Source organism: Eschrichtius robustus, chromosome 16, assembly GCF_028021215.1.
Source record: "Eschrichtius robustus isolate mEscRob2 chromosome 16, mEscRob2.pri, whole genome shotgun sequence".
NCBI lineage: Eukaryota > Metazoa > Chordata > Mammalia > Artiodactyla > Eschrichtiidae > Eschrichtius > Eschrichtius robustus.
The window spans coordinates 83,404,251-83,473,782 of record NC_090839.1 but is presented as its reverse complement, the minus strand read 5'-3'; the positions used below and the strand labels follow the sequence as shown (position 1 = coordinate 83,473,782).

Sequence of the window (69,532 nt, the reverse complement as noted above, 5' to 3'; positions counted from 1 at the left end):
GCCTCTCACCCCGAGTTGCTGACCCTTCAATTCATTTGATAGTCCTTGCTTTACCGTGCATTGCATTTTTATATATAATTGGTTCTTATATATAATTGCTGCTTTGTATTCTATTCCAATGTTGCATGTTTCTGATCTTACGCCAGTACCACACTGTTAAATTATTGTTCTTATAGGACATGTTTTATTGAAGGCTTTATAGCATAGTAATTAAGATTATGGCCTTTGAAGTCAAACTGACTGGGATTTATATAGGAACTTTGCCACTTAATAGATGTGTGACCTTGGACAGTTACCTCACAGTTCCTCCTCAGTAAAATGGAGTATTAGGAGGCCTATAAATAACATCTCCTTCACAAGTTCTGAAAAAACTGAGAGCTACAGGAATCAGTCAGAGAGACAGCATTAGCCTTATCACTGTGGATTGCTGTCCATTGTCACCACTTGCATTCAATATTATACAGGAGGGCCTAGCCACTGCAATAAGGCAAGAAAAAGAAATAAAAGGTATGATGATTAGAAAAATAAGCCCCAAACAAAGGCTCAGTGGGCATCCTAACCCTTCATCCCTGACTTGGATAGACTTGAACCCCAGTCACAGGTAGTGCCAGACACCCTAGATCTTTCTTCCACCCCTGCCAGGCAGAGCCTTCCCTCATAAAGTTACTACGGAGCTCAGCAGAAAATACAAGTGTCCTGGTGGAGGAAAAATAAGAATGGAGAGAGGACTGGAATGTCCTCTAGATGAACTCCCTTCACGTAGCAATGTGAGGTGGGGTGGCAGTGGAGACTCCCCCAGTGACAACCTCACATGGGCCCTAGTGATTATGCAGTAAGATAATGCCCATGAGGCACTTAGCACAGTGCCTGACACACAGTAAATGCTGCTTGTATTATGAATATGCATGGGGTCTTGTTCCGTTTCATTTCTCCTCTTGTCTTTTTTTTTTTTTTTTGGCCATACCGCACAGCACGTGGAACTTCCCTGACCAGGGATTGAATCCGTGCCCCGCCGCAGTGGAAGTTCGGAGTCTTAACCACTGGACCATCGGGGAAGTCCCTTTCCTCTTGTCTTGAATTTCTAAAAAAATTGTCACCCATGTATTTTTCCAGATGAAACATAGGATGCCTTGATGGTATTTTAAGGAAAAAAAAACAAAAAACACCTCTCTCCAACCCTTGCCCCACCCCCACCATTTCAATAGTTGCTATATCAACATATAAATAACCCTCGGGTAGGGAGACTTAATCTAGGGGTGGGCAGGGGTGGGCAGCAGGGATGGGAAGCATGGCATTCAGGTACAGCTGGAGGGAGACAAGGCACAGAGGGCTCCAGGGAGAGGGTCGCCAAGTTCTGGCTGAGAGGGGAGCATGGTACACTCGGGTGCATCCACGATGGCTGGGGTAGAGCTGGAACAAGAGAGTCCAGGGCAAGATTGGTGCAGTAGGCTTGAGCCAGATAACACAGGGCCTTGTGGGCATGGAAAGAATTTCTTAGGTTATCCTACTGGTGGTGGGAAGTTATTGGTGGGTTTAAGGCAGGTGGCGTGATAAGATTGGCATTTTTTAAAGAGCAAGCTGGATTAGAAGGGGGCAGGAGTGGATGACATTAGGGGAATTGGAAAGCTATCCCAGTAAGGTGGGTGAAAGTGATGGCAGCTGGGTCTGGGAGAGGGAAGGGATGATGATAGAGGAGGGTGGTGGTGATGGGGAGGTGAGGGAAGGAAGGTGTGGGGGGCGATGGGAGTAGCAGTGAAGGAGCAGTGGTGATGGGAAGATGGTAGGGGTGGGGTGATGGGGATGGTTTGGGGGAAGGTGATGAGATGTGGTGAGGATGCCGAGGGGGTGTAGATGGGGGTGGGAGTGGTGGCAGTGGTGGGGTGGGGGTGAGCAGGGGTAACAAGACAGTGCTGTGGTGGTGATGGAGTGAGCATAGGGTAGAAACAGACGAGTAGACACATACCAGAGGTACTCACGAGGTCAGGTTTCCAGGGCACCGTCCTGGTTTGGACCTGGGGCGGGGAGGAAGCGGCAAGTGTGGGAAATGACTCGGGTTTGAGCGGCTGGGACGTGAGCACTGCAGGGGGAGCAGTTTGGGGAAAGACGAGCAGTCTAGGTTTGGACGACTGAGATTGAGGGGCCCAGGGACAGCCGGCAGAGGTGACACTGCCTGTCTCGACCAAGGAGGACAGAGGAGGGTCCTAGGAGCCGGGAAAGAGAGGGTCTTGGGGAGCGGGTAGTCCTCAGTGTTGAATGCTGCCGAGATGGCAAGTTAAAAAGCCGCGCTGATGCACGTGGGGCTGGGCTCATGGGGTCACCGCTGACCTCGGTGAGGGCCGGTGAGGGCCGTCTGGGCGGCGCGGTGCGGGCAGGAGCCAGACAGGAGTGGGCTGAGGAGTGGAAACAACTGTGCAGACAGCTTTTTGGAGAGCTTGGCTGTGACAGGGAGGCGAGAGATAGGGGGCAGCCAGAGGTGGATGTGGGGTTCAAGGAAGGTTTTCTTTTTATTTTGCTAATGGAATCTCTACATGCCATTGAGAAGGTACTGATAAAAAGGGAAGTGCTGGAAACCTAAGGGTGGTGGATGGGCTGAGATGCTGAGCGGGGGGGGGAGGGGAGCCAGGCACAGGTGGGGGCACGCTGGTAGAAATGGCGTCTCTTCTGCTTGGACTGGCAGGAGGAGGGCGGACAGACAGCCAGAAGCTTGGAGACGGCAGGTTGCGGACGGTCCCACAGAACTAGCCTCAGGCTGTGGATAAAGTCTCGGAGTTGGGGGACCGTGAAGGGGACATGGAGGATTTCTGTGTAAGAGCTCAGTGACAGAGGAAAGCCCAGAATCAGCCTGGGGCTGAGGTCAGAAGTCACGGTGGAGCTTGAGCCAGGTCTGAGTCTGGAGTTAGAGTCAAGATTCAATCCAGGGGCAGAGAGGGCTCTATCCAGAGTGGGAGGCAGATGGTTAAAACACAGTCAGAGCCCTGCACCCCTGGGGTTCATCCCAAGCTCAGGGTGCAGCCCAGGAGCCACTGAGGTCAAAGGTGACCTCTCCCAGACGCTCAATCTCCAGGTGTCTGTCTGATCTGGCCTGGCCCCTATCCAAGAACCCTCCACCCCGAGGGGCGATGCCAGCCCAGACCCCACTCCAGCTCACCCTCCAGGGTCCCCCAACTCAGCTCACCCTTCCCACAGCTGGGCATGAACCGAGTCCCACCCTGCCCAGGCCAGAGTGAGAATTCCGGCCACACGTCTCTGTGATGTGGTCACGTTGGAAAAATGTTAATCAAATATTCTCCTCCGTGTTTCCTTTCTTTCCCAGGCTGGATTCCTAGAAGACAGGAATTTATGGTGTGAGAGCTCCAGCCCCCACAAACCCACAGCCAAGGTCAACAGCACGAGGCGGGCAGCACTGCCAAGCAAGGAGGGGAGCCCAGAAAATCAAAGTACATGCATTTAAAAAATTCCCTTCTCTCCCTCACATTCCCAAAGGGAGGGCTCAAACAAGGTCTCCCAGACTGGCCCAGATGAGCCCCACTCAGAGACAGGGCCTGCAAAGCTGCGGGGCAGGGGGTCTCTTGGGCCCACGGAGGGTGTGGAAGTAGCCCTATCGCTGAGCCCCAAGCACGGCAGCCCCCATCTGGTCCTAGGGGGTGGAAGACTGGCTGCCCATGGTGCCCCCTCCTTCTGGCCAACCAAGAGATGGACAGAGGTGCCCTGGGCCCTGTCACAAAGCCCCCTGAGGCGGGAGCCTGATTTGCCCAATCTCCCCTCTGCCTTCTGGGGTCTGGGGTCTTGACTGCCTACCCACAGTGACCCTCCCCCTTCCCCGGGGCCAGGGCTCCCTGTCACAGGCCCTGACCCCGGAGCCTCTGGCAGACAACAGGCTCATGCCAGCCTCCCGGGGTAGCCGAGGGGAGGTGAGGAGAGGCCTGGAGACCACCTTGATGCAAACTTGATGACTCGGTGCTGCCCTCACCCCGGCCGTGAGCCCCTGAAAGTATAACTAAACATCCACGAGTCACCCATGCACTTGGCACTCACTGAGCCACGTGGAGGGGGGCGGCCAGGACCTGGGAAAGAACAGGGCAGCCTCCTGCCCCAGAGAAATGCCTCCAAGTGAGGGTGGAGGGAAGGCTGACGGGGAAATAGAGGGTGACCGGCACGTGAGGGGCTGTGGGCCTCCCAGGAGAGAGTGACCGCACGGGGTTGGGGGGGGCCGGAGGGGGGCGGGGGGAAGGACATCGGTCAGGGAAAGCTTTCTGAAGGAGGTGGCTGGAGTTCGCCAGGCAGACACGGAGCAGGAGGGGGGCTTGGGGGGAACATTCCAGCTAAGTCTGCAGCATGTGCAAAGGCCCAGAATGTTTATACCTTGGTAAGACTTTTCATATAAATACCTTCTTAAATCCAAAACAAATAAGCAAACAAACCCAGACCTCTGGCAAACCACATGTCTGGGTTTCTTGCTCGGAGAAGGAGGCCTTGCGCTGCCCTGGAACCCCGGGGACCAGCAGAGCGTGTGGCCCGACACAACCCTCAGGGTCCCGCTCTCCCTACCGGCCACCACCTCAACAGCACCAGCCCTGCACCCCCAAGGGGTCCGTCCATGCCCTCAGCTCCCGCCTCACATGGCCTGCTTCCTCCCCACCATCTCCTTCCCAAGCCCAGGTACCACCTTCAGCCTGTTCTCCACGTGTGCCAGGAGTGAGGAAGGGATGGTGGACGCTCACCTGGGACCGCAGAGTCTCTCTCTCTCTTCTGGGGTCTCTGCTCCCCGGGTCCCTAGAGTAGAGGGAATCTGAACCTCCAGCTTATATTTTATTTTTTAAATCTCTTTTTGGCCTTCAGGCATAGAAGTTTCATTTACATTGTCCCTTTCAGCCCCATGGCCCTACCCCTACAGTCATCTTTATAACGAATGTCCTTTTATTCATGTGTGTTCTTGTAAAACGTGGACTACTAGTGACTGCTTGATGGGTCGGGGGCTTCCTTTCGGGGGGATGACGTGTCTCGGAACTAGATAGAGGGGATGGTTCATTGCACAACATCGGGGATGGACAAAATGCCACTGGATTGCCCACTTTAAAATGGTAAATGGTTAATGTTACGTGAATTTCAGCTCGATCTTTTTAAAATGTGTGTCACTATTTGAAGGGATCTTTATTTACGTGAGTGGAATTGGGCTACGGGCTACATTTCTTTCCTACTTTTTCTACTCAGGGCTCTGTTTTTAAGATCTAATAGCATAGTCTTGTCGCCATTGGGCTGGTCGCTTTGCAGGGTTACCTGGTGCCCCCCAGGGGGTGGGCGGTGACCACATTATATACCCACACCCCAGTGATGGGCACCGAGGGGGCCCCTCTCCCTGCCACCATGAGCAATACTGCCATGGATGTCCCTTTGTGGGCCTGGGTGGCAGTGTCTTGATGATACAGCTGGGAGGATTGTGAGGTCTGAAGGTACATGTGCACTTAATTTTTTTTTTTTAATAAATTTATTTATTTTATTTTTGGCTGCGTTGGGTCTTCGTTGCTGCGTGCGGGCTTTCTCTAGTTGTGGCGAGCAGGGACTACTCTTCGTTGTGGTGCACGGGTTTATTGTGGTGGCTTCTCTTGTTGCAGAGCACGGGCTCTAGGCAGGCAGGCTTCATTAGTTGTGGCACGTGGGCTCAGTAGTTGTGGCGCACGGGCTTAGTTGCTCCGTGGCATGTGGGATCTTCCTGGACCAGGGCTCGAACCCGTGTCCCCTGCATTGGCAGGCTATTCTTAACCACTGCGCCACCAGGGAAACCCACATGTGCACTTAATTTAATGAAGCCCTGCTAGATGGCCCTCCAGCAGGGCGTCCGCTCCTGCCCACATCCCTGCCCTCTGCCAATATTTGGCATTATCTGGCTCTCTAACACCCGGCAGTCTGACGGGTGTTGAGAAATATCTCATGATTGTTTTAATTAGCATTTCTCTGACTATAAGTGAGTTTGAGTCTCTTTTCCTATGTTCTCTAGTTGTTTATGTCTCCTCTGCAAATTGCAGTTCATACCCTGAGCCCATTTTTCTACTGGGGCTGCAGTCTTCTTCTCCTTGCTCTGTAGGCGTTCCTTGTATGTTCCAGGTCACAGTTCCTTGTGGCTTAAAAACCACAATATGTCATCATCCTCCTGTCTGTCACTTTGTCCATGGGATCCTTCATTGAACCAAAATCCCTAATTCCAGCTGGATATTTTTGAGGAACTCGATAAACTTACTCTAAAATTTATATAGAAAACAGATTCATGAATGGCTAGGTGACTTTGAAAAAGAGAACAAAAGGGGGCACTTGCTTGCCCTATATTAGCACATACAACAAAGCCATTGGGAGAAAAACAATATGGTGTGGGTGCAAGGACAAACACATGGGGGACGGAACAGATCAGCAAACTCAAGCACAGAGGTTAACCCACCACAAGTCCACCGGGAAAGGATGGAGCGCTTAATAGGGTTGAGGAAATGGGCTCACTTTACAGAGAAAAATTACAACCGGATCCCTGCTTAATATCTCGTAAAAAGGTGACTCCAGATGGATTAAAGACCTCAACGTAAAAAGCAAGGCTGAATTTGCTAGAATGAACTGTTGGAGAATAGCTTTGTAAAAGAGGAGTGGGGAAGGACTTAAAACAAAACCCCCAAAGCACAAACCAGAAGGCAAAAACGGCGGGCCTGCCGCCTTATCCAGAGGAAGTGGCATTTCCTCCCGGATGCCAGCCTCGGCCCTGCCCACCTAGTGAGTCATGGGCTCTCTCGAGGCTGGCAGCCTGGCCCGCCCTTCCCGTCGGTCCCCAGGAGGGAGCAGTGTGCAATGCCTGTCTTATCTCGCCCTCGCCCAGGCCCTGCAGACATGAGGTCAGGGCCGGGGATGTGATGGGGGGGTGGGGGGGTGGGCAGGAGACAGCGGGGGGACAGGGAGAGGTCAGGGGTCGCTGGCAAAGCTGCCACTGCCCTTTTAAGGTGTGAGTGGAAAACAAAGCAGGCCTGAGGGACCCCAACTGCCTCTGGGGCTAGGGACAGTGCAAGGCTCATGTCATCAGGGGGTGGCAGGGGTGAGGGGAACAGGGACACATGTGGCAGCCTAGTGGAGCAGAGGGCCCTAGATTCGGATCCCCAGTCTGGGAATCTCTCTGCACCACCACCCTCCCCTCCTAGCATCTTCTCCGGTTTCTCCAGTGGCTCTCTGGGACCAGCTCTTCCAGCCAAGACTCAGCCAGACTGAGAACAAGCAAGGGTGTGTCTCCCTCCTTCCATGTGTGTCTGTGCTCCAACTGGGCATCTTCCTGGGGCACTTTGTGTATCTGTGTCTCACCCTCTGGTCTTCCAGCACCAGCACCAGCCCTGTCCCTCTCAGCAGCAGGATAAACATACATCTGGGTGCCCGTGTCCAAGCCTGTGTGTGCGGGTCCACGTGTGTCTGTGACCATGTGTGTGCAAATGTCCAGCCGTCTTTCCCCCTTCCTTTGTCCGTGAGTCTATGCCGGCTGTGTCGACCACTCTTTTTCCCAGAAGGTCCCTGATAAGTGAGACAAGATGGTGTGTCGTCCACCTGCCTCTGGGCATCCTGACCTTTACTGCGCAGCAGTCTGCAAGCTGGGCGGTCAGTGGATCAACAAATATTTATTCAGGGGTGTATAGGTCAGACATGAGGGGCTTACAGCTTGGTCTGCCTCCGCCTGCCAGCTTGCAGGGACTGGAAGGGGCATGTAGTCGTCTCTTCTGGCCAGCACTGCTGTTTGTCTCTACAGCTCGAGGGCCCCCCGGGACCCCTTCCCCTTCTGGCGGAGGGATGCCAGATCTGGGGGTCTCTGTCCAGGGTGAGCAGGGGAGGGAGGACCTGGTCCACAGTCCTTACCTCCCTCCACCCACCCCCCTGCAGGGAACCCAATGTGCATAGAGAAAAAGTATTATCCAAGTTTTCCCAAATACACATAGCTAAACAATGATAGATAGATAAATAGATAGATGATAAATAGTAGATAGATAAACAGACATTAGATTTGTATGTACACACACATATATACATACATGTATATTAAAATACTGTGACTAATCTTTGAACTCTTTAATCACAGTATTATATTATTTATATAGAAAAGCACAAAAATCATATGTGAACTCTCATCAAATCAAATGTGAATTTTCACAAACTGAACACCTTTGTGTTGACAGCAGATTGACCAGATCAATATATAGACCTTTTCTGCGTCTCCCAAAAGCTGCCTTACACCCCCTTCCAGTCACGACTCACTGTTGGGGCCCCTCCTGGACCCCACACTGCTTTCCTTGGTACCAATGTGTGGTGTTCTGCACATAGGATGCGATGCCCTGAGGGTCATTCTAGGATGCAAATCTGGTCATGTGGCCCTTCTGCTTTGAGCATCCTATGGCTCCCACTTACCTCTATAAAAGCGTTCAAACTCCTCCATCAGGCATTTCATGCCTGGAGAGATCCAGCCCCACTGGACTCCCCACCTTTTTCTTTCCACTGTCCACTCCCAAGCACCCTACTCAAAACCCAGCCTTGGATTTCTGGCTTGTGTGCTTTCTGAATTGTGGTTACCCTAATTGCAATGCCCCTGTCTCCCTTTAAACTAGCAAACTTCTCCTTGTCCTGGAAGACTTGGCTGAAATATCCCCTCCTCCAGGAAGCCCTCTCTGACTGCTGAGGCAGGGTCAGTGCCTCCTCCGGGCTCCCACAGCCTCACGCTCCCCTCAGAGTGTCCCATTCCTCCGATGCAATATTATCAGTCCACATGACTTGGTGCATCTGGCCGTGGGAAGATGTCAGGGGGTCCTGGCCAGGTAGCCCAAGTGAGAAACATCTCCCCAGGGATGAGCTGGCCTCTCCTCCAAGCTGGCTCGGCAGCAGAGAAGGCGGTGTGACCCTTTGGTCACAGAAGCCAGTCTTGGACAGCACCTCTGATTTAGGCCTCTTGTGACTCCCCCAATGGCCCCCCAGGATCCCACAGTCCCCTCACAGGACTCTCCACCTGCCCCAGCTAGTTCTCCACATGGCAGCCAAAGGGCACCTGCCCACATCCAGATCTGACCATGAGGCTCCATGTCTCAAACCCTCCATGGCTCCCCAGCGCCTTAGTGGAAAGTCTTGGCCTGATTCCCATGGTCTGTCACCCACACCTCATCCCCAGCACTTCACCCCATCAGCTAGACCACGGGCAGGTCCCCAAACTCTTCCCCCAAGCCTTTGCCCACCACACTGCCTCTGCCCGGAGCACTCTTTCCACACCCCATCCTGGCCCCAGGTATTCTATAAATGGATCCTGTTCTTTCCAGAGAGGACTGACCGCTCTGCCTTTTTCTCCCTGCGCCCCACATACCATCTGTTCTAGACCTTGAGGCACTTTGGGGAACTCCTCTGCATTTGTCTATCGTCCCCTCTAGACTGTAGCCTTGGGGCCAAGGCGCTGCTTGGTGCATCTCCATGCCTGGGGCCTGGCATACAGTAAATGTTTGTCGAATGAAGGAGTGAATGCACCCATTTTATAGACAAGGGGCTTGAAGCCCGGTAGAGCAGTGACAGGGGCTCTGATGCATTGTAGCATGCAGACACAGGCCTCTGAGTTTCTTTTTTTTTTTTTAATTTATTTAATTTATTATTTATTTAGGCTGCGCTGGGTCTTAGTTGCGGCACACAGGATCTTCGTTGAGGCATGTGGGATATTTTAGTTGTGACATGTGGGAGCTAGTTCCCCGACCAGGGATTAAACCCAGGCCCCCTGCATTGGGAGCACAGAGTCTTACCCACTGGACCACCAGGGAAGTCCCGGCCTCTGAGTTTCTAAGAGGGCGTGGGCCGGTTTCCAGCCTCTAGGATCTGCCTGCTCCCCATCCCACCCTAGATCAGTCCCCTGCAGGGAGCAGCCGGCTTGACCAGCCCTCCAGGAGCCAGGAAAACGGGGGTCCCCTGGAGCAGTCTTTGGAGACCTTTGGGGATGCTTACTGAGAACCAGGTCAGCAGGACATCTTTTCCGCAGAGCTGGGAGCTCTGGGCAGGTCCTAGGCTCACCTCTGGGCCCTTCTCTGCCTCCCCTGCTGGGTGGGACTCAGGGTAGGGCAGGCAGCAGGGGAGGGTGTGGCAGGAGCAGGGAGAAGCAGGACTGATTTATGAGGCAAGCAGCGATGGGACCACTTGGCGAGGTGGGCATGCACGACAGACCCTTGGAGATAAGAGCCCAGAAGTATGTCAGCAAGGTAGACAGTGGGGTGAGGTCACCCCAGCTCCCCTGTACCAGCCGGAGACACGGAGACTGGGGCAGGTCAAGGTCACCTTGGATGGAAGGAGGCATCAGGACCTTCCAGGGCTGGGCCCACCTTTCCCCACAAACCCGCCTGGACCTCTCATTCTTCGTGGCTCCACACCTCACTTTATTCTCTCTCAAAGCAAACCTGCTCCAGAATTTTCCCTGACTTCTCCAGGCTTTCTTTCATCACTGTCCCCTGGTCGGGTCAGTCTCTCCTCCTTCATGGCTCATCATGGCCCTTTTCAAACTCAGCCTTCCTGACTTCCTGCACTTCCTGAGTGCGCCTCACACTTCTTGCCACCTCGGCACCTTTGCACACATGATGCCTTGACTATAAAGTCCTCCATGCTGATCTGCTGGCAAACTCCTACTCAACCTTCAAAACCAGTCCCATAGTTCCCCTTCTTCAGAGTCATTCTTGCCTCCCTAAGGTAGGATAGGGGCTGCCCTCAGCTTCCACAACCCCCAGTCCCATCCCAGTCCTCTTGGTCACAGTACTCAGTACTCTTGCCAACCTGATCTTCCTTTGATGGGGCTCTCTAAGGCAGAGGCCTCATGCATGCCCTCTCTGGGTCCCCGACCTCCATCTTGGGCTGCTGAGGACTCAGAATCTCCAAGTTCTAGGCTAGAGGCTCCCTCCCTTTGTAAAGAGGCCAAAAGGATGAGGTCCCCAGCATAATCCCCCCTCATACACACCCACACTCTCTCTGTTGTTCCCCCCAACCCAGTCCTGGGCCAGAGACCAAGAGTGTTCTGGCCATTGCCCCTTAACCTGATCACAGCGGTCATGTGAAGGGAATGATGAGATCCCCTTAAAGAGGGGGAAACTGAGGCTAGGGGCTGGGGGCACATCCTTATCCAAGCCGCACTTGAACCAGCCCAAGCAGGTTGACTGAAATGGCCGTGTGTCCAGAGCAGGTTGAAGACACACCCACTCCAGGTACAGGGCAGGGGACACACAGCTGGTACTCGGGCAGGACCACACAGATGGGGAAAGGCCAGTGGGTGCAAGGGCAGAGGCTGCCCCGGCTGCCGGCTCGGGGCTGAGGACTCACGTGGGCAGGGTCATATCGGTTACCCACGTGGGGAGATGTACCCGCTGAGTGCCGGGGGCAGGACACAGAGCAGGGCGTGAGCTGCGTGACATGGCTGGTGTCCTCTGGCTGCCCGCACGAGCAGGGCCACAGCTGCCTGCCCACGGCTCATCCACCCGGCGGTGCACCCAGCGCAGACTCCCTTGGCTGTGGGCACGGCCCTGGGACCCACGTCTGCAGACAGGACTGCGTGCCTCAGCAGAGGCCCCGCTCCTGCCGCCAGCCGAGACCCCTCCTCACAGCCCTCCCACAGGAATGCGTGACTTTGAATGGAGACTATGTCATCCAAGAAACATTCCATGTTTTCCTTGGTGTGTGCTCTGGGAACGTGGCAAGAACGGCTGTCCACACTGCCGTCCACATACTTGGGCAGCTGCCGGAAAGCTGGGCTGCCCGGGGCCAGCTCTGTCCTCAGTCCTGAGAGGATGGGCCCCTGAGAGGCCACCCCTACCCCGCACCTGCCTGGAGACCAGGTGGGAATATCCCCGGGGCTGGGATCTGGGTCCGGGGGAGGAAGGGGAGTTGGCAGGGAACGGAGGTCTACTGTCCCCCACCCAGGCCCTGGGCCCTGCTGGCCAAGCACTGTCTTTGAGTCTGGGAGACAGAAACGTGGATGCCAGTTCCCTTACTGCCACAACCATGTGACTTTGGGCAAGCCACACCCCTCTCTGAGCCTCAGTCTTACCCTCCAGACAGTGGGCTCCCTCAAGGCCCTCTCAACCCTGAGGGGTCTGAAGTTAGAATCTGGGTCTTGGCCTGAACAGCTCACACCAAGAGGATAGAAAGGGGCTCGCTAGAACCCCCACACCCCACGACAGCAGGGACATACCAGCCTTTGGTCCTGCGGGCACCCTACCTGCAGAAGCATCCCTCCCTCTTCCTGCTTTGAGCACAGAGGCCAGCCAGCCACAGGGTCCTCTAGTCTCGCACTGGTCCCTGCCCTTGTGCTGCGAGTGACAAAGCAAAGGGGGGGGGGTGACGGGGGGCGTGCTGTCTGCCTTCCTCCCCTCTCGAATGGAGAACCCAGGCCCAGCCCTCAGGTGGCTCTGAAACATCTCTGGGGTAGGTACACTACCCTGGGGAACCCAAGGTGGCAGGAGAAAGTGTCAGGGACCCAGAAGTCCTCCAGCAGCCAGCCTTTCCCTCCCTCGCCCCCGCCTTCCCTCAGAAAGGTCTCCCACTGAGGCAGCGGGTCCGGCGGGTCGCTGGGCCCAGAGCGTGAGGTTGGCTGGCACGGAGCAGCCGCCTGCCAGTGAGTCCTGAACGTGCCAGCGATGGGGCCTGCGGCAGAGGTGTGCACCTGGACCCCGGCCCACAGCCCCAGGCCCGTCACCGGCTCTGCTGGGGTTAACAGCGGAGCTCCAGCCCCTTCTGCTTTCAATTCGGATGTGGTGGACAGAGCTTAAGGATTTTCATGTTTCCTTAAACATTTCTGAGCTGGGGCCCAGGGCAGGGACTGAGGACAGAGACTTCAGGGAGAAGCGATAGGCACTACCTGTCCCCTCCTGGAAGGCCACATCAGCACAGCAGGCCTGATGTTGTCCTGGCCCACGGGCTCACAGGGCCCTGGGCTCCCATGGGTGATGGACGAGGAAGCTGAGGCCCGCAGGGCACAGGCACGGAGCCCGGGGCATCTGCCCCCTCAGCCTTTGGCTGAACAGCCTCTGAGGTGGCAGCTCTAAAGCGGGGTGTCTTCTGGGACCCAGAGACCCAGGTTGGAAGGCCCTCTCCATCTGAACTGGGCCTCAGGCCCTTGCATGGGGGGTACAGGTATATGTCCACGTGAGGGGTGTCAAGGCTATGCCCTAGGAGGCCTGGCCCTCTCTGACTGGCGTTCTGATTTGGGGGATTCTGGGTGTGTAAAATGACCTTTCCAGGCCGAGTGACCAACCCTGCCGCTCAGGGCCTCAGCTGGAACCCCTGGAACTGAGAACCAGGCCTAGGTCAACCTTTGGATCCCTTTACCTGCCAGGCCTGTCCTCCCTGCCTGCCCCCTGCCCAGCTGGCGTTTGCCTTGGCGTGCCTCTCACCAGCCCCAGGGAGGCCCAAGCGCCTGGAGTTCGGTCACATCCGGCCCAGCCGTCTAAACAGGCCTGAGGCCCCAGAGCCCGCCGGGCCCAAGGGGAGCCCAAAATAACATCTGAGTCAGCGTCCCTGCAGACGCCCCCACCCACCTGGGCCCACAGGGAGGCGGCCCAGACAGGGGACTGAGCCAGGTCAAGCGGCCACCTGCTCCAGTGGGGACCCAGCCAGTGACAGGCACAGCCCAGAGGGCAGCAAGACCATTAGGGTCAAGAGGGAGAGGCCTGGGAGTAGAAGGGAGAGGGGGCCCTGCCCTGGGGCTCCTGTCTGAGGGAGACAGAGCGTCTGCAGAGGATGGCAGTCCAGTGTGGTCACGGTCCCAGAAGAGGGAGAAGTAGGGGGCTGAGGAAACAGAAGGGAGCCCTCAACCCAGCCTAGGGTCAGAGAAGGCTCCCAGAGGCAAGCAAGCCCTGAGGGATGAGTTGGATCTGGACAGGACAGGAAGGGGGGAAACACACTGCAGACAGGGGGGTAAAATGATCAGAAGCCCCGGGCACTTGGGGACTCATCCCAGAGCAAGTGGGGTACCTCCACCCCTCAGCAGGCAGACGCAGGCCCCCCAGGAAAACTCCTGCCCCGGCCCTCTAACCAGAATCTGCCCCTCACACCATGACCCAGCAGGCGCGGCAGGGCCGTCGATCCCACACTATCCCGGCCGAGCACAGAGGTGGCCCCAGCAGAAGGGACTGTCTGCCCTGAGGCGCCCACATCCTCCTACTCCTTCCTCCAGCTGGGCCCCAACCCCAGGAGACTTAGAAGAGGTGAGATCCCAAGTCCAGGGTAGGGTCCAGCCTGGGATCGGGGACAGGAGCTAGGCCACTGTCATCCATGGTCCAGCCTGGCGAGGGGTCAGGCCTCAGCCCGGGCTGGAGGAGAGAGGCTCCAGGTTGTGAGACCCGGGCCTGTTGGGGGCAGAGGGGCAGGAGACATCTGGCCTTGGCTCCTCTTTGAAGGTGGTTCCCGAGCAAGCCGGTCTAGGGGGTATTCTGTCCCCATGTCCCTGGGAGGGTGGCAGCTGTGAGGTCATCCTGCCCCTCATCTCCAAGCCGGGACAAGAGGCGGATACCTGAGTCCCCGCTGGCCTGCAGCTTAATCCCCCAGCTTTCCTGAGAACAGCTCTGCTGTTCTTGGCCAAGGGCCTCCGCTGAGCCTGGCACGGCCCCGGCTTGGCCCTCACCAGCGAGTGAGCGCTTGGCGGGGGCCCAGCCAGGGCGGTGGACATAATGAAAGCACAGAACACGGGGCCCGGGCGGGCGGCGGGGGCCCAGCTGGGCTCCGGTCAGCAGCTCCGCCGCAGGGTTGGGTCTCACCTCCTGGGACCCCTGTCGTCCGGTGGAGGCTGCAGTGGTCATTTCCCAGCTTACCTGGTGCAGAAGACAGACAGACCCTGTTCTTTCATGCCTCTGAAACAAATTAGAGCTTCCCCAGAGGGAAAGAACCAGAAGATGGAGAGCAAAACCCTGATCTTCCCTTCCTCCCTCCCTCCTGTAACTGGCCTTGATTGCAGCTCTACCATGTTCCCAGCTCAGTGCCAAACTCTGCGTGGGGGGCACAGAGATGAATCTGCTACAGAGCCCCGAGGGCCGGACCACACCCCTCCTCACTGCCCCAGTTTCTTGGAATAGCCCTGAGCCAGGGATCTGAGCGGGGCTTGGGGCAGCGCTCCAGCGAACATTTGCTGAACAGCTACCCAATGCCTGACATGTGCAATGCGCTCCTTGACGTCTCACCACCACCCTCTCTAATAGATGGGGACACTGAGGCTCCGGATGCTAACCTGCCCAAGGTCAAATAGTTCAAAGTGGGATAATGGGAACTTGAACCTGAGATATGTGAGCCCAGAACCTTGTGGGGCAGAGAATGTGTGTCTATGCATACATTTATATATATGTCCCCGTGTGTGTCTGTGTGTCCCTCTGTGTGTGTGTGTGTGTCCTTTTGTTGTGTGTGTGTCTGCGTACATGTCTAGGTGTGTGTGTGTACATCTGCGGAAGCGTGGAGAGCCCTGAGGCTGGCTCAGAGGGAGAAAGGTGGTCCAGCAGGGAAGGACTAGGGGATTTGTCATAGAATGGTGCCCAGGCAGTCCCTGAGGACCGTTTTAGAAACCCCAAAGTCCCCCTGGTCCATTTTGTTAGCAATTTCACATCGTTTTGTTACAGGTCTTGTCTGTGGCTCACTTTCCTGAAAGTTATCTGGAGAGAAGCACTTCAACTGTGGAACCCCAGATATCCACCAAGTTCCATTTAAAAAAAAATTGTACTGTAATCCCACCCTGGGGACTGGGGCTGGAGGGTGAAAGAGTGAGCAATTGTGGGCTCGCTGGATGGCAGATGACCATCACATGAGACCCCTGATTCATTAATGCTGTATGTTGAATATTGGCATCAAGGAAATCATGGAACTAGGGATATACCAGACTAAGGCTTATTCGTCATTATATCCTCAATGCCCAGTACAGGGCCTGAAATATAGTAGGTGCTCAATCAATATTTGCTAAATAAATGAGTAAAGGCCTCTTTGCTGAATGGATAATACCTGAGCTTCCAAACCATCTCTATTAATTAAGAGTTCAGTGCCCCTGAATGAGTCATTTGAACTCTACTTTTGACTAATCCTAGTTAGAGCCTTAGACTAGATCAGAGGCATTAAAGACACAACATGTAGGGCACAGCTCCCTTCTCTCGGTCCCAGGCAGATGTTACCAAGCAAATGTATGATTCTCACCTGCTGAAACTGGATATCCTCAGAATCCTTTTTAACATCATTTCAGGCAGCCATTGCCTGTCAAATGCGGTTGGCGATGGAACCTATTTGCTATCCTGGAACAGGACAAGCTCCTCCAGCCCATAAATCTATGAACAAGTGGAGAGAAGCTTCTGGGAAAGCCCAGGCTGTGGGGTGGGTTTAGGGAAGAGTAAGGAAGAATCAGGTAAGGAGGCTCCTCCCTGGAGATTCCTTATCCCAGTCTGGGGACTCCCAGAGTTGTAGAAACTGGTGAGCTTATCACATACCAGGTAGAAATAGACATGCACATGGAGAGGGGATGGGGGACCCCACTTGCTGCCTGAATCCTGACAGAAGTTGGAAGCAGCCTTCAGCCTGAAAACCACAGGCAGCTCAGAGCTTTTATTAAATCCAGGGCCTGGGGGGAGGGCAGGGACTAGTGAAAAAGGCAGTGCAGCCGGCAATTCAGGAGGGAAGGAGTCCTCCCAAGTGCTGGGGCCACCAAGCTTGGGGAGGGATTGGGTGGGCAGGGTGAGGCCTGGCCCTGCTGAGATTTAAAATGCTCTGTGTCAAAGTAGATCAGAGACCTAAAAGTGAAAGGTAAAAGTATAAAGTTTCTAAAAGAAAACATAGGAGAATATCTTTAAGACTTTTGAGTAGGCAAAGATTTCTTAAACAGGACAGCAAAAGCACTGACCACTAGAGAAAAGATTGATAAATGTGCTTTCACTAAAATCAAGGACTTCTGTTCATCAAAAGACAACATTAAAAGAAAGGCAAGCCACAGAGTGGGAGAAGATCTTTCTAATACATATAACTAACCACAGAACTGTATCACCATATATAAAGAATTCCTACAAATCAATAGGAAAATATCAAACAACTCAATTTTAAAAAGTGAACAGAAGTCTTGAATAGGCACTTCACAAGCAAGGATATTCAAAGGCCCAAGAGTCATATGATAAAGTGCTCACCATCATTACTCATCAGGGAGATGAAAGTTAAAACCATAATGAGATACCCCTATACACCCACCAGAATGGCTAAAATTTAAAGACTGACAATTCTAAGTGTTGACAGGATGAGGAGCAACTGGAATTCTCCTAGACTGCTGGTAGGAATGTAAAATGGTACTACTTTAAAAAATTGTCCAGAAGTTCTTCAAATAATTAAACATATACTTACCACAGAAGCCGGCAATTCCACTCCTGGCTCCATACCCATGAGAAATGAGCACATATTTCTACAAAAGATGGGGATGTTCCTAGCAGCATTATTCATAATACCAAAAAAATGGAAACAACCCGAAAGTACATTAACATTACAATAGGTGAATACACTGTGGTATATTTCTCAAATGGAATACTACATAGCAATGAAAAAGAATGAGCCCTGGCTATACACAACAACAAGGATAAATCTCATAGTCATAATATGAGCAAAAGAAACCAAATGCAAAAAAGTACACACTGTGGGATTCCATTTATATGAAGTTTGTATTAGCTTCCTGAGACTGCCATAATAAATTACCACACACTTGGTATGAAGACAACAGAAATTTATTCTCTCACAATTCTGGAGGCTAGAAGTCCAAACTCAAGGTGTTGAAAGGGTCATGCTCCTCCTGAAGGCTCTAGGGAAGAATGCTTCCATGCCTCTTTCTAGTTTCTGATGGTTGACAGCCATCCTTGGAGTTCCTTGGCTTGTAGGTGATTCATTCCGATCTCTGCCTCCGTCTTCACATGGCCATCTTCTCCCCGTGGGTCTCTGTGTCCCTGCATCTTCACGTGACCTTCTTATGAAGACACTGGTCATTGGATGTAGGACCCACCCTAATCCAATAGGACTTCATCTTAATTTGATTACATCTGCAAAGACTCTATTACCAAATAAGGTCATGCTCACAGGTACCAGGGATTAGGGCTTGAACATATCTTTTGGGGGACACACTTCAGCCCACTGCAAAGTTCAAGAACAGGCAAAACTAATCTGTGGTGAGAGACATCAGCCAAGTGGTTATCTCTAGCGGGTACTGACTGGGAAGGGACACAGAGGAAGCTGCTGGGCTGGAAGTGTTCTACATGTTGATGTGGGTGGTGGTGACATGGGTATGTACTCAAGCTACCCACCTACCCTCTGTGCACTTGACTCTGTATGTGTTATTCTCACTTTAAAATGCCTTTGTGGAGCTGAATTAACTGTTGGGTGAGTGAGCGGATGTCATTATGTAGGTTAGTATGACAACACACACACACACACACATGCACACACAACGCTACACAATCACAGACAGGCAGACACAGAGACACACATACAGACCCACTCATCCTCACTGATACCTCCCCCAAGGCCTCAGTCTCCTCGTCTGTCATCAGCAGGGGTTGGCAGGAGTGTGGAGCCCAAGGCGGAGGGGGATTCTTCTCCCCCAGAGCTGAAAGCCAAAACCCATTCTGGGGGTCACGGAGACCACCCCACCAGGCATCATTCTGGGGCCTGGAAGGTGAGTTCAGGCAGCCAGGTCTGCTCAGGATAAACAACTTAATGCAAACCCAGGGACCTGAGAGCCTCAGGTCCTGTAGGAGTAAACCCCTGAGAGGCAGAGAAAGATGCAGGCAGGAACATGTAGAAACCAGCAGGAGAAAGAGCGAGACACACGGAGAAAGAGGCGGAGACACACAGAGAGAGTGAGACAGAGACACAGAAGGAGCGGGATGGAGAGAAGGGGGCATTCATCCATTCACTTCTTTCCCACCCAGCCACCCCCAGCACGTGTTCTGGGCCAGGCCATGATGGGTGCTGGGGACACAGAGGGCAAGACATAGCACTACCAACAAGGAGCTCCTGGCTGTGAAATAGAGACTCCAGCTGACCAAAGGGAGTGGGGAAGGCTTTAGGGCAGGTCTGCCTCCTTCTTTTCCCAAGGGAGTTTGTGTCCCATCCCCCTCCCTCCACCCCTTCTTCAAGAGTCCAGAGAGGGGACGGAGCCCAGAGAGCAGTGGAAGTGATGGGCCAGCTTGGAGAGGGCCACAGACTCAGCAGGGACGGACCCCCACTGCAAAGGGCCAGCTCCAGGAGACGTGTCTCAGCCCCCTCTGCATCTCCACTCTTCTTCCTCCCCACTTCCTCCCAGGCCTGCTCCGTCTAAGGACAGGGGCCAGGGACAGATGCTGGGCTTGAAATAAGGTTCAAAGCCCAAGTGCTATTATTGGCTTTGGGACCTTGGGTGAGTCACTTAATTTCTCTGGGCTTCAGTTTAGTCATTTGAAAAATGGGAAGAGAATGTTTTAAAATATAATTTTTGTTATTATTCAGATACGGTGAGGCCAACAGATCAGGAGACCACTGCCATTGAAGAGGTAGTTTGAAATGGATGGCTAATGGGAAGCAGCTGCATAGCACCGGGAGATCAGCTCGATGCTTTGTGATGACCTAGAGGGGTGGGAAAGGGAGGGTGGGAGGGAGGTTCAAGAGGGAGGGGATATGGGGATATATGTATACATATAGCTGATTCACTTTGTTGTACAGCAGACACTAACACAACACTGTAAAGCAATTATACTCCAATGAAGATATTAAAAAAAAAAAAAGATAGAAAAGGTTGTTTGTAATACTCAGAGATCCCAAGAGAAGAAGACATGCCATTCAGGGCCACACAGGGAAGCGGCAGGGCCGGTCAGTGGGCAGAGGGAGGGGGACACATGAGCAATAGCCTTTGTTGTGGTTTTTGTGGGAAGGAAGAGGGGAGGCAGGGTGAACAGGGTTAGGGTTGGCTACTTTGAATAATTTCAGCAGGCTCTGGGGCATAGGACTGTCCCTGGTTGTCTGATACCTGGCGTGGGGTGATGAGGGTCGGTGGGTAGTAGCCCTGAGTATGAAAGCTCCATAAGGGAGGTGGTTGAGGTGTGAACTCTGGATTGGTTGGTTTATATATGAAAGACCCTCTCCCAGGCAACTTGTTTATTACCTCTAGAAATTGGCTAACCCTGGGAGGGGTGGTCCCTCCAGACTCAGCAAGGTCCCAAGATGGCAAAGCATCAAAAATACAGAATAAAAAGATGTGATTAATACAGGGAAATAACAGCAGCTCCTCATTCATTTGGAGATTAAACGAGTTACTGTTGTTGAAGCTCCCAGCATAGTGCCTGACAGGTGACAGGAACACAGTACAGGCTGGAATCCAAAGCCACATTCCTCCTCCTCTGAGAAGCCTTCCCGAGCTGACCACACCTGGCATCTCTTCTGCTTCATGGCCCGCAGTTCCCCATTAGTGCCATCAGATTTTTTTTTTTCTACACCAGTGAATTCTACACACACATGGTTCTGGGGGACCAGGGTTCTCACCAGTCTGGGTTGATGGGGAAAGAGTGGGCAGCTCAGCCTGAATCCAAGGATATTTTAAAAGAAATGGATGAGAAGAATCATACACCCGCCATCTGGTAACACAGTGTGACCAGGAAAGACCCTTTGGAGAAGTCAGTACAGGGGAGGGGACTTCCCTCCTATATGGGACATTTTGAATGTTGTGTCAAGAGGTACACACACTTCCTCAAACCCAGGCAAGAATCAGAACCAGAAGTTCTGCTCTCAGGAGAGGGTGCAATAAACATGTTGATGCAGTGAGCATCTGGAGGGCTTAGTTCCAGAATGTTCCTTCACTGTACTTGGGGCCTGGGAGGAAGAAGGTGGCCCCCTCGCCAGCTCCCACAAGTCCTTTGTTATGGACTGATTTGTGTCCCCAACCCCAAAGTCTTATGATGAAGCTCTGATCCCCAGGACCTCAGAAGGTGACTGTATTTGGAGACAGGGTCTTTAAAGAGGTAATTAAGTTAAAATGAGGTCATTAGGGTGGGCCCTAATCCAGTATGACTGGTGTCCTTATATGAAGAGGAGATTAAGACACAGACACACAGAGGAAAGACCACGTGAGGACACAGGGAGAAGATGGCCTACAAACCAAGGAAAGAGGAAAAACCAACTCTGCCCACACCTTGATCATGGACTTCCAGCCTCCAGAAATGTGAGAAAATAAATCCCTTTTGTTGAAGTCATCTGGTCTGTGGTACTTTGTCAGGGTAGCCTGAGAAAACCCATACACCCTCTAGAAACCTCTGGTGGCTCTGCGTTCTTCCCAGAAGCAGAAGCTGTGGTTGGGAGGCAGGTGACCCTTTTTGCAGAGGACTCTCATGGTCAAGGTTAGGCCAGTGGTTCTCACACTTGAATGTGCATCAGCATCACCTTGTGGGCTTGGTAAAGCTCAGATCACTGGTCCCACCCACAGAGTTTCTGAGTCGGTAGATCTGGGGTGGGGCCTGAGAATCTGCATTTCTAACAAGTTTGTTCTCATGTGGTGCTCATGTGGTGCTGCTGGTTCAGGGACCACACTTTGTTCTTGTTTTTGTTTTTTAATTTATCTATCTATCTATCTATCTACCTATCTATTCAGCTGCGCTGTGTCTTATTTGCAGCATGCGGGATCTTTTAGTTGCGGCGTGCGAACTCCTAGTTGCAGCATGTGGGATCTAGTTCCCTGACCAGGGATTGAACCCGGGTCCCTGCCTTGGGAGCGCAGAGTCTTATCCATTGGACCACCAGGGAAGTCCCAGGGACCACACTTTGAGAACCAATGATTATGACGCTCATTAAACTCTGAGAACCCCTGGCCTGACAGCCGGAGTACCCTGTGAGAGGGTCACTTTTCGAGATGGGCCATTTAGCCCAGTGTTTCTCGAAGTCTGCTGTGCATTGGAAACACCTGAGAGGTTTTAAAAATACCAACACCTGCACCCTCCCCCAGAGATTCCAGTCTGGGGTACAGCCTGGGCAGTGGAATTTAGAAACTCCCAGGGTTCTAATGCGCGGCCAGGGTTGAGAGGCACTGCTCCAGTCTACACGCCCATTGTTCTGCACCCCCTGCACCCTCAGGCCCAGAGCAGGGAGAAGTCACCCAGGATCACACAGCGATTGGGGCAAGTCAGAGAGTGGAACGCCAGTCTCCTGGGGACCCTGCCTTCCCACCAGAGTGGTGGCTTTCATGATTTTTCAAGCCCCAGAAGCCTTTCTTCAAATGAAATGTTACTCAGAACCTTAGTATATAAACCAAACACAACTAGGTCTGCCTTGGTTGGTACCAGCTGGGTGGGGCCTGGAGCCCTGCCCCCCCCAACCCCCAGCAGCCCCACCTCTGTCCTCAGGGTTCTGAAGAGTGCACCCTAAGTTCGCTGAGCTCTCCAAGATGTCCTCTTGGGGGCCTCTGGGGAGTCTGGAGGGCTTTGGTGCCAGAAGCAGGCATAGCGTCCCCCTGAGAACAATGGTGACTCATGCTTGGGGGCCAAGACCTCAGCTCTTTTTTAAAAAATTAATTAATTAATTAATTAACTTTTGGCTGCGTTGGGTTTTCGTTGCTGCATGCGGGCTTTCTCTAGTTGCGGCGAGTGGGGGCTACTCTTCATTGCGGTGCGCGGGCTTCTTCATTGCAGTGGCTTCTCTTGTTGGGGAGCATGGGCTCTAGGCGCACGGGCTTCAGTAGTTGTGGCACGCAGGCTCAGTAGCTGTGGCGCACGGGCTTAGTTGCTCCGCGACATGTGGGATCTTCCTGGACCAGGGCTCGAACCCGTGTCCCCTGCATTGGCAAGCGGATTCTTAACCACTGTGCCACCAGGGAAGTCCCAAGACCTCAGTTCTTGTCAGCTTAGCAGGAGCCTAACCTGTGGCCAGACAAGGTGGTCAGGGAGGTGTGTCGGAATGGGGGTCTTCCTCCCCACCGTTCACTTGTCTACCCGGACATCCCTCAGCCACATCGTGGGTGCCTCCTTCCCAAGAGCAGGAGGACGGCCCCCAGCGCAGAGCGTGAGGACAATTTGTAAACACTCATGGTAACAGTGTCTCTCAGACTTTCTGACTGACGTGCAGGAAAAAAGTTCATCTTCATCTAGTACTCCCATGCAAACACGTGAAACTCAGACAAAAGATTTAAGACACAGGGCTGATTTGGTCACATGTATTACACTTGCATCTATTCTATTCTCTCATTTTAAAATGCTGTTCCTGACCCACTAAATCAATTTTATACCCCACCAACGGGTCACAGCCTGCAATTTGAAAAGTGCTGGTAGAGCGTGAAAGGCTGAGCAGGAATGGACAGCTTCCTCGCGGAGTCAGTTACTGGTGGCTTGAATCAGGGCAGGGCCAGCTGGGATCTGTGCTTTCGGAAGCTCTCCTCCCCGTGCCCCCATTGCAGGCAAGCAGGCAGGCAGGCGACCTGTGGGTGCGCTGAAGGGTACAGGCCTTGGTCAGAGCTTTCAGCCTTCCTGCTTTTGCAGGTGCCACCCAGAGCGCATCTCCCTTTGAGAGAAGGGTACAGGATGCAGCTCTGGTGTCATCTCCTCCAGGAAGTTTTCCTGATCGCTCCTCTTTCCCAGGATTGCTGGTGCTGGTGTCCTGTGTGTCCCCCACTCCCGAGGCTTGATGCTCAGCCAGAGCAGGCAGTTCAGGAATGTGGAGGACAGAATGAGTGAGGGAGTAGATAACCCAGGCCCAGCAGGAGCCCCTGACCTGGTCTCACCTGCCTCCTACCCTGCGTCCTGGCAGCTGCCCTGGCCGCCCCGTGGGACCCGCCCGGAGCCACAGGGATCAGGCCAGCTGAGGGTTCCGGGCATGGGTGGAGGGGTCTGCCTAGGGCAGGGAGTGGCCAAACGTGGGATGGAGACTGGCAGAGCCCAGGAGGAAGAGAACTCCCTGTCCGGCAGTGTTCCTGGGTCAGGCTCTTGGAAGGGCTTCTGGGCATGGCGGGCTGGGGGAGGTGAGGCCATAAGGGCGATCAGGGCGCATGCAGGAGCGAGCACCACTGTGAGCCAGGCAGAGGGAGCACGGAGGAGGGCGGGGGGTGCCCGGACAGCTCGGCGCACCAGCTCCCAGAGCCCCGTGGGAACCCCTGGGGGCAGGCAGCTCTGCCCCAGGCCCTACTCTGTGCCCAACCCAGGGAAGAGAAGGCCCTGCTCTCCAGTTGCTGAGTGTACCCCAAAGCTGCGGCCATCACCCCATCAGAGAATGGTGTGGCTGGTGGAGTGAAATACCCCGAAGGCCTCAGCCCCAGGCCACAATGCCTTGGGGTGACCTTGGGCCGGGGGTGTGCTTCCTCAAGACTCAGTTTCCTCTTCTGGGGAGCAGGATAGTTTATTCGGTCGTGAATACCTGGGTGTGTCAGTCCTGTATCCTTCCCCTCCTGCAGCTCACCAGGCTGCCAGCCAAGGCAGCCTGAAGTCATCTTCTCTTTGAGTCAGAATCCCAGAGGAGCAGGAGGCCCAGAGGAAAGATGTCCTGCTCTGGGATTGGGACAGTCCCCTGTGAGTCCCATGAGTGGATCACCCCTTGCAAGCATCCCCAGAGGCGGCCCACACAGTGTCAGGGTGCACAAAGGCATAGAGGCTCCCACAAGGGAGTGATTGAGACCAGGGCTTAGAGGAGACTCCTGGATTTTGGTTGGGGATGGAGGGTGGAGGCCGAGAGACCCAGTAACTGGGATGGAATTTACTGCCCCCGCCCACGTGACAGGGGCTCCGAGTTAAAATTAAATAGATCTAAAGGAGATAGGAGTGCTCTTTCTGGTGGCCCAAATTTGTAGACAGGGCTCCTAACCCCTGTGTTTATAAACTTGGCTAATAATATCTCTGATTGAAAATGGAGATGTGCTTTGTAAACTGTCAAGTGTGAAAGCAATGAGAGGCGTGTTCTGCACTCCTCTGTCCTGGGTCCCCTGGGGCCGGGTGCACAAAGCACCTGGCTCACAACGTTCTCCCCGGACCGCAGCAGACAGCCCGTGAGGCAATGTGGGAACAGCACGGGGCAGAACGGCCCGTCCGGGACACCCACCCCCCAGCTCGCACGGGCCAAGGACCCAGACTGACGAATGACTCAGACACACAAACACCCAGGCCTGGGCAGAGGTGGCTGGATCAGAGGTGCGTGCCTCGGGAGCTGGGACACCCTGGGCCGGCGGTGGAGCTGGCGCTTGTGGGGAGGGGACTTCCCCCTGGGCCTCCCGCTCCCCCAGCCTCAAACATCTGCTTCAGTTGCCTGAAATGGTGTCACGGACCCCGTCCCACTTTTGAGCACTTGCTGTATACCAGACTCTTACGGACACGAGTCATCTGTCTTAAAGGCTTGTGAAGACCCCTGTCTCCATAAGGGAAAGTGAGGGCTGCTGAGGGTTAATTAATATTAATGTCACCATTATCAGGTATTAATTACTCGGTGATCCGTCCAAGCTCACACACTAATCAGCGTTAATCCATGTCACAATGATGACCACTGGCCCCTTTGCACCCCCAGCCTGCTCCCGGCACCCCAGCCTGGGGGTTGCAGAAATTCTAGCCCACCTCCCCAACTTCCAAACCCCACTCTGAGCACAGCCTGTACTTCCCTTGGGCTGATCCCGTGTGATGAAACGAGATGCCATGAGTAGCCCAGATCTGTAGCGTCCTATCTCTTTTAGCTACAGACACTTTACCTCCAGTGAGGTCCCCTGAGGAGGGCCCAGTCGCCTCTGGGGAGGCCGAGCTGCAGAAGACCTTTCTCCTCTCCTGTCTGAAATGTTGGCTCTGGGCCGAGGCTGCCTGGTACCCCTCAGTAGGAGGCCGCCCCCTCTAGCTCGGTCATTCGCACAATGGCCTCTCCCCTGTGGTGTGTGCGCCTCAGGCCTCCCCCTGCGGGCCCTCAAGGACTTCCCTTCTTCCCTCTGTCTCTCACCCTCATGCCCCATCCCACCTGTAACCTTTCAGTAGCAGGAACCACCCTCGATGTTCCCTCCTCGCTTGTCCCAAGTCGGGCTCATTCCCACCAGACCCCTTGTGGTCTCGCCCTGCACCGTCCACCCTGCAGCCACGGGCCACATGTGCTTACTGAACACTTGAAATGTGACGAATCCAAATCGAGATGTGCTCTGAGTGTAACCTACGCTCCAGTTTTAAGACTTAATGAAAAAAAGAATGCAAAATACATCATGAATAATTTTTTATTTCTGTTTTCTGTTCAAGTGATAATCTTTTAGATATATTGGGTTAAATATAGCTTATTATTCACATTAGTTTTGCTTATGTTTTCTTTCATTTTATGTGGCTACTAGAAAGTTTAAAATCAGAGGGGAAAGCTCGGACTTAATGTCCACAGCTGTGTCTCATGGATGAGAGGGGATGGGCCAGAGGTCCTTCACTCTGCCTTCCTGCTAATTCTCTCTTGGAGCATCTACACTGGAACCTACACTACCCAACCAACATGCATTTCCTTCCCAAATCTCACGTGGGTCCATATGAGAAATTCATGTTTCCCCTATTGGTATAACCTGGACCTTATTTCCTGTGGGACCACCTGGAGGGACACTCACCCACACAGAGGTGTAAATGACTGACAACAGTGGCCCCCTCTCTGGGAGGGACCCCAGTAGGGGTCCCAGGTCTGGATGACACCCAGCTCTTCCCAGCCTAGCTCAGCAGTGCACGCTTACTCTCTCTGGTCCAAGGTCCCATGCAGACAGCGCATCCGGCATTCAACGGATAAAAGGACCATGTGAAGACAAGGAAGCAAACAGAAACCACATGTCCCGGGATTCTGGAGCTCTGTCCATACCACCAGAATTCTGCCCACATCTCCTGGCGTGCGCATCTGTGTTTGTCATCCCATACTCTTGGACAGCGAGGGAGACAGAAATGGGTCTGTCCTCAAACTGCCTTCAGTGATGGCCAGGCCAGTCAGTGGGGGATAAGATGAAGCACCAAGTTCAACCCAAGAACCCTCAGAGAGGTTCCAGGGGCAGGGATGCTGAGGGGCACAGACCTGGAGGAAGCTGAGACCAGGGAACCTCAGCAACAAAGGTCTAGCACCCATCCCTCCAGGACAAGTCCAGGCCGCTGGGGAGCAGCTCCACCAGCCAGAAGGAAGGAGGGCAGCAGAGCAGTGGAGTTGGGTCAGGCAAGGCCTTGAAGGCCGTACTCAGAAGTCTGGACTTTATCTGAGAGGCAACTGAGGGTTTCTGAGCAACGCAATGACATGCTGAGAGCCGAGTGGAGGCTGGGGTTCTTTTTTTTCTAAACGGCTACACCTGGAGATGCTGGTGGACAGGGATGGCCTGTCAGTGACTCACCTGGATGCCCGGGAACAAGTGGGTGGGTAATGCTTGTCAGTGACAACAAGTAAAGCCAAGCTCCTCCAGCACTTGGTGCGCCAGGCAGTTCGACATTTATGACCTTATTGAATCTGTACAGCTATGCAGGAAGGTGAGCACTGAGCAGCTGAGGACTGTTGCGTTTCTTGAATGAATGAATGTTGGTCTAAACTCTAACCCCCAGTCCTTACATTATGCATTGAATGCATTGGGCTAAATTGCACTGAATAATCAGTCTACTGGGTTTGATTCTGAATTGAGGCCCCTTCTTGAGGTGTACGGAAGCCTTGTCGGATATGAGTTCATGGAGCTCCTGTAATACAGGATACTAAGGAGAAGGGGGAACGCAGCTGGGGGACAGGACACGGGGCCCTGGTCCTGTGGGGAGCGGCCTGGCCCAGCAGCCTCAAGTCTATCCCTGCAAGCGCCCCTCCACACCTCTCCTGGATCCCCACAGCAAGCCCTCTCCCGCTGGCATCAGCCTCTCTCCCAGTCCTGGAATTAATAAAGACTCTGAGCAGACTGCGGTTTGAAAGTCTGAAAGCCGGTTCCTGCCCACGTCACTGCTCCGGGAGAAATGGGGCCCAGCTTCTCCCCAGCACCCCCTTCCTCCCCCCTCCCCGGGAGGGGGCAGGCACGCAGATGCACCCCACCCCTCCGCCTCCCCTCCCTTCCCCCAGCAGGCACAAGTCAGGCCCTGAGCCTCAGACCCGAACCCTGAGCACCGCTCCCCGCACCAACAAGGGCTGGCATGGGCTCGTAATCTCCATGAGCTACCCCCAGATCACCACCAAATAACACACATAGGAAGTAAGAGCTGTACACTTGCTGTGCACGCACAGCTTCAAGACAGTTCTGCTAGCGTGCATGCCCACCCCCTTCCAAACTCTTGGAGCAGCTGCCGCCTGAGACTAGGGAGAGGAAGGGATGGCCCAGGGTCCCAAGGTGACCCAGCATAGAGCCAAGCCTAATACTTACACACGAGTGGTTCTTGCAGAACTAATGTAGTTACGGTAGCACTATAGGACCAGGACTAGTGTACAGAGCATTTTGGATCTGCAGACAGAGTACAGAAATATATGACCACATCTTATCCATCTTTGCAATAACCTCCTAGGCGGGAATATTTATCACCATTTGACAGATGAGGAAGCTGAAGTTCTCTGGAGAGGTTAACCTGCTAGAAAGTGCTAGAACCAGAACTTAGTCCTAGGTGCTACCGAGTCCAGCGCCTGGCCTTTGGCATCTGCACTCCTGGCTGCCCCTGCAGGTCCTGCAGACTGCCCCAGTGCTCCTGGCTGGAGGAGGGGTCCTTTAACCCCTTTCCTCTGACTTGTGGCTGTGTCCTCCTCTCATTCTCCATCTGGGTGCAGGGAAAACTCTCAGAACTCGTGGCCTCAACTTTTCCCCCTCACAGGCTGTGATGAGGGCAGGTACCAGTTTCCCTCTCCTATCCTCTGGCTCCCAAATTTCTTCCCCACTTGGGTGAGGCGGCGTGACCCCCTTGTTTCCCACCCCACCCCATCCCCCAAATCCCCAGGGTCCCCATACTGCACAGTCAGGCGGGAACAGCCCGAGTCTTTCTGGAAATGCTGGTCCTTGCTGTTTTAGCTCAGGGCCGCCCCCTCCTGGCCACCAAAGGAATGTCAGCCCGGGGTGTTCTTCTGGGGCAGGGAGAGAACCGGCAGTCTGGGGGCTCCTGAGTCTGGTCTGGGTTCTAGGGATGCTCAGCATTGGGACAGGTGGGGGCCAAGTGATAAAGGGGGGCTGGGCCACCTATCAGTCTGGATGCGCTCCCCAGCCCCCTGGTTCTCTGCAGGGCACCTGGGGATCCAGCCTGACCTTCACCACTCCACAGGCCTGCATGGGGCTGCACCTCAATCCATGACAGATGGAACCCCTGTGATGTGTCAGAGTCTCCCACATGTCCCCAGATGTCCCGGGGAATGACACCAACAGAGTCTTAACTCCCAGGCTATTCTGCCTGCAGCCCCTTGGCCTCTGCAGACATGGATCCCAGACTGACCCATCACACCCTCCACAGCTTCAGGCAGGAGGCTGTGACCTTAGCCCACAAAGAATGGAGCCCTGCAGTGGCTCAGGGTCCCCCTTCCTTTCCCCAGGTGCCCCATGGGGCAGCGCCAACATGATCTCACCTTCCCAGCCATTCTGCCCACAGGCCCTCGACCTCTACAGATACTGGCCTGGGCTCTGGACCCCAGATCCACCAACACCCCCGTCCCCAGCTTTGGGCAGGGCTGTCTCTTGCCAGGTCTGGGAGTGCTGAAGGAGTCTGGAAGGCTGGGGTGAGGGCAGAGGCACGGGACAGCTGGCCTGTCTCCCCACACTGGGCCCGGGGCCCAGCCACAGGGGCGGGGGCCTGGCCACTCAGGCCTTGGCTGGGGCCGGATCTTTGGCCGGCCTGCAGGGCCCTCCCTCCCGCTTCCTCTCCCGAGGGCTGTCCTGGCAGGGGCCCCCCTCGCACTTTCTGGCGGGGAACGGGGCCAGCAGTGAAAGAACAGCCACAGAGGGAAAGCAGGAGAGAGATGGGGGAAACTGTGTGTGTGTGTGTGTGTGTGTGCGTGTGCGTGTGTGTGTGTGTGTGTGTGTGCACGCGCGTGTGTTTTAAGGAAAAAAGCCCACAGTCCAGTCCAGTCAGACCCAGCCTGGGAGGCTTGTGAGCCGGCCTTTCGTAATTGCCCCCTCCCCGCGGCCCCCTCCCCGAGGCCTCCCCCTTCTCCCGCCCTCCCTCCCGCCCTCTCTCCCTCCCTCTTTCCCTCACAGCCCGACAAGGCAGCAATTACGCTTTGGGGATAAAACGAGGCGCAGAGAGCGGGCTGGGGCATTTCTCCCCGAGATGGCGGGTCTGACGGCGGCAGCCCTGCGGCCCGGAGCCCTCCTGCTCCTGCTGTGCATTCTCCACCCCTCGCAGCCTGGAGGTAGGCCTCACCCTGCTCCCTGACGTGCCCGCAGCCCTCGGGCCTCCCGCTCAGGTGGCTGGACCGACGGACGGACGAGAGGACGCTCTTCACCCCCAGCATCCTCCAGGGGGTCCCAGGCAGGAGCCCCTCAGCCACTGGATACTTGGAACCGCCCCTCCCGGCAGCCAGCCGCGCTGAGCAGAAACCTGTCACACAATCGGCCCACGACTCAGGGTGGTCCCAAACCAGCACCGGCTTCTGCTGCCCCAAGAGGGCTGATGGGCCCTGCTCTGTCCTGGGGGATCTCCCGGTATGGGGGTCGCCAGCATGCTGGGGAAGGGCCGACGAGGTCCCGCCGGGTCTGTGGGCACCGGCAGTTTGCACACCTGTGGACCTGCCGGGTGTGCACGTGTGCCCTGGGGGCAGGGGACCTGGGCTGGGGGCCAGCTCAGCGGCAGTGAGCTCTCTGACCTCCACAGGTTCCTCGTCCCCTGGGAAGTCAGGACCCGCTCGGAGCAAAGTCAGGGTTAAGTTGATTACAGGGTTGCGAGTTGGAAAGCTGCTGCTGTGGTCTGTCCCTGGTGAGGAGGGCTGGGAGCATGTGTGTACGTGTGTGAGTGTGTGTGTGTGTGTGAGTGTGTTACACGCTATTGCACAGGTGTGCATGTTGTGTATAGGCCCAGACGTGTCACCAAATAGAGGAGGAGTTTTCTGCGAGGGGATGAACGTTCACAGGTTCATCCTTGGACAGGGGTGTGGGGGGAGGGGTGAGGAGGGGTGCTGTAGGTACGTGAAAGTGCCTGTTAGCATGTGTAAAAGTCTGCCACCCAACAGGCACGTATACGTGGGAGATCTGGTGTCCAGGTGTGTCACTGGGTGTGGTTTGTCACTGTGCATGTGAGTGTGTGTGTGTGTATGTGTGGTATGGAACACAAGTGAGGACAAGGAAGCTGGGGAAGGTATCCGTCTCCTGGCGGAGGGAGAGTGGTGAGGGGCAGGGGCTTGAGTGGACCTCGGGGCACTCCTGGACCACCTGGCATGTTCCCTGCCTTGTGTCCCAAGGGCGCCCCCCCCGGGGGCTGCTAGCACCTTGTGGGACCCTGGGAGTGGCCTACCAGGGGTCCCTGACGGTGCTCCTGGCCACGGGAAAAGAGAGGCGCAGGTAGCCCCACGAGCCTTTGGTCGGGTAGCCTGGGTGGGGTCTGGTTTCCGGGAGAGTCTTCCTCGCCATGAGAACCGGCCCTTTGGTGGCGGCCAGCGTGGGGAGGTGCACCGGCTGGAGCAGGGCCCGGCCGGAGGGCTGGAGCAACAGCTCTTTCCGTGAGATTGACCAGCTGGGCAGGACCGCTGGGAGCAGGGACTTCCTGCAGAGGTCAACTCCTGGGTCTGGATGAGGCCATGGGATGGTGTGCACCCTCAGGTGGGGCCCAGGGGCGGCAGCGAGACAGTCCCAGAGGAGCAGCCGCCCCCATGCCCGAGAGCAGCAGCTCTGGTCCTGTCTGATCCTCCTCCCCGGAGTTTGGCCCCCGAACGTCTGCCTTCCCAGAGAGAGCTCCCACCTAGAGCATGATGGTCAGTCCCCACCGGAACCCTGGGAGTAGAGGATTTTTATCTACGCTTTTCAAGTGGGGAGACTGAGGCTCAGACAGGCTAAGGCAGCCCCAGGGGGATTAGCACCAGCCAGCTCTCTGCACTGGGCCAAAGATGAGGTGGCCAAAGATCCAGGTTCTGAGCAGCATTTGGGGAGGGGCAGGCTGGGGCCCAAGTACTCTGGGGTGGGCCTGCCCTAAGAAGAATGCATCCTCAATGACTGAGCTAAATGCTCCGCTGGTCCTGTTCTTTCTTTGCAAACATAAATCTCAGCTCCGTCCCAGGTGGTAGAGTAGCTGGGTCCAAATAAGGGGTGTGTGAATTGATGAGGTCTTCTGGGGTTTGTGCCCAGAGCCTCCCAAAGGAAGTCTCGAGAGATGGGACGTGGGAGGGGCCCCCCACCCAAACGCATGTGCGTACACACGCACACACCTGCCTGACTGTCCTGAGCGAACCCAGCTTCCCCCCACCCCAAGAAGATATTACCCTCATGCGTTCCCCAGTTCCAAAGAACCGTGTTGCCAGGGGAGACAAGGAAGGGGCATCCCGGGAAGACTCTGTGATGGTAAAAGTTGTTTAGACCCATTTAAGATGGGTCAAAAGTAGCTTTGAAGATCAGCTGCCCCAAACTCCCACACCATTTAAAAAGAGAGAGAGAAATTAAATCAGTTATAATAGGGACCAGCTGCCCCAAACCCCCAGAAATTTTATCATTTTGGTTTTGGGTGTTTTCTTGTTTGTTTGTTTGTTTTCTTATTTCGGAACTGAAGACGGTTTGCAACAGGGATTTTCAGCCCTGGCTGCATAATTGGAGTTACCCGGGAACTTGAAACAATTCTGATGTGGGGTCTCACCCAAGAATTCTTGCTTTATTTGGTGGTCTGGGGAGGGACCCAGACCTGTAGGTCTTGTAAAAAGCTGCCCAGGTGACTCTGAGGAGCCTCCAGGACCTTGGACCTTGGGGTTAGGGGTTGGTCCTGCTCCAAGTCTGCTGGGGCCAAGGCAGGAGGACAGACATGTCCGGGGGAGGGAGGGAGGGGACAGAGTCAGTCACTGGAGGATTGTTTTCGAAAAACCCTTGGCGGCCTTTCTCCATGCAAACGACAAACAGCTTCGCGTGGTCTTATCTGCACCCCAGGCCGGCCCCCTGGACTTGGAACTGGCAAAGCCCCCTGCCAAGGCCTGCTGGCCTGCTGCTCGCTCCCAAACAGCCATGTCCCAGATCTTTGAACCTAGATCAAAGAATCTGGAACGCAGAATGCCCTGAGTGTGATTGGGGTCAGATGTGGTTCCTGGGCCAGGCACTTCATTTCTCTGACTCTTGGTTTCCCTGGCTGTAAAATGGGGAGAAACATCCCTGCCCTACTTACTGCCTAGGGCCGGTGGGAGGCTCCAGCAATGTAACATTGCACAAAAAATGCATCAAGTAAGAGGACTGTGGGAATGCAAATTTTAAAAACTGTATATTCTCTTATTCAGAATTTGCTATCTTGGGCTGATCAACCCTTGTAATTCGTGTACGTTTGTGAGGTTTAATTTTCCCTCTTGCTATTCATGCCACGTTTTGTCCAGTGGGGAGGCAGCCCGTGTGTAAACAGAGATGCAGTAATGGAGGAAGCTGACAAGACTGGGAGAGGGGGTGGCCTAGAGGAGTCCCAGGAAATCCAGAAAGGCTTCACGGAAGAAGTGACATTTGAGTTAGACCTTGAAAAAAGGTAAATGTTCGAGGAGCTTCTGTGGATGAGAGATGGGCCTCAGTCTTTGGGGCTCTGGGAGGCAGAACTAGAGAGACAGAGGGGCAGATTCTATCTCAGTAGGAGGAAGCTCTCTCTGCAGGTAGAGCGGACAGCATCGGGAGGTGGGAATTTGCCTGTCCCTGGAGGCGTGCAAGCAGGAACACAATAGGATGTTTACAGAAGGAATTTCAGCCCGGGCCAGGAGACAGTCATGATCCCTGAGAGTCTAGGATCACAATTCTAAGATGCAAGAGACAAGTTCCACCCTGGGCTAGCCGGTGAAACAAGCCAAACCCACATAAAACAAGACAAGTATGCTCCAGGCCAACTGCTTTGGGCCAGATGAGCAGTGAGAACCACAGGCTCAGAGACAGCAGGGGGGAGAAGCTGAGCCCAGTCTTGGTGGAAGGGTAGGACTTGGATAGAGGAGAGGGCATTCCTGGCAGGAGGAACTGCTCAGGCCAAGGAGGGGAGGTGGGAAGGAGGATGCCCCCTTCCCATGATGGGGCAGGAGTGGAGGCTGCTGCCTTTTGAAGGCCTTTGATCAACTACTGTCTTATTCTATTCTCACCTCTCCTGCACTTGAAGAGAGGCCGGGCGGGCATCCTTTACACCCACTAAGCCTTCCCTATTTCCTCAGTGCAAAACGGGGATCAAAACCTCTGGCTCCCCAGGCCGTCATGGTTCAGGCACGGAGTCTGGCAAACACTGCTGAGATCTGAATCATGGGGGTGGAGAGTAGGGAGAAGAAAGAGCTGGGGACAGAAGAAGCAGAGAAGGAGCTGGCAGGCCCAGGAGGAGCCTGGCCCCTGGTCGGGGAACAGAACCCCAGGAGAGGAAGTGGGGCTTCAGCCAGGCCAGCCCGAGGTGGGGAGACCCCGAGGTGGGGAGACCCTTAGGCTGGTTGGGGATGGAACAGGTCAGACCAGACCCACAGGCAACCTCCTTGCCTCCCCTCCACCTAACTCACCCATCCTTTATTGAACACCTACTGTATACCGGGCCTCAGGCCATGTACTGTGCAGTGAAGTAGAAACAAAGCATCACCTTTTTTTTTAAGCGTTACCGAGTGCCAGGCCCAGGGTAGGACAGGTCTCTTGAACTCTTTGACAACTCGCAACAACCTGGCAAGGCAGCAGTTATCAGCCCCACGTTGTTACAAAGGAAACTGAGGTTCAGAGAGGTTAAGTGACTTGCCTGAGGTCACACAGATGGTAAGAAGTGGCACAGCCAAGACTAGAGGCTAGATGGGTCTATCCTGAGCCCCTTGCTCCCTCCACCCACCATGTCGTTCCTGCAGTCTGCCCTGGAGCAGAGGGTTAGAGAGGGAGGAAGGGGAGGAGGGAGAGAGGCCGAGGCAGAGAAAGGTCTGGAGCACAACAGGGAAAGGCACATAAGAGACAGAGCTCAGAGCTCGGAACCGGAGGCTGGAGCCAGAGGAGACATCAAAGGCCTGGGGCGGACCATGTGTGCACTTGGCAGCCGATGACAGGACCCAGGCGCTCATTCCCAGCAGGCCCAGCCTCCTGGGGCCACTGCCCTGAGCCCCCGAGGCTCTGAGCAGACTGCTTAGACACTCCAGGCCTGGATTGCAGTGCCTGGGGGGGGAGGTAGGGGGGTGGCGCCGGGGCTTTGGCACGGGGTGGCCATGACAGCTTGGCATCCCCCACCCTGCTGGGCCGTGGCTTAGGCTGACAGGGCCCTGGGGCCAGCAGGCCAGATGTCTGCTGGGCACACTGCGGAGCTGCCCGACACTGTCCCCCAACCCAGTCCGCGCCCCATTCAGCAGGGTGGTGCTGGGGCCCGGGCTGGGGCAACGGCAAGGCGGCTTGTCGAGGCTGGGGCCGTTCTGTGGCGGTGGAGTCGGGGCCTGGTCTGCACCAGGATTGTCTGTTGCCATGACTACGTGCAGGCTGGGTCTGGGGCGCCTGCATCACAGTATTCCCCGGTGAGAACTTCACTGGTCCGTGGGGACTGAACTCGTGATCTGGGCTGGGCAGACAGCCCCTGGACTGGCCAGTGAATTAGCTTTTCCTTAGGAAACTATTCACTTTGCTCATTCATGGTGTCCCCCTCTGGGCCTCGGCGCCTCCTTAGGCAGCTCTGTGTCAGACAGCCAGAGCACCACCCAACCACTGCTGGCCGGTGGCTGAGGACGCGAACCTCACGCCGTCCTCCCAGCGTGGGAATGGCTGCACTTCTGTCGGCAGCAGCCACAGTTCCTCACCGCTCACCGTCACAGTCTGGCCTGCCCTCACACAACTCTGGCCCCCGCCCGTGCCGCTCAGGGCTGGAGAGGCTTGGCTGTCCAGCAAAAGGTGCTCAGGCCCAGCCCCATGCCAGGCTCTCTCCAGGTAACGCAGTGCAAACCGTTATGCTCAGAGGAGTGGCCTGGCTTTGAATCCAGGCTTCATCTCTTTCCACCTGTGCGACCCCCCCCGCACATCCCTTAACCTCTCTGAGCCTGACTTCACATCTGTTAACATGAAGGTAATAATCCCTGCCCTTCCAACCTCACCAGGCCATTTTGAGGAGCATGAATGAGAAAATGCTTTGTAAACATTATTTGCTTAGTCAACCTAAATTGCTTTGGAGACAGGCAGTATTATTATCATCATCATTATCTTTATTGTTAACGTGCTTTTATTCATTCTGGCTAATGGGGGACTCTACCTACTTCATTCCAGGGGTCCCAGGGGCTGTTCCTGGTGGAGTGCCTGGAGGGGTCTTCTACCCAGGTAATGTACATGAGATTGTCACACTCCCAGGTAAGACAGATGGTGATTACATTTGCAAGAGATGCACATTGTGACACTGCAGAAGGGAACAACATTGGCACACCTACCCCAGAGGACCCATAAGTTACTCCTATTTTAAAAAGCAGTTACATGATGCTATTTTACAACTATTAAGAACATAAATTTTTTGAAAGATGAAACGCAATGCTTGTGAGACTGTCAGAAAGTGGCCGCCTCACCGATCCCTGCTGTTTAGTCTTCGAACCATTCACCTGACTCTTGGAAACCCATTCAAAGGAAATAATTGAAAAGAAGAGAAAAAGAACCATCCGCCCCAAGGTTCATAGGAATGTTCCTTGCAAAAATGCAAACAAGAAACCCACCTGACTGGAGGGTGTGATTAAGTAAACTTATATGATGCAACTACTAAAAATTATGAATATGCTATCTGTCGGGTAACGTGGTAAAGTGATTTTCAAGTAAAGACAATATAAAAGCAAGGACTAGGTGCAGATGGAGATTGGCCCCCCTCCAAAAAAAGGAAATGGGCAGAATCTTAACTCAATGGCATGGGGGGGGGGGTGCGTATTTTCTTCTTTTTTTTTTTTTAACATCTTTATTGGAGTATAATTGTTTTACAATTTTTCTTTTAATTTAGAAAAAAGCATAATGTTTCAAAGTAGATTGAAACATCAAAACTAATATTTTCAATACTTACAAAGTGTCTGAGTGTTCAGAACCAACGTGGAAGTGAGGGCAGCTACCAGCACACTCCCAGGTACACACGGGCACACAGCTGTTTCCCCAATGAGATGGATGAGGAAACGGAGGCTCACAGAGGTCAACGCTTGCCCGAGGTCACATGGCTAGGCAGCGGTGGATTTGACCAGGGTCGATGGATGGCTTCCTGGCAGGGGCCCTGATGGTCCTCTCTCTCTCTCTCTCTTTCTCTCTCTCTCTCCCCTCAACACAGGGGCTGGTCTCGGAGGCCTGGGAGTAGGAGGTGAGCTCAGACACCAAACTTGGTTCCTCAGCGATGGGGTCTGGGTCTCACTCTAGTCCACATTATGTGCTCAGACCTCAGAACCTCAGAAGGCCCAGACATTAAGGGACCCCTCATTTCACAGACCGAGCATCCAGTGGGGAGGGATTTGTCTAAGAACTAGAGCTCACGAGCCCCCTAAGCCCCTCCCCCCGGCCTCTTTCCCTGGGTGCCCTGCCTTCTTTCATATTTCTTTCTTTTTTTTTTCAAATTAATTAATTAATTTATTTTTGGCTGTGTTGGGTCTTTGTTGCTGTGTGCGGGCTTTCTCTAGTTGCTGCAGGCGGGGGCTACTCTGCATTGCGGTGCGTGGGCTTCTCATTGCAGTGGCTTCTTTTGTTGCGGAGCATGGGCTCTAGGCGCACAGGCTCAGTAGTTGTGGCTCGCGGGGTCTAGAGAGCAGGCTCAGTAGCTGTGGTGCACAGGCTTCATTGCTCTGCGGCATGTGGGATCTTCCCGGACCAGGGCTCGAACCTGTGTCCCCTGCACTGGCAGGCAGATTCTTAACCGCTGCGCCACCAGGGAAGTCCCTCTTTCATATTTCTTTTGATCCTCAGTAATATCCCTGCAAAGCCAACTATGCGGGAAGTGTCATCCCCTTCAGAGGCTGGGAAACAGTGTGAGAGAGGGTAACCCCAAATCAGGGCCAGAGCTGGGCTTCCCACCCAGGCATGTGGACACTGGGCTCCCAGCAGCTCCCTGTGCAGAGGGGAGGACCATTCCTCACCCCACAGTGAGACCCCGCAGTGCCCTGGGGGATCGTGGTAGGTCAGGTGGGCTGGGACTCCCCATTTACCACCATCTCTTCCCTCTGCAGCACTGGGCCCTGGAGGCAAACCACCCAAGCCAGGTAAGCCCTGTGGCCGCAGAGCACTGAGTGAGTGCCGGCGGGGCAGGGGAGGGAAGGGTCCGCAGAGCTGTGAACCCAGCCTATGGACGGAGGAGGGAGGGAAGTGGTGGGCAGCAACAGCCCCTCTGCCCCCTAGTCAACCCCACCTATGACCTGGCTAGGGCCAAGCTCCAGGGCATCCAGGGTCAGGAGCCTGGAGGCAGCTTGCTGTCCTCCATGTGTGAGGGGTGTCTGGCACCTACCCTGCCAGTGCCTATGTGCCCAGCTGCCCTGACTGTCCCCTGTGCACAGGGTCCCAGAAACAGCCCTGGTGCTGGAGTCAAAGATAGGAATTGATGTTCCAGTGGCCACCAAGCCTGTGGGCTCAGACACAGATGGTGGGCCCCATACTCTGCCTGAATGGTCCCTGACCACAAACCAAGCCCTCTCTTACTCCAGGCCAAGATCCTAGATATCCCTGAACTTAATGACAATCTGAGCCCTTATCCTGACCCCAGGCTGAATCTTGACCCCAGACCAAGCCCTGAACCTGACCCTAGGCTGCACCCTGACCCTGGCCCCAGATGAGCTTCCTTCCCAGGCCCCTTCCAGCTGTGTCCAGACCAAGGAGTTCTCCAATATGAAGATGTGGCCAGATCTATCCCAGCCTTGCCCATGGGGCTTGGATCTGCCACTAGGGTCCACCATCAGCTCCAGAGAACACACCCCCAGGAAAGAGGGAGGGCGGGTTCCTCCTCCAGGAGGCCCTGGTGGGTAAGGAGCAGGTGGAGGAAGGGGCATCTCTGTCCGGATTTATGGCCCTAACAGCATGAGATGCTTCACATGCAGCCCTGGCACCCCCCACCCTGATCCATGTCTCCCTGGCTCTGAAGCCGGGGACTGCAGGACAGTTTGCATGTCCAACAGCTCTTACGAAATCCACATGTTCAATGATTCAAGTGCAAGTGAATCTACAAGACTCAGCTTCCCCTTCCCTGCAAGCCCATCTGGGTTATGAAACTACAGGGCTGGGGCCAGGCGAGAGAGATGCAGGAGGGCAGGAGGCCTGGGCAAGGGGTTTGCTGGGGTCTGTTGGGGTCTGCAAGGCTGGAGCCCTCGGGATTCACTGCTTATCCCACCTGAACCTGTTTCCTATCTTCTCGGAGGGGTGAGTGATCTTAACAGGGTCTTTGACGGTAGAGAGAGAACAGGGAAAGGCTAGATAAACAAAGGTGTGGAATTAGGATCGTGCTTAGCTGCGAAGACCCAAATGGTAGAGGTCGTGACTGCAGAGCTAGAACGGGGATTGATTGATCCCATTGGCAGCAGGGGACACATGGCAGGTTGTGATGAAATACCGAAGAGAGGACTGCGAAAACTGCATTCAGCTGCAGTTGATAAAGTGAAGCTTTTATTAATGAAAGATTTAGTTTAGACTTCCAAAAGAACTTCTGGCTCGGGGTGAAGGCGTAGACCAAGAGGAGAGTCAGAGCATCTGCTGATGAAAAGGGGCTGGACTCCATGACCTCCCTGAGGTCATCTTTCAGCCTTAGGACTCTGGGCTACAAAGGCCTGGACAGGGCCACAGTGCCCCTCCCCCGACAAAGGGCAGCTCCCCACATCCGGGCAGCAGGGACGTCTGGGCCTGCCCAGATGGGATGGAACTGGGCACAGACAATGCATGTCATGCTTGGGAACAACTAATCCGTTGGCGAGTAGAGGGTGGGTGGCCTGGCAGCTGCTCCGCGTGGGCCTCGGCTGGTGGCCCTACCTGGGCTCTCAGTGGGGGACCAGGCAGCTGGGAGCCAGCCCCACCGACACCCCCAGCACCGGCTGGAGGCCAGTCACCCACGCGAGAGGACGGGAAGGAGCAGGGGGGCCACCCACCGGTCACCCTGGCAGGCTGCAGACACTCTGTGCCCTCTGCCCACAAGCCCTCTGGTCCCAGGAAGGTCGAGAATACACTGGCCCTTTTGTAAGTGGGGAAACTGAGTCTCAGAGAGGTGAAGTGACTTGCTCTTTCATGCAAGGAGTAGCTTGGGACAGCAGGATTTGAATCCAGGGTTCTCTGACTCCAGGGCAGAGAGACGGTTGGGTAAGCCAGGCCCCTGGGCAACCAACCGTGGGCAAGTCCTCGCCCCTCTCTCCTCCTCACCCCTCTCTCCTCCTTTCTAGGGGCTGGACTCCTTGGGGCATTTGGGCCAGGTGAGTCCACAGGAAGGAGGGCATGTAGCTGGTCATGCTACGGGGTGGCCCTGGGACCAGACAACTCTGGGGGAGCACGGGACGAGAGTAGATGGCTGCACAGGGGCTGCGTGCCCCACCCCACGCACCCAGCCTCTTCTCACTTCCTGTTCGGTCCCCATCCTCTCCTCCCAGCCCCTCTGTGGTCAGGAAAGGCCCAAGCGTGTCCGCTGCCCTGTTGGAGCTCAGGATACAGGCCTGGCTTGAGAGAAACCCCTGCCAGAGCTGGGGAGGGGCAGGGCCTGCAGTCCTGGGAAGTGGACCCAGGCACGCCCCACGCCAAGCTAGACCACACCACACCTGCCCGGAAGGGAGACTGGCCAGAGTCAGAGGCCCATCTTACAGAGGGGCTGGCGGGGTTTCAGACGGGCCAGCTCACAAAAGTAGGAAATGGGGTGGGGGACCACACCCAGTGAAAGCCAGGTGGACTCTCCAGGGCTCAGCAGTCCTGCGTGTTTGAGGTCGGTCCCCAGAGAGGCCGCCCCTGAGCTTGAAACCCTGGTGGCCAGGACTGGTGCTTGTGGGAGAGATTCTCACATAATTGGAAACAAACCCGGCACGGTTGTGAACTCCAACCTGATTGCCCATCCGTCCTGGCCAAAGCCGTGGAATGTCTCCTGGAGGGGGAAAAGGAGAGATTGAGCCCAGATGTGGGAAGGAGAGAGCCAGAGGGACACATTTGGCTTTTCATAAACATTTTAGCATCTGTCTGCAGGCAGGGAGGCTCCCGGACTGCAGGGCAGGCTAGACGGATGGACAAAGGGGGCTCCAGATACAGGGGAGAGGGCGTGGCCTGAGGCAGGGGACCCCTGCAAGGAAGCCAATGAGAGGCCTGGGGTGGGGCGGCTAACGTGGGAACAGAGCAGGGCCTGGCCTCGGTGAGGCCTTGCTGGCAGCTCCTGCTCAGCTCCAGCCCTCACAGAAAGCCCTTCTGGGTCCCTCGTTAGGTGGCGGGCCTTCTAAGGGAAGTGAGGTCCGGTCAGGGCGTGTTGTAGGGCGTCAACACAGTCAGTCCACATGGCACATAGCAGTTGGTTGCTAAGCAGCGGCTGCTATTTTATCAGACTGGCCCCTGAGGGCCGAAGGTTTGAGTCCGGCTTAGGGCCCTGAGCGGCCACATGCCGACCACAGCATCGCCAGGTTCCTGCCCCTACTCCACGAGACCCTTTCCACCCTGGGCCCAGGAACGATGCCCCACACCAGCCCCTCACCCGGCTCTGTCTTCTTCTCCCTGCAGGTGCTGGAGGGCTCATAGGCGCTGGTCTTGGGGCAGGTTAGTGTTGACACCCAGGCAAGATGCCCCTCTGGGGGCCAGAGCCAAGCCCAGGGCATCTGCCCGGTATGGAGGGCAGTTGGGGGTACAAGGATGCAGACCGAGCCCGTCCTGGGCACTGGTGTAGGGGGTGGTGCTGAGACCACCTGCCCCGAGCAGCTGTCCGGGGCACAAGGGAATCACAGCTGGGTCCTGGGTGCTGTTATAACCTAGTAACAAGAGCTGGAGGGAAGCAGCCCCAGGAGCCCAAAGGAGTCGCCCACCTCGGCAGGGCTTCAGGAAGGCTTTTTGGAGGAGGGAGGTGTGGAAGTTTGACCCCGAAAGGTCCCTGCGGTTTGTCAAGCCGAGCGGAGCAGCCTGGTCCATACTGCCCGCCGACACCGCACGCAGTCCTGGGAGCAGCCGTCACAGCTTTGCGTGGAGCAGAAGAGCCTCAAATGTACCTCGTGGGCAGGGCGGGGCCGGGGAAGGGCTGCGGGCAGGACCTCACCCCGTCCTCCTCTCCGCAGGGCTCGGGGCCTTTCCTGCAGGGGCCTACCCAGGAGCTCTGGTGCCCGGCGGCCCGGTTGGCGCTGCTGCAGCCTATAAAGCCGCTGCCAAGGCCGGTGAGTGTTACCCTTTGGGACGTGCCATAAGCCCTCTGGCCCCCGCAGGCTCTCCACTTTGCAAAGAACCTTTCCTGAGGGGCAGGCAGACGGGAGCCTCAGCTCCATCTCCTGGGGGTGTGGGGAGGCAACCAGCTGTGCCCGAGTCTCAGAGGTGGTGGCAGGGCCAGACCTCAGCCCCGGGCCCTCCTGCCTTTGACTGTTCCCGGTGTGACCTCTCTCCTCTCCCACTCCTGGCTCTGTAGGTGCTGCGGGGCTTGGTGGGGTCGGCGGCATTGGTGGCGTTGGTGGCTTAGGAGTGCCTGCAGGTATGGAGGCAAGACCTGGGTGGCCCCGGTGAAGGCCGCAGGGTCGGGGGTGGAGCCCACTCTGACGTGGCCCCTTCCCTACCAGGTGCGGTGGTACCTCAGCTCGGAGCAGGAGTTGGAGGGAAGCCCGGGAAGGTGCCAGGTCAGCGTGGATGGAGTCCCTGGGGGTGGAGGGCAGAGGTCAGGGAGGAGCGAGAGCTTCTAAGGCCCACGGGGCAGGAAGGACAGGGCCTGGCTGCAGCAGGGCAGGGGGCATAGCCAGTCCCAGAGCACGGTGCCGTGTCCCAGATAGGGGCGAGGGGCCCTGGTCTACCTTCCGGGCCCTTCTTCCAGGACCTTGGAGCAGACCTCAGAGACAGACTCTGTGGCACCCACATTCAGGCGACAGATGGGAAGTCAGTGCAGAAGGGCCCGCCCCGCCACTGCGGAGCTGGGGTGAGCCCGAGGTGCGCCAACTCCCCATCCGGTGCTTGTTCGTCTGCACCAAGCCCTTGAGGAAGTGACTTCAGGTTAAACAAAAGGCTGCCTGGGTCCACACAGCAGGGAGGGAACATCATCTGGAAACTGTTAACCCAGAGGTGGGCTGGGCCGGCCATGTAAACAGGCTCCAGGAGATGGGACAAATCCACGCACAGAAGGGTTTGCAGATGACTTCCGGAACTTTCGGGAGGAGGGCCTGCAGCCAGCACACGTGTGTCCCTCGCTGTTCCCGCCGGGCACCCAGGTGGCTGGCTCGGGAGCCCCGGAGCTGCCACGGCGGGACAGGCCAGGAGGGGCCCCTGGAGGCCAGGCTGTTGCTCATGCTCCTTCTTTGGCCACAGGTGTGGGGCTCCCAGGTGTATTCCCAGGCGGAGTGCTCCCCGGCGCAGGTGAGAGCAAGGAGGGAAAGGGGACCCTATAGCAAGGAGAGCGGACCCTGGCAGCCTCCCCGGTGGCCCCCCACCTCCCCCGAAGCCAAGGCCACCAGGGACCTTGGGTCCTGCCCAGCATTTTCTCCCTAAGCATCAAAGCTCAGGCTACAGACATAAGATCTCTGGTTGTCTTTCCCCTACAAAGATCAACAAGCTTCCCCTGGCCCCCCAGAGCCCTGAGCCCAGGCCCAGACCCAGACATCATTGCAGCCTGCAGTGGGCCCCCAAGGACAGACCAAGTCCCCATTGTGGCCAGCTGTTTCCCAAAAGCCATAAGTCACCAGGGGGCCCACCCAGTGCATCTGCCCTGCAGGAGACCCTCGGAGCTGCCCTCTCAACCTCCTTTCCCCACCAGGGCCCGGCCACCCCACCCAACGTGTGACCTCTTGAATTCCCCCAAAAGCCCAGACTCGGGCTGCTCTGCGGGATTTGCTGGCAGAGTGTCCCTCCCTTGGCCCCTCCCTGCCACGATGGCCCAGCCCCAGGGGAGACAGGAGAGGTGGCAGCCCTGGACACTGGCAAATGGAGTGTCACCCAGCCAGAGCAGATGACTGCTTTGTGTTTGCTTGTGAATCACATCCAGTGAGAGCCCCCCAAGGTCACAGGCCTCCCCGACCTGCAGGCTCTTCCCATTTCTGGCAGGCTTCTGCTGTCTGCCTTCTCTAATGAGGGTGGGCAGGGCGGCGGGAAATTAACTCCAGTTTAGAGACAGGCCAACAGAAACACAGACGCACATGGCTAGGAAATAGGATTAAAACTTCTGACCTTGGGTCAGATGGGGAAGAAAAGTCACCACCAAAGAGGCCCTCCCCCGACCCTGTGAGCCATGCCAGTAGCTGACAGTCAGTGAGGAAGGAGGCCAGCTGTGTCACTGACGGGGGTGTGGTGCCGGGCTGGACCTTCCAGGCCGGCCTTCCCATGCCCACTGCAAGCTCCCACTTTGCCCCTTCAGGAGCTCGGTTCCCGGGTGTAGGGGTGCTCCCTGGGGTTCCCACTGGAGCAGGAGTCAAGGCCAAGGCCCCAGGTATGTTGCCAGCTGGGCTGGTGACCCGTGGTGGGAATCTCCATTCGCCCTCAGTCCCCTCCGTCCCGGGGTGAGGGGCGGGGACCCTGGGCTCAGCTGGCTGAGATGGGCGGCACATCTCTCAGAAATCCCCGAGTGTGTGCGAGGCAGCATGAGCTGGGAGGTCTGGGCAGAAGTGGCCACGGCTCGGGTCAGCCCGCCCCTCAGCGCTGCCATTGGTGCGTGGGTGCCCTGTGCCCATGGTGGCAGGGCTGCAGTGATGGCTCCTTGTCACTGCAGGTGGAGGCGGAGCTTTTGCTGGAATCCCAGGTAAGGCAAGGCTGGGTCCCCCACGCCAGTGAGGGTGGGCAGGCCAATGGGTTGGCCAGCCGGGCAGGAGATCCTCCCCTGGGAGGGGCTGGGCGTGCCTACTGCTCCAGGCCTCAGACTGGCTTCAGCACAAAGTGGCATCAGTCACAGGCCTGCTTCCCCCGTCCCAACCCTCTGTCTGGGAGCCCAGATGAGCCCAGAAAACCCAGCAGTCTGTGCCAAATGCCGCAAGGGCTACAGGCCCTAAGTGTGGCCCAAGCCCCAGGAGGGAGAGTGTCCTGTAGCTTCCAGAAGGAAGTGGCCCGTCACTGGGGGTTGCTCTGCTGGCCGATGAGAAAGAGGCAGGAAGGCCCTCTAGGCACTAGGATGGTTTCTGGATTCCGGATGCCATGGGAGCTCATTCTGTCTGAGCAGAAAGTGGAGCGTGAGGCTGAGGGCTTCGCAGGGGCTGCTGGCCCGAGTGGCTGGGACCTGAGTTTGCTCTCCTTGTTCCCACAGGAGTTGGACCCTTTGGAGGTCAGCAGCCTGGAGTCCCTCTGGGGTACCCCATCAAGGCACCCAAGCTGCCAAGTAAGGCAGAAGGGGGATTCAAGAGACACCACTCGCTGGGCCTCCCTACTGGGAAGCCAGCTTGAGAGGGGACTTGTTTGGCCACTTGTGTCTTGGGGTGGATGGGGGTAGTCAGGAAACCTGGTATTAAAGCCCATTTCTGGTCGCCAGCAAAGGGAAACAGGGGGAAGCCATCCTGCAGGTGTTGGTCTCACTCCCATGCACACACATGCACAAGTGTGCACACACATGCACACACATGCACAGAGACCCGTAGCCCTGATGGGAAACCACTTGCGTTGATGGTAAGAAACACCATTCACTGGAAAGACCCCTCTGATGTCAACCCACCTCCACCCCAGCAATCAGCTCACATCATGAGCTGTTTCCTGATGGGGAGGAGAGTAAGGAAGATACTCAGACTCTAGGGCCATGGCAGGGCCTGGGTTGGTAGAAGAACGGGTGTCCCATCATGCCCTGGGGCAGGGGTGTCCTCTCCCTCCTCCACCAAGGCCTCTGCTCTCCCGAGAGCCTCTGAGAGCAGCTCACAGCCCTGGTGGGGGCGGCGCGGTCTCGGGCTTCAGTACCTGTGGGAATAGGTCTGTCTACCCAGGTAGTGGGGGCCCAGTGAGGCATGGGGCTGCCATGGGGCAGCCCCTGATCCCACACTCCGTCTCCTCAGGTGGCTACGGACTGCCCTACAGCACTGGGAAACTGCCCTATGGTAAGGCCCTCTTAGACTGGCGGGCTTCTGGCTCTCTCCAGCTGCAGGGTTCTGGCAAGGGAGCTGTGGCCCCAGCTCAGGGCTAAGAGAGCACCAGCTGGAGGGAGGGGGGGTGTGGAGTCTCGGAATGGGAGTCCCCGAAGGAGGGGACATGGAACTTGGACTCAGACAGCCTCATTCTCAATCCTGGCCCTCGCACTTATCACCAGGTCTTGGGAGAACCGGTTTCTTCTCTGAGCCTCAGTGTCTTTGTCTGTAAAATGGGAATAACCATCCCATACACATTTGTATTTAACTCTGGCTGTGGGGGGGGCAGGTGGAGACTCTGGGTGGCCTGGCCCTTGAAGGGCAGGGGAGGGGGCAGCCACGGTGAGGTCCACGTGGATGCCCAGAGGCTCTCGTTTTGCAGGCTATGGGCCTGGAGGAGTAGCTGGTGCCGCGGGCAAGGCCGGGTACCCGACAGGGACAGGTAAGGAGAGCCTCACCCCACTGCCAGCCAAAGGGGGCACTAATCACCGAGGCTCCATAAAGCAGGCCAGCCCACCCTACATCCAGACCCCGGGTCTGAGCCTGGAGAAGGATCCTCAACCTCTGCATGCTATGAAACCCCACATCCACACCCAGATGTGAACCAGTTGGTTTTCTTTTTTATATATAAATCTATTTATTTATTTATTTTTGGTTGCATTGGGTCTCTGTTGCTGTGCGCGGCTTTCTCTAATTGCGGCGAGCGGGGGCTACTCTTCATTGCGGTGCGAGGGCTTCTCATTGCGGTGGCTTCTCTTGTTGTGGAGCACAGGCTCTAGGTGTGCGGGCTTCAGTAGTTGTGGCACGTAGGCTCAGCAGTTGTGGTGCACGGGCTTAGCTGCTCTGCGGTATGTGGGATCCTCCTGGACCAGGGCTTGAACCCGTGTCTCCTGCATTGGCAGGCGGATTCTTAACCACTGCGCCACCAGGGAAGCCCCGAACCAGTTGGTTTTCTTGGGGCTGGAATAGGTGGGCTCTGGAGATGCAGGGGCACACTTTCCAGAGTCTCTCTCCTTCCTCTCCCCCAGGGGTTGGCACACAGGCTGCAGCAGCAGCAGCAGCAGCTAAAGCAGCAGCAAAACTTGGTGAGTACGCCTGGAGTCCCTGCCTGCTAGCTGCCAGCCCCCCAACCTCTCCATCCCTATTACCACTGAGAGCCTTCCTCACAGATAACTAACTAAGGTGGCCCCTCCCCACTCCACCCCCATTTATCCAACTTTTGCAACACCACCCGTTCCTCTCTCCTTCCATCCATCCATTCATTCATTCTTTTTTCCATCCATCCATTCACTCCACCCTCCAATCCTCCATTCCTCCATCCCTCCATCCATCTCTTCATCCATCCACCCATCCCTCCATCCATCCATTCATCCATCCCTCCCTCCCTCCTTCTGTCCCTCCCTCCATCCATCCATCCATGAATCCATCCCTCCCTCCATCCATCCATCCTTCCATCCATCTATCCACCCAATTATCTCTCCATCCATCCATCCATCTACCCATCCATCCATTCATCCATCCCTCCCTCCTTCTGTCCCTCCCTCCCTCCACCCATCCATTTCAGAGACCAGGGACAGATAAGAGCTCTGCTGGAGAATGTTGGCACTGCTGTGGGAGTCAAGAGGGAGACGTTGTTTCTACCTGGGGATAATCAGGAAGCGTTCTCAGAGAAAATATTTGATTCAGGCCTTAAAATATAGGTGGAGTTTGCCATGTGGTTAAAATAGGAGGGAGCAGGCAGAGGGAATGGGTAAAAGCGTGGTTAGAATGATAATTTTAGGTGGTACCTATATGAGCATTTAAACAATTTAATAGTTTAGTATCAATTTAATATGTACTATAAAACTTTTAACTAGCTCCTCAAGCCCATGATCCCTTGGCTAGTAGATGTGGCATGGCCTTCTCTATGCCCACGTGGGGAGCAAAGTGGGCATCTGTCCCCCTGTCCCGGGTGATTCCCCAGTTCAGAGTCAGATCATGGGGGGTGAAGTCTTCACCTCTACCCCAGTCCCAGGGGAGCCCTTCCTGTAGCCTGTAGCACTGAGCTGGAGGCCTGCCCCACGGAGGCCCCACAAGCCCTCCCTCCAAGCCCCCAAGGCTGGAGGGGATGGCTGGAATGTGGGAGCAGGAGAGTGGGACGGCAAGGGGCTGCCAGAGCCAGGCAGCCAGGCGCTTGGATTGTAAACTTGGCCGCGTCTTCGGAACACAGGGAGAGGAAGTCTTGAACATTCTTGCAGGGGCCCCTCTGGCCCGGGGAGTGGCCGCTTGTGGTTTCTCAGTATGTGGCAGTGATTAGAATGGGATTTGTCTGAAAACATACAAGTCCCTTAATGAGGGTGTTGAAATGGACACTTTGGGGGTGAGTCAAGGAACAGTGGGGTGGGGGCCTTCCCAAGCAGGCCCAGCTGGAGATGCCTGGCCCTCATTCCCAGAGGAGATTGCACTGTGAAAACACCAGCATCCAAGTAGCCTCCTGCCTGGCCTCAGGAGGGGCCCCTGGGAGCCACATTTGCACTATCCCCCTCCTAACAGGTGCTGGAGGAGCCGGCGTTCTCCCTGGCATTGGTGTTGGAGGTGCTGGCATTCCTGGCGGGCCCGGCGTGATTCCTGGCATCGGAGGCATCGCAGGTCGTGTCCACTCCAGCAGGGGGTGGAGGGTCTCCTTGAGGATGCTGTAGGGGAAGGGCCTCACCCTCTGCGGCTCTCTCTCCAGGGGCCGGGGCTCCAGATGCTGCCGCTGCCGCTGCCGCTAAGGCAGCCAAATATGGTGAGTGTCCCCACAGGGGGCAGGACCAGGGCTCCGGCCAGCCCTGGCCTCTGCATGGGCCTTGGAGACCCTAGTCCTATAAGGCTGGATGGACTTTGCCTTCGTCCATCTGGGGCACGAAGTGCCAGGAGTAGGCAAATTGATGGATGAGAGAGTGGGTGGTGGGTGGATGAAGGGACAGATACAAGGATGGGTGGTTACATGGATGGATAGATAGATATAGGTAGAATGGTGGATGGTGAGTTAAAGCGTCATTGTCATGCCTCCTTGCTTCTGCCCATTCTGGCCACTCTGCCTGGGAGACTCTGTCCCGTGCTCTCCACTGACTGACTCAGCAGAGGGCAGGGACCCTGTGGAGTATCTGTCTCCTCCCACTTTCCCCCAGGGCCACCCAGAGCTGCTGCACCAACTGCCTGGGTGCCCAGAGGAGCGTTCTGACTCTGCTTTAGAGCTAGACTGCGCTCTTCCCAACCATAGATGCAAACCCTTAGAGCTCTGTCGGGGTTCCCTCATTTCCCTGCCCTTCTCTCGGATGACTTGGATCCATGCAGATGCAATGCCCGCTGACCTGGGATCCTGCACTCAGGACCTGCCACTCCTGTAGCTCCCCAGAGTCATGCCCCTGGAGGCCCTCTGAGGTTCCCACAGGGTCCAGGCCAGGGGAACAATCCTTTCCTTCCACAGGCGCTGCTGCAGGCTTAGTGCCTGGTGCGCCAGGCTTTGGCCCAGGAGTAGTCGGCATCCCAGGAGTTGGAGTCCCAGGAGTTGGGGTCCCAGGTGTTGGAGTCCCAGGTGTTGGGGTCCCAGGAGTTGGAGTCCCAGGTGTTGGGGTCCCAGGAGTTGGAGTCCCAGGTGTTGGAGTCCCAGGAGTTGGAGTCCCAGGTGTTGGAGTCCCTGGTGTTGGAGTCCCAGGTGTTGGAGTCCCAGGTGTTGGAATCCCAGGTATTGGGGGCCCGGGCATCATGGGTGGACCAGGTGAGCTTGGCTCTGTGTGTGTGTGTGTGTGTGTGTGTGTGTGTGTATGTGTGTGTGTAAGAGAGAGATGTTGAAATTATTGCCAAGACTTTTGTATTCTCCCCGACACCTCCCCACTCTATCCTCTTCTCTCCACACCCTTGGTCATCTTCTCTCCCTTGGGATATAACCACCTCCTAATTAACTACGGCCAGCATCATCTTGAATTCACCTTTTGGCTGTCAGTGTGCTCCTGGGGGCAGGAACCATGTCTTTTTCATCTCTGTGTTCCCAGCCCTTAGCTGAATATGTGCTCAGTAAATGGTGGATAGATGGGTGGGTAGGTAGATGGGTGGATAGATGGATGGGGGGGGTGGATGGGCAGAGGGACAGCTAGGGAGGTAGGTGAATGGCCATGTGGATGAGTAGGCAAATTGATGGATGAGAGAGTGGGTGGTGGGTGGATGAAGGGACAGATACAAGGATGGGTGGTTACATGGATGGATAGATAGATATAGGTAAAATGGTGGATGGTGAGTTAAATGGGTAAATGAAAAGAGAGATGAATAGGCAGGTGGGGGACAAGATAAGTGGTTAGAAGGATGGATGGATGGATGGATGGATGGATAGATGGATGGATGGATGGATGTATAAACACGTGGGTAGATGAGCAGATGAATGGGTGGGTAGAAGGCAAATACAAAATGGATGGGGGACTTCCCTGGCAGTCCAGTGGTTAAGACTCTGCGCTCCCAGTGCAGGGGGTGAGGGTTTGATCCCTGGTCGGGGAACAAAGATCCCACGTGCCGTGGGCGCCGCGAGAAAAAGAAAATCAAAATGGTTGGTTGGTTAGATATTTAGATGAATAGATAGATAGATAGATGGATGGATAAATGCGTGTGTGGGTGGACAGAGAGATAAGTGGTTGAGTGGGTAGATTGAGGTCCAAAGATAGACAAATGGACAGCCATACAGGAAGGTCAGCAGATGGATGAATGGGTGGCTGGATAGACAGATGGACAGATGGGCTGATGGAGATATATGTGTGAGTAAATGGATGGACCACTCTGTGTTGGCTCAACAGATAGAAAGAAGATGGACTGAAAGACAGATGGGTGGACAGAGGGATATATATAGCGCATCTCTGCTCCATTCTCTCCTGAGCATTTGTGTTTCCCTTGGTCTCTACAGGGGCTGTGTCACCAGCTGCAGCTGCTAAAGCAGCAGCCAAAGCAGCCAAATTCGGTGAGTCCTGTGCTGATAGCTCCGCCCCACCCTATTCTGGCCTTTACTTGCCAGAACTAAAGGACCGTCATCTTCTAGTCCCCGTTGTACAGCCCAGAGAAGGGGAGTGACTTGCCCAGGGCCACACAGCAAGTCACTGGCAGAGCTGGGACTTGGCCCTGTTGGGCCCTAGGACTATGTCTCCCCCAGTTGTCTCCCACCATGAGGCCAAGGGACTGGGTGATAGGAGAGTCCCAGTACGGCATTCCCAGTGGAGACAGTGTCCCTGACCCTCCCTGCTCTGGCCAGGACCCTCTCAGAGGAGCCCAAGACTGGCTGGGGATAGGGGACCTGTGCACAGTCTTTCCATCTTCAACAAAGAGGCTCTTCCCCAAGCGCTCAGAGAAGAGAGGGGCTGGAGACACACTGGGGGGTGTCAGTAGGGAGGAAGTTGGTGGGGGGCCCAGGTGTCCCATGGTTTCCTGTCCTTCATGGACCAGACTTAGGGGAAGCTCGCATCCTCTTCTCCAGTCCAGCGTCCCCCAGAGCCCTTCCCAGCCTCTCTCATTGAGATCGTTTTCCACTTGGTTCTCTTCTCTCTGCAGGGGCCAGAGGCGGAGTGGGAGTTGGAGGTATTCCCACTTTCGGCGTCGGTGCTGGGGGCTTTCCTGGCTTCGGTGTCGGAGTCGGAGGTGTTCCTGGAGCTGGCCTTTCCCGTGAGCCTTGGTTCCATGCGGGGGAAACAGGGAAGGGGTGGGGGCTTGCCGGATGGGGGTGGGGGTGGGGGAGGGTAGACTGGGCTTCGCCGAGCTCAGGGAGGAGTTGGGGGAGAGCGCAGGGAGGGTCTCCAGTGCCTTTGGGGCAGGAGCTCTGTCAGCACAGCCTGGCTGAGATCCAGCAAGGTTTCTGAGTCTCTTTCTTTCTCCGTTCCTCATAGCAGCAGCCCAGGCAGCCGCCGCCAAGGCAGCCAAGATCGGTAAGTGCCCCAGCCCTGCCTGTCCTCACGCCCAGGGCCATGCCCTCCCCTCCTCCCCACCGCAGCCCTGCTCTCCTGCAGGGCCCAGGCTCAAAGCTCAGAGCAATTCTCCAACACGAGGGCAGAGCAACCTCACACTAGGGCCTCCAGGGCTGAAATGGCCTGGGTCAAGGTCGGAAGCCCCTGGGCCCATCTTCCAAAGCCACAGTGAAGTTTTCTGCGCTTTTCAATTGCGCACCATTAGGATCATTGGTGCCTGGCTTATCTCCCCCAGACCACCGAGTTAAAGGTGCCCGTCCATACACAACCATTATGCCATTATGCAACCCCTACCTCCACCCTCTGCTCCCCCAAGAAGGGGGCACTTCAAGGGCAGAGCTGGATGCTCTTCACCCCTCCAGGTGCTGCAGGAGCAGGAGCCCTGGGAGGGCTGGTGCCAGGTGCCGGAGGAGAAATACCAGGTGTGCCAGGCGCTGTAGGGGTACCAGGTGAGCTGTGTCCCCAACCCAGACATGGGTTTGGCTTATCTCATGGAAGGGGCCCTGGAGGTGGCCTATGTCAAGTGTACCATTTTACAGATGACAAGACTGAGCCCAGAGACAAGGGTAGAGACAAAGCAATTTCCCTTAGTTTGGAGGGAAGAGCCCCCATGGGATTCCAGATTGCTGAATGAACCCGGCAAGTCCCCTACCTACCCCTGGGACGCTCAGGATGTCAGCCCAATAGGCAGTGGAACTCTGCTCTACCAGGGTTGGGGGGCCTCGTTCACCCCTCACGGGGCCTTTCTGGTTTCTGATCAGGTGGGAGGGCCTGTGTCAGCCTTTGTTTTCCCGGCACTCTTTCTCCAAGGGGAGGAGATTAAGAATTACAATGAGATTAATTTACAGCCTTCCTTGGTTGTTTTTTTCCCACCAGAAGATTTCTCTTCTGCATTTCTTCTTCTTTCTGGGAGGAAATTCCCCTTTTGAGTTTCCCCCCAAGAAATGTGGCGCTACCTCTAATAGTTTTGGATACGGACGTGATTAGGATTTTTAAAAACTAACATCACCTTCAGCAGAAAGCTACAGAAATCTTTTAGACTGAGGTTTAGGAGAGACAGCTTCGGGCTGCCCTCCACCATGGGCAGAGCTAGAAGGCCACAGTCTCAGAGCTGCTTCTCAGGGAAGGGACGTGCCCAGGGCGGCTGGTGGGCCATCTGAGAGCGGGCCTGCCTCACGCTGGGTTTCCTGGGTGAGGGGACAGTTCCCTAGAGGTGGTCTCTGAGAAGCCTTTCCACTGTGGAGGGCGGGTAAGAGGCGGAAGTGGTGCTGAGGACCACTCCACACTCTTCACATCTCCAGGGGCAGGGATCCAGGCAGCTGCAGCCGCCAAAGCAGCCGCCAAAGCTGCCCAGTTTGGTAAGTGAGCCCCCTGCCAGTCCTGTCTTCGACCCTCAGCCTAGAGCACTGCTCTCTTGTGTCCCTGCTTTGGGGTCTGGCAGACCCCCCTCCTTAGGCTGTCATGTTCTGGGCGTGGGCCTTCCTCACAGCTTTTGGCCCATCTGACCACTTTGAGGGGTGTGGATGAAGTTTCTGATTAGGAAGGCAAAGTGAGAACAGGTGCTGGCGAGCCCTCCAGAACACACCCCCTACCCTTCCCAAAGCCACTGCTGCCTCCCAGTCCAGCTGGGGCCTTGCCCTGCTTCTGGAACAAATGCTGGGCTCCTCTGGGCTCCCACCTACCCCAAGGGACAGCCATGTTCTTGCTCCCTGACAAGGTTCTCCATGTCCTGCTTCATCTGAGGGCCACCCTGGCAGCCCCAGGTTCCCATACCTTCCTGAATATGGCATAGCGAAACAGCTCACTTTAGAGCCAGAGAAATCTTAACTTCAGGTCTGCTGACCCCCAAACTCACATGTGATAAACAACTCTTTTTTGTGAAACTATCATTTGCTGAGGTAATCACTACACCAGCCTTATGAAATTGGTACTCTTATGCCCATTTCACAGATGTGGGAACTGAGGCTCCAAGAGCCTAAGAGACTTGCCCATAGTCACACAGCTAAATGGTGGCCGAGCTGAGTTTGGAAGCCAGTCCTGCCTGTCTTGCAGAGCTCCCTTTACTACATAAGTCTGCCTCCATCACCCTCAGGAGTCTCAAAGGGGCCCTTGTAACTCCAAAGTTTAAGAACTCCTGATCCTGCCCAGACCTCATATTAGGGATGAAGAAGCTGAGGCCCATCAAGGGAAAGTAACTTGTCCAAGGTCACACAGCAAGTCTGTGCCTGGCTAAGGACCCAGGGCTCCTGACCTCCAGTCCGCTGCTCTTTCCATTAGCTTCTGCCCTCCTTGATCAGGACTTGGTTAAGGATGAGCTCTTCTCTGTCTTGCAGGGTTAGGCCCAGGTGTCGGTCTGGGCCCCGGTGTCGGGCTGGGTCCCGGTGTCGGGCTGGTTCCCGGTGTTGGCATTGGCCCCGGTGGCGTCATAGGTAAGCAGTGTGAGCAAGTGGGCCTGAGGGGCCTCTGAATGCTCCATGGGCGCCATCCTTGAACCCCCTCTCTCTCCTCCCAGGAGTAGGGGCCCCAGCTGCAGCCAAATCCGCTGCTAAGGCGGCCGCCAAAGCCCAGTTCCGTGAGTGCCCTGCCTGCCTTCTCTCCTCACCCCACAAGCCCAGGCCTGGCCCAGCGTGACCCAAGCCTAAACTGGACCCCAGGACATGCCATATCTCAGGCCCGCCCTGCAGCCTCATGAGGCCCACAAGGCGGCAGACAGAGGGATTGGAAGTGCAGATTTGGCCTGAGGGAGACCCGGGTTCGAGTCCTGAGCCACACACTAGCTGAGTGACCTCTGAGTTTCCTGTCCTCTCGTGTGGGTACCGATGGCACCTGTCACAGAGGCTTGTTAGGAGAATCAAATGAGTTCATCCAAAAGGGAGGAACAGGAGGTTAGCCTGAAAAGGGCAGTGGTGTCCAGGGTGTGTGTCCCTGAATGCCAGCCTGGGGAAGGGCTGGACTTGGTGGTCAATGAGAGTTTTAGGAAGACCATTCTGGTGGCAGCGTAGAGGGCAGATTAAGGGGGTCTGGACCCCTTCCCTTGGGGCCTGACTCAGCTCCCTGAGCCGTACACCCCAAAAAGGGCCTGTTCCCTGCCTGCTGCCACCACCCCACTCCCCATCTCCCCCAGGGGCTGCCGCTGGGCTTCCTGCCGGCGTTCCCGGATTTGGACCCGGTGTTGGAGTTCCTGGACTTGGAGTTGGTGTTGGTGTTCCTGGATTTGGGGCAGGTGCAGGTGAGGGGCCTTCTAGGGGCTGAACAGAAACGCCCCTGACCTCAGAGGAGGGAGCCCTCTCCTCCCAGCACGTCCCCTCCACTCAGAGGTGTGCAATAAATTCCCCATTAGGTTCTCCTGAGCAGTTAGAGACAACTGGGGTAACAGGATGTGGGCAGGCCAGGCGAAGGGTCCTCTTCTGCCAGATTTCAGAGATTCTGTCTCCTCAGTGGAAGGGTGCCAGGGCTCCAAACTGAGAAGAAGCCCACCACCCAAGGAAGGAGGCTGGAGGTCCCTGGGGTCAGTGGTGTGGGTGGGCTAGCCTGGCGCCCCTTCAGCAGTGCGCTGTGGCAAGGGGGCCACTAGGAACTCTAGCTCTTCATCTACTAGTTACTGAGCCTGCTCTATGTCCAGCCTCAGGCAGACCACGCTGGGCCTAGAGGAGACGGGAGGGGACAGATGGAAGGAGGAGGCACAGTTCAGCCCTCAAGCACCCCCAGACCAGACTGGTAGAGGCACAGTTAGACACTGAAGCTCTGTACTTGGCTGGGTGAGCTCCTGGCTGCAGAGCCACAGCTTCAGGGCTTTGAGAGAAGCAAAGAAGGCTGAGGAAGTCAAGGAGGGTTCCCTGGAGGAAGCAGAATCCCCAGGCACAGAGCTCAGCTGCTGACCACCCTACTCTTCCTTTTGCCCTTTTCCCCAGTACCTGGAGCCCTGGCCGCAGCTAAAGCTGCCAAGTACGGTGAGTGCACCCCACACACCATCCCTGACAGCACCTGGTCACCCAGCTCCCCTCCCCCTGGGCCAGGGCCCAGTGCCTGGAGCCTACAGCGCAGGGTTGGGATGGTCAGGATGGAAAAAGGCAGTTTCTAGGAAGCATTAATGATGGTTCAGCAGACTCTGGCTCCTGCCCACTAAATGCCTAGAGTGCCTCCAGCCCCAGGACAACCAAAACCGCTCTTCACATTTCCAGCCCCGCTGGGGGCAGTTTCACTTTGGTGAGGAGCATGGTCCCTAAGACCCCTCAGACCCTGACAGTTTCACGGGGCCCAAGGCCAGGGAGGGGCCGGGGCTGCTCTCCCAGCAAAGCCAGGACTCCTCATCTGGGCCCCTGCCTCCCTGTCAGCATGACTGCGCCCGCCACGAGCCACGAGGACGTGGCAGACCTGCCCTCCCCCCGCACTTGGCACTCGGGCAGCCCCGCCTGGCCAGATCCACACCGTCTATGTCCCCCTGCATTCCCGGCCTCCTGGGATCTGGGCCGGGGCCTCCGCCAGGGAACTGCCAACCAGGCCTGGCCGGTCCACGTGGGGCCAGTTTCCACCTCGGAAAATCCCAGCTTCCTCAGCCCCCGCCCACGGCGGGACTGATGACCCACAGGCCCCTCTCCTGTTCCTCGCTGGCGGCTCTGCTGGCCTGAGTTCGGCAGCCATTGCCAGGGAAACAGAGCAGTTAAGGGCTCTGGCTCCGAAGTCATTTCCTGCCCATGAAACCTTGAACACATTGCTTAACCACTGCTGTGCCTCAATTTTCTCATCTGCGAAATGGGGCTAATAGTACCTACCTTTCCTGCCGCCCGGAGCAGTCTGATAAGTGTGACACGCGGACCATGAGTGTCCCCCTAAAGCGCTAGCTGTAACTCCTGCTGCTGCCGCTCCTGGCAGCTCTGTACTGGACAGTGGTTCACACTCAGAGGTCCTTTCACTCTTCAAACACCTATAGGTGAGCAGGCGTAAGGATCATGATCTCCTTTATAGAGATGCAACTCTGCGGCTCAGAGAGGTGACAGCTATGACGAGTGGAGAAGCCAGATTCAAACCCAGGGCTGTCAGGACCTGAGACTAGTCCTCCACCCTTGGCAGCCTGTGGCCACAGCCACCACTGTGACCACCTGCAGGTCCCAGCGCCAGCCCGGGAGGAAGGAGAGGAGACAGGCAGGCTGAGGCTCAAGGGGGTGTGCCCTTGCCCGATGGGTCAGGGCAGAGCTCTACCTCAGACCCAGGTGTCTGGTTATGGACTTCTGTCCAATGTTCCTTCCACTAGGTCACATGGCCTCAGCCACCTGTCTACTTGCCTAGTAGCCCTAGGGCCGGGAGACCCTGTCCTTCAGAAAGGGGAGGATTGACTTTTTGTCCTCTCTCCACAGGAGCAGGAGTGCCTGGGGCCCTTGGAGACGTTGGAGGTCTTGGCGGAGTCGGTGTCCCAGGTGGTGTGGTAGGTGAGTTGAAACCCCAGGACAGGCTGGGCATTGAGGGGGACTGACCCATGGAGAGTCCCGCCCTGAGCCCCCTCTGTGTCCCCAGGAGCCGGACCTGATGCTGTGGCTGCTGCCGCCAAAGCTGCCGCCAAAGCCGCCCAGTTTGGTGAGCACAGGCTTGAGGCGGGGCTGCCGCCAGGCTTCTAGGGTTTGACAGGAGGGGAGGGGTCCTGACCACGCACCATGGAGCACATATTCCCTGACCTGTTCCTGAGGCCCTCAGAGGCATCGTCTCCCAGGGGCCCGGCCCACCTCCTGGCCCCACTAGCCCTCCAAGGCCCTGGGGGCTCAGGCTCCACCTGGGCCCTGGGATGATCTCCCCACCCCCCCCCCCACCTCCTCCCGCACCCCACCGCGGACAGACCAGCTGCTCTCACGTGCGGGGATTAATGCACAGCTCTCTCCTCAGGGCTGGGGGTACCCGGTGGGCTCGGAGTCGGTGGGCTCGGAGTCGGAGGGCTTGGAGTTGTCCCAGGGGCTGTGGGCCTTGGAGGTAAGGGGTACCCTGGAATCAGTGAGTGCATGACCGCCCCCTTCTCTGGGCTCCTGCAGCATTTGGAGGGGCCTGAGCAGGCTTAGCGAGGGCTGCCCCTTGCGGCTGGGTGTCCCAGTCCCCTCCCTCTCTTTCAATTCACCCAACCACCTCAAGTGGGAGTTCATTAGGATAGCGATGGTTATGCCCATTTTCCAGAGAAGAAAAGCAAAGCTTGGAGGGAAATTACTTTCCCAAAGTCTCTGCCATCATGGTGGACCTTATGTTAACATTTCTCTCTCTTGGGTCATCATTGTGTCTCCCTACCTGACCTGGCCTGAAGTCTCTTACCCCATGTCCTCCACAAGGCTGGCCACACAGTAGGAGCTTAATAAAGACTTCTGGAAAGATGGACGGATGAAGGCGGGGTGGAGGGATGGTGGAAGGATGAGTCAGTAGGCAGATGGCAGATCGGTGAGCAGGTCAGGAGGGGGACATGACTTGGGGAGGGAGGAGATATTCCTGGGCCTTCATGCTCCCCATCTCCCCAGGTGTGTCCCCAGCTGCAGCTGCTAAAGCAGCCAAATATGGTGAGTTGCTCCCGACGCCTCCCTCTGCCCAGGCCTGCAGGCTGCTTACGTACGCCCCACCCCCACTGCCCTGTCCCCGCCCCGGCGCAGGCCTCAGTCCTGCTCACGATACCCCTGAAGGCACATCCGGGAGATCCCTGACCCCAGACCCCAGAGGGGATGCTCAGGGTCCCTTAAACTGTGGCTCGTCCTGACCCCCATCTGCCCTCTTCTCAGGTGCCGCTGGCCTTGGAGGTTTCCTAGGCGCCGCCAGGCCGTTCCCACTTGGAGGTAGGGACCACCTCTGCTGTGAAATCCTCAGCTCGGCCCGGCCCTGGAGGAGGCCTGGCTGCCTAGCAGCTGGGACTCTGAAGCTGCATCTGGCACAGGGGCACAGAGAGAGGGTGGAGGGGACAGTCCAGGAGAGGAGGCATCCTGGGCGGAGGGGACAGTCCAGGAGAGGAGGCATCCTGGGCGGAGGGGACAGTCCAGGAGAGGAGGCATCCTGGGCGGAGGGGACAGTCCAGGAGAGGAGGCATCCTGGGCGGAGGGGACAGTCCAGGAGAGGCGGCATCCTGGGCGGAGGGGACAGTCCAGGAGAGGAGGCATCCTGGGCGGAGGGGCGGGCCTCAGGGTCAGGTGGGCACATGTGCCTCAGGCACCAGGCCGACGAGCTGAGGCCATGGAGCCACTTCCCAGGATGCCAGGAGGGGACCAGCTTTGTTAAGAAAGCTGCTTTGGCAGTGGGGAGGGGGCAGTGGGAGGAGGCGGTCCTAGTCGGAGAGGCAATAGCTGGCAAGGCTGGGGTGGGCCCTGCCCCTGCCCCCCACCAACCCCAAACCCCTCCTGCAGGGGTCGCAGCAAGGCCTGGCTTCGGACTGTCTCCTATTTTCCCAGGTATGACCAGGCTCCCCCCGCCCTGGGCCCCATCCTTCCTCCTTCCCCTGGTTCAGCTCCTGCTCAGAAGGGCTGAGCCAGGACCCGAAGGGTACCCCACGCCCTCAGATTGCACAGAGTTGGCTTTCCCCTTCTCCTCTCCCTCCCGTGCCAGGCCAGGGAGCATTAGCTTTTCCAACACACCATGTTCACATGAGGCAAACTGAGGTTCAGAGAGTGCCACAGTCACTGATAGTCACTGATAGAGGCAAAGCCAAGGGCTTCCAACACCCAAGCCCAGAACTTGGCCCCTCTCAGACGAGGCCCAGGCTGCCCGGGAGGGCTTGGCGGGCACCCCAGAGGTGGGCACACTCACGACCCCTCTCCTTGCCTTGTAGGTGGCGGAGCCGGGGGCCTGGGAGTCGGTGGTGAGTCTATCATAAGAACAAGGGGCCCCAGTTCAAGCAGGGCCCTGAGCTCCTTTGCAGGGCGGGGGTCGATCCTGCTGAGGGAGCGGCTAGTGCAGCCACGGCCCTGGGCTGGCCCTCTGGCGTGGGGACCCGAGGGAGCCCCACGGGGAATCACAGAAGCTGAAGTCAGCCCTGGGATGTGGGGATATGGGGACCCCGATTCCTGCGGCTCCCAGCCGGGCACTCGACTGGGCACCAGGAGTGAGACAGGGACCTGGGTCAGCCTGGGTCTTAAGGTCTAACCAGAGAGGTTGACAAGGTCCCATAGAAAAGGAAAGAAACTGTAGGGGAAGAACAAGGCCTGTTCAAGCAGGTGGTCAGGGAGGCTGAGCCTGGAGCCTGTCAGTGGGGGGTAAGGCTGCCCCTGGGAGGCGTGGCCAGGGTCTGACTGTGGTGGGAGAAGGCGCCGCAGAGCTGCTCAGTCCTCCACAGGCAGCAGGCCATCTGCAAGGAGCGAGGTTGGACAGGAGGGTAGGGCCGGGGTCAGAGAGGCCTTTGGAACCCGCTGCTGCAAGATGGAGGCGCGTGGAGGGGCGGGGGGGGCGGGGCGGGAAGGCCTGGCCTCCTCACCAATCCCGGCCTTCGCTCCACAGGCAAACCTCCCAAGCTCTACGGAGGGGCTCTGGGAGCCCTGGGATACCAAGGTGAGTAGAGACTCAGCCCCTGGAAGTGGGCGGGGGGGGGGGGGGGGGGGGGTGGGAGGGTGGGTGTCGGGCAGAGGCGGAGTGATGGGACCCGTCAGCCTGGGAGAGAGGGCAGCACGTCAGACGAGGCCTGGCAGGGAGTGGGGAGGCTGGGGCAGAGCTGGACACCTTACCCACCCGTTCTTCTACCTGCGACACAGACACGCAGAGCTGAGAGTGGGCCCAGGACCCTCCAGGCTCATCCAGGCCAGGCCTGGCAGCCCCTCCCTCCCTGGTACCCACACCCGCCCCTGCAGGGAGGAGCCGAGAGAAAGAGAAGGGATGAGGAGGAGGGAGGGGCTGGGAGGGGCAGAGAAGGAGAGAGAGAATGGAGGCGACAACAAAGGGAGCCCTGGAGTCAGGGGGTCGGAGGGGTGGACCCGGCAGGGTGGGCAGAGGCGGCCCAGAGCCACACCCTTGCTCCAAGATGCAGATGTGCCTCTGGCAGTGTGTGTGGGGGGGGTCTGATCACCAGCCCTCAGGCATCTCCCAACGATGCCCAAAAGAGACCCAGAGAAGCCCCAGCTCCGCCCCTGTGCCCAGCTCAGGCTGCGGATCCCCTTCCCCCCCGCCACCTGCTTCCCACTGAGCAGATGAGACAGCCCAGGCCAGGGCAGGGAGAGGCAGAGGCAAGAGCAGCCTGACCTCGTCCAGGGCGCCCAGCTCTCAGTCAGGCACCAGCTGGTGCCTGTGGTCCTGTCACACAAGCTTTCTTTTCTTTTTGTTGGCTTTCTTTCCCAACAAACACCCTGGATGAGCTTCACAGAGAGAGAGAAAGATGGTGCTCACTGCCACCAGGTGGCAGTAATGAGCCACATCTAGCTCCCCCAAGGGTAGGCGCTACCCCAGGCCCTACTACCAGACTTCGGTGCCTTGATGATTTGAAATAAGGTTAACCAATCAGACCCTCTGCATGAGAGGGCAGGAGTCCTGCTACCACCCACCTGCCCAGTGGGAGTTTGTACAGCGGAAGAGTTCAGAGAGTGGCCTGGGGTCGTGTCCAGGCTTCCCGTGGCTTCTTGGAGCCTCTGTTCCCTGCTGTGATGATGTGGGTGCTAAGAACAGCTTGGAGTTGGGGGGAGTGGGCAAGGGCTTGAGAAGCGACCAAGACTGACCCTTGTGTGTGCCTCCCCGCACCCAGCTGGGGCCTGCCTGGGGAAAGCCTGTGGCCGGAAGAGAAAGTGAGCTTCCCAGGACCCCTGACTCACGACCTCATCAACGTTGGTGCTACTGCTTGGTGGAGAATGTAAACCCTTTGTGACACCCCCCCCATCCCATGCCCCCTCCTAAGTTCCCACCCCAGGAGGGAACAGGGCAGGCAGGGTGGCCTTGGAAATCCACAGGGCAAGGAAACAAGAGAGTGGTGGCCAAGTGGGCCCCTGGAAGCCCCCTGTTTCAGAGGCAAGGGGTGGGTGGGCTTGGCCCCTGCCCCCACCCCCTTCCCACCCAGGAGCTCCCCCTCCACACACTCCATCTCCAAGGGAACTTGGTGCTACGTACTGGTGCTCTCATTCTTCCTGCGGGGAGGGAGGAGGGAAGGGCAGCCCCTTAGGGAACCCCTTCCCTGGGGCTCCTCTGAAGATGGTGCAGACACTTCCTGGGCAGTCTCACCTCCCCCTGCCCACCAGGACCCACCTCTGGCTGCGGTCCAGTTGGTACCCAAGCATCGAAACCCTCAAGCTGGATTCGGTCACACTATCTCTTGGCCCCCTTGGCCCACTCTCCCCTACCAGTCGCTATTCCCCATGTCTGGGGCACCTTCAGGTCGGAAGATTCCCCCCATTGGGAATAGCCCTCTTGCTCTTGTGGAATTCATCCGCCCATCTGCCCATCCGTCCATCCGTCCTGGCCCCCATTTGGCTGCCCGGCACCGCTAGCTGGCTGGGCGCCCCTACCATCAACTCGATTAACCTGTCATGGCAGCCTGTGCCCTGCCTCTGCCCCACCACACACACCCCTACGTAGGGGCCCTGAGCCCAGGTTGTGAGGGGCTGTGCCGACTGGGGCAGCAGGAATCTCCCCCCAAAACTGGGTCTCCCCCCACGCAGTACTGTATCCCCGGTCCCCCCCCCTGGAGCCACTGTACTTCAGAGCATTTCCCCCCCTGTCCCGCCCATCTCTTTGTGTCTCGCTGTGATAGATCAATAAATATTTTATTTTTTGTCCTGGATATTTGGGGATTATTTTTGATTGTTGATGTTCTCATTTGGTTTTATTTTTGTGGTTTATGGGGGAAAAAAAACTTTTTTTTTTTTTTTTTTCTGATCTGGGGAGCTACATCCCCAGTAGAAGATTCATTTTAATCACTTTCGTATAACTCTGAGTGAAACACAGATTTTTTTTTTTTTTTAAATAAGAAAAGAGAATTAACTGCTTCAGAAAAGACTAATAAATGAAAACCTTTTAAAGGAAACTATGTCTTGGCCTCCTTTGTAATCCCTCATCTGCCTTCAGCTCCTGGTCCAGGTAGGGAACAGGGTTCGGCCTTGGGGAACCTGTTCAAAATGTATTTAGGGGGCTGCCAATCGCCTGCCATTGGCTTCTGGTGAATTGATCCGTCTCCTAGTTCAGCATGTCCTTTAATAATGATAATCCCTTTGTAGGGGAAGCAGAGCAGCCAGCCCTACACATGCCCACCCACAGTGGGTCTCATTCCTCTGAGGATGTGGGTTCACCCACCCAGACACTCCTTCCCCAGCCCTCACCCCTTAGGTCCAAGTCCTTGGCCTCTAGATGCTGAGAGTACAGATGGAGGAAACAAAAATGACCCTTCTGTCCAGACCAAACCCTTGGCCTTGGTGAACAGCCTTGCAGAGAGAAAAGAAATGGCCCGGGGCTTCCCTGGGGGCGCAGTGGTTGAGAATCCGCCTGCCAATGCAGGGGACACGGGTTCGAGCCCTGGTCTGGGAAGATCCCACATGCCGCGGAGCAACGAGGCCCGTGAGACACAACTACTGAGCCTGCGCGTCTGGAGCCTGTGCTCCGCAACAAGAGAGGCCTTGATAGCGAGAGGCCCGCGCACCGCGATGAAGAGTGGCCCCCACTTGCCGCAACTGGAGAAAGCCCTCGCACAGAAACTGAGACCCAACACAGCCATAAATAAATAAATAAAATTAAAAAAAAAAAAAAAGAAATGGCCCGACCTCAGAAAAACAGATGGATGTTTCCCTCTAAACATCCCCTCTAAGGAAGACTCACTGTCACACATGGCCACTAGGGCACCACTTTACTTCTTTACAAAACATAACAAATGATACCCTGCAGGTGGCAACAGGAGGCTCAGTACTACCCTTGGATGCACCAATTCCCCAGGGTCGTCCCCCTCCCCTCAGGGCTACAAATCCACAGAGCATGGGGATGTGCCCCCCTGGAGCCCACAACTCCCTTCTAGAGCACACTCTTGGGTACCAGATTCTGGAATTTCCTCCGCAGACCACCAACTCCACTTCCAGGGCCCACATGGCCTCATGTGTGCATCCGTCCCCCTGAGAGCGAACCCCATGGTCAGTGGGCACTCGTGGAGGCCAGAAGGATGGCGAGGGAGCTGTTTGTTGGGAGTGTGGGTGCAGTCTGCCGTGCAGACGGCAGCAGACGGCAGTATGGGTATCCGTGCGCCTGCGCACAAGGACCCTGTGGAAAGAGCAAGGGGGTGGGGCGATGCTCAGGGACAGCTTCCCAGGGGACAGCAGAGCACAGGAAGCAATCTACCAGGCAGAGAATAGAGCAGAGAGTAGGGAGGGTCAGGCCTTTCAAGCAGGAAGGGCAGCCCTGTGATGGTTCTGACTGCCTGGTGGGAGGGAGCAGAGCCGAGCAAAGGCGAAGGATGGATCAGAAGCGGGTAGGGGGTAGGTTAAAGGAGACCACGGGGTGGGGGGCTGCTGTGACATTCAGTGAGGAGTGACAGCCTGCCCAAGAGTAGTGGCAAACCAGATTCATTCATTCGTTCACTTGTTCAGCAAAAAGATCCCTTGCTCATCCTGGGAAACCCCTCAGCCCCAGGCAAATTGGGATAGTTGGTCACCCTCCCTTCCAGAGACATCTATTCATCATGCACAAACATATACACATATTAGTTGCATTACTCAGCATCTTGGTGTTATTTTAATCAAAACTATGTTTCAAAGATCATTCCTTATCAGCTGTATATTCATTTAACAAATACTTATGGAGTTACCTACCATGCACTAGGTATGGTTTTAGAAGCTGAATATACAGTAGTAAACAAAATGGGCAAAAATCCCTTTCCTCATGGAGTTAACATACCAGTAACTATATCTGTTGTATTTATTTAATCACTTTGCTATTATGACCAATGCTGTCCTGGACATTTGTGTGTACGTATCTTTCCTACATGTCAGTGTGAGTTGGTCTATAGCAGCACCGTCCACAGAACTTTCTGTGATGATGGAAATGTCCTCTATCTGCTGTGTCCAGTGTGTAACCACTAGCTACGTGGGCTCTTGAGCTCTAAAAATATGACTAGTGAGACTAAGGAATTGAATTTTTAATTTTGTTTTTTAATTTAAATTTTTAAGTGTAAATAGCCACAGTATTGGATGATACAGGTCTATGGGAGAAAGTCCTGAAAATAGAAAAGATAAATCAAAAAACAAAAAAGATCCCTTGCTCATCCCTCTGCAGCTCTCCAGCCTCTGAAAGTTGGCCAGCCCCAGCATTCAGCCCTGGCGCCTCCCTGCTTCGATTTCTCATAATTCATGGCTTTAAATACCACGTATGCGTTGGCAGTTCCCAAACTGACACCTCCAGCGCAGACCTCTCCCCTGAACCCTGGACTTGCACGTTTTCAAGGTCAGTTCTTAACATCTCCACCTGGAAGTCTCATAATCCTGCGTAGCATGGGTCCGCCCACCCCCACCAAAACCTGCTCTCCTCCCCACCTTCCCCATCTCAGTAAACAGCAGCTCCAGTGGTTCAGGCCAGCAGATTTGGAGACTTCTTCTCCTCCCACGGCCCACACTAGATTCACCAGCAAATCCTGGGTCACTGCCTTCAGAAGATAACCAGAGTTCAACCACCCCTCCCAACCCCATGCCCTGGTCCACCAGCAGTTCTTGCCCGGGTGACTGACACAGCTTCCAGACACGGCTCCCTGATTCTGCCCTGGCTCCCCTTCAGCCTTCTCTCCACACAGCAGCCAAAACAATCCTTTTAAAACATAAGTCAGCTCAGGTCACACATCTGCTCAAAATCCTGCTGTGGCTCCCGTCTCATTCGGGGCCCAAGCCAGAGGCCTTTCAATGGCCGAGGAGCCCCTACCTGAGTTGGACCAGGTGTTCTGACCAGCTGTTTGACCAGCATCCTGCTACTCGGCCCCCTGCCAGGCCGTGTGGTTACACTGCCCTCTTCCCTTCCCTGCAGGCAACAGGCCACCCCTCTGCAGCCTCCACGTCTGCTGTCTCTCCTGCCCAGAAAGCTCTTCCCTCTGTTATCAGCGTGCTTGGCATCCTCACCTCTTTCAGGTCTGGATTCAAATGTCACCTTCTCAGAAAGTCCTTCCCTGACCCCCTTTCTAAACCTGCAAACTATAGGGAGTTCCCTGGCGGTCCAGTGGTTAGGATTCCGAGCTTTCACTGCAAAGGACGTGGGTTCAATCCCTGGTCAGGGAATTAGGATCTTGCAAGCTGTGCAGTGCGGCCAAAAATAATAATGATAATTAAATAAAATTGCAAACTATACCTTCCTCCCCCACTTGGGAGACCAGTGACTTGGCCCTGCCTTCTCTTTCTCCAGAGCACCCATCACCAGTACCCATCATGTCACCACATAGCACAGTATACTTTGCGTCTTTGTTTATTGTCTGACTCTCCCCACCAGAATGCAACTCCCTAAGGATAGACATTGTTTTGAGATCAAAATAGTTTAAACTCCCTGCTTTCACTAGTTATACACTCTGGTAGAGAGGTGGTAATGGTAAGCAAATGTGCTAGGCTGATAATAGCTTCAAAGGTATCCAGGTCTTAATCCCTGAAACCTTGTAAATATTACTGTTATTAGTCTGCTCAGGCTGTCATAGCAAATTGCCACAGGCTGAGTGGCAGAAATTTATTTCCTCACAGTTCTGGAGGCTGGAAGTCCAAGATCAAGGTGTCCACAGGGTTGGTTTCTCCTGAGGCCTCTCTCCTTGGCGTGTAGGTGGCTGTCTTCTCCCTGTGTCCTCACATGGTCTTCCTTCTGTGCATATAAGTCTCTTACTCTCCTCTTCTTATAAGGACGCCAGTCATAGTGGATTAGGGCCCACTCTGATGACCTGTTTTAACCTAATTGCCTCTTTAAAGATTCTATCTCCAAATACAGTGACATTCTGAAGTTGTTGGGGGTTGGGACTTCGACATATGAATTTTAGGGGGGGATGCAATTTAGCCCCTAACAGTTACCTTATATGGAGAAAGAGTCTTTGCAGATGTGATTAAGTTAAGGATCTTGAGATGGGGAGATTATCCTGCTGGGCCCTAAATGCTATCACAAGTATCCTTAAAAGAAGCTGGAAGAATTGTATGCCAACAAATTGAATAACCTAAAGAAATGAATAAATTCCTAAAAACACACAACCTGCCAAGACTGAATTGTGAAAAAATGGAAAATCTGAAGAGACCAATGACAAGAAAGGAGAACGAATCAGTAAGCAATCCTCCCAGAAAAGAAAAGTCAAGACCAGACGGTTTCCACTGGTGAATTCTACCAAATATTTAAAGATGAATTTATACCAATTCTCCTGAAACTCTTCCAAAAGATTGAGGAGGAGAAACAGTTCCAAGTTCATTCCAAGAGGCCAGCATTACCCCGATACCAAAGCCAGACAAAGACACTACAAGAAGAGGGCTTCCCTGGTGGTGCAGTGGTTAAGAATCCGCCTGCCAATGCAGGGGACACGGGTTCGAGCCCTGGTCCGGGAAGATCCCACATGCCGCGGAGCACTAAGCCTGTGCGCCACAACTACTGAGCCCACATGCCTAGGGCCTGTGCTCCGTAACAAGAGAAGCCACCGCAATGAGAAGCCTGTGCACTGCAACGAAGGTAGCCCCTGCTTGCCACAACTAGAGAAAGCCCGTGTGCGGCAACGAAGACCCAACACAGCCAAAAATAAAATAAATAAATTAAAGAAAAAAAAAATCAAGACACTACAAAAAGAGAAAACTACAGAGAAATGACACTATTAAGATGGCAGAATAGGAGGTCTTCAGCCCATATCCTCCCACAAACAATCCTAAAATTCATGTAGGACCCCAAATAACAAAAACAATCTTGAACAGGAAGAATAAAGCTGGAGGCATCATACTTCCTGATTTCAAAATATATTACAAAGCTACAGTAATAAAGAGAGAGAAAGAGAGACCAATGGAACAGAATGGAGAGCCCAGAAGTAAATCCATGCATTTACGATCAACAGATTTTCAACAAGTGTACCAAAAACACACAATGGGGTAAGGATAGTCTCTTCGATAAATGGTGCTGGTAAAACTGAATATCCAGATGCAGAAGAAGGAAACTGAACACTTATCTCACACCATAACACAAAAATCGACTCAAAATGGATTAAAGACAAACATAAGACCTGAAACTGTAAAACTACTAGAAGAAAGCATAGGGAAAAAGCTTCTTGACATTGGTCTGGGCAAGGATTTTTTGCATATGACTCCAGGATCACAGATGACAGAAGTGAAAATGGACAAATGGGACAGCATCAAACTAAAAAGTTTCCACAGAGCAAAGGAAACCATCAACAGAGTGAAGAGACCACCTATGAAATGGGAGAAAATCTTTTCAGACCATACATTTGATAACAGGTTAATATCCAAAACATATCTGGAACTCAAGAAACTCAACATTTAAAAAAGAAAAAGAACTAATTTGAAAATAAGCAAAGAACTTGAGCAGACCTTTCTCAGGAGAGCACATATAAAGGGCCAATAAGTATATGAAAAGGTGCTCAGTATCACCAATCACCAGGTCATGCAAGTACAAATCAAAACCACAACGAGATATCACCCCCTACCTGTTTAAATGGCTATTATCAAAAAAAAAAAAAAAAAAGATAAGCGTTGGAGAAGATGGGGAGAAAAGGGAACCCTTGTATACTGCTAGTGGGAATGTAAGTTGGAACAACCGTCATGGAAAACAGTGTGGAGGTTCCTCAAAAAAATTAAAATAGAGCTATCATATGATCCAGCAATTCCACTTCTGGTATATAACTGAAGGAAATGAAATCACTATCTTGAAGAGATATTTGCACTCTCATGTTTATTGCAGCATTATCCACAATAGCCAAGCTGTGGAAACAACCTACGTATCCAACAACAGATGAATGAATAAAGAAAATGTGTTGTATATCTACAGTGGAATATTATTCAGCCTTATAAAGGAAGGAAATCCTAAATAAATAAATAAATACAGGAAGGAAGGAAGGAAGGAAATCCTGCCACATGCTACAACATGGATGAACCTAGGGGACGTTATGCTAACTGAAATAAGCCAGTCACAGACAAATACTGTGTGATCCCACTTATATGAAGCATCTAAAGTAGTCAAATTCATGGAAACAGAAAGTAGAATGGTGGTCACCAGGGCCTGGGGGAGGGGAAGAAGGGAGTTTGTTTAATGGGTACAGAGCTTCAGATTTGCAAGATGAAAAATTTTTGGACTCTGTAATGACCTATATGGGAAATGAATGTTTAAAAAAAAGTGGATAATGTACATGTATAAATGATTCACTGTGCTGTATGCCTGAAAATAATACAACCCTGTAAATCAACTATATTCCATATAAAGAAAGAACGAAAGAAAAGATTAAAAAAAAAAGTTTTGGAGATCTGTTTCACAACAGTGTGAATATACAGTTTACCCTTGAACAACGC

General features: G+C 55.4%; 1 protein-coding gene and 1 pseudogene across 13 annotated transcripts; both read left to right on the top strand.

The window, feature by feature from the left end:
• The first annotated feature begins 29,878 nt into the window (after window positions 1–29,878).
• On the top strand, window positions 29,879–62,829 carry ELN (elastin). Of its 13 annotated transcripts, none has more exons than XM_068565254.1 (37): window positions 29,881–30,273; window positions 36,269–36,319; window positions 37,293–37,322; window positions 38,179–38,211; window positions 40,366–40,395; window positions 41,672–41,707; window positions 42,217–42,312; window positions 42,558–42,620; window positions 42,706–42,762; window positions 43,442–43,489; window positions 44,484–44,555; window positions 44,835–44,864; window positions 45,363–45,380; window positions 46,096–46,137; window positions 46,547–46,606; window positions 47,193–47,249; window positions 48,697–48,792; window positions 48,878–48,931; window positions 49,616–49,873; window positions 51,077–51,130; window positions 51,715–51,825; window positions 52,047–52,085; window positions 52,487–52,573; window positions 53,426–53,482; window positions 54,458–54,553; window positions 54,637–54,696; window positions 55,249–55,353; window positions 56,036–56,074; window positions 57,479–57,550; window positions 57,636–57,695; window positions 57,999–58,082; window positions 58,613–58,651; window positions 58,868–58,921; window positions 59,483–59,527; window positions 59,905–59,934; window positions 60,570–60,620; window positions 61,801–62,829. In XM_068565254.1, exons 1-37 carry the CDS (start codon window positions 30,192–30,194, stop codon window positions 61,842–61,844), a joined length of 2,340 nt encoding a protein of 779 aa, XP_068421355.1. In that variant the 5' UTR covers window positions 29,881–30,191; the 3' UTR covers window positions 61,845–62,829. The 13 variants fall into 13 exon arrangements, with proteins under 13 accessions (XP_068421363.1, XP_068421360.1, XP_068421358.1 ...); XM_068565251.1 differs by having other exon boundaries at window positions 29,882–30,273; window positions 45,363–45,434; window positions 52,050–52,085; XM_068565250.1 differs by having other exon boundaries at window positions 29,882–30,273; window positions 45,363–45,434.
• Window positions 61,910–62,829, top strand: LOC137778310 (uncharacterized; annotated as a pseudogene).
• Window positions 62,830–69,532: the final 6,703 nt, after the last annotated feature.

Coding starts and splice junctions, on each gene's coding strand:
- ELN (XM_068565250.1), top strand. CDS start 30,192: ATGGCGGGTCTGACGGCGGCAGCCCTGCGGCCCGGAGCCCTCCTGCTC. Junction 48,793..48,877: donor TGGCATCGGAGGCATCGCAG/GTCGTGTCCACT, acceptor CTCTCTCTCCAG/GGGCCGGGGCTCCAGATGCT. Junction 58,922..59,482: donor CAGGCCGTTCCCACTTGGAG/GTAGGGACCACC, acceptor CCCCTCCTGCAG/GGGTCGCAGCAAGGCCTGGC.